Source organism: Crinia signifera, chromosome 1 (assembly GCF_055691185.1).
Source record: "Crinia signifera chromosome 1, ASM5569118v1, whole genome shotgun sequence".
Classification (NCBI taxonomy): Eukaryota; Metazoa; Chordata; class Amphibia; order Anura; family Myobatrachidae; genus Crinia; species Crinia signifera.
Window position 1 is genome coordinate 291370024 of NC_139217.1, and position 72089 is coordinate 291442112.

Here is a 72089-nt window from a genome sequence, read left to right on the forward strand (position 1 = left end):
CGCGTCGCCTGGTCACTAAAATGTGCATACAATCATTCAGTTTATCGAACAGATGTGGTCGAAATCGATTGTAGTGTATTGTAGCATTGGGGGTAAATTTACTTAAGCTTCTTAAAATGAAAAAAGGTGCTGTTTCCCATAGCAACCAATCAGATTCTGTAATTTTTCTAGGATGCAATAGAGAAATTATATCTGATAGGTTGCTATGGGCAACATCACTTAATTTTTAGAAGCTTTAGAAAGCGTTTAGAAAACGGCTCAGTTTGTATGCACTGAGCCGCTTTCCCTCCAGCGATTACAGCGGTCATCGCTGTCTATACACGCTGGGCATAATCACCCAGTGTGTATGGACCTTAACTTGTATTCTGTGTGTCAAATTTAAATAACGCTTTAATTTGCGATCATTTACAGAATTTCTCACATTTAAATGTACATAGCTGTTTTTTTTCTTATCCGGGTCCGTATTAAACTTATTGTCCACCCTGATCTTAAGAGATAAATAGTTGTCCATAGCAACAACCACTCAGTTTCAACCTATCATAGTCTATCAATTGACAGGAGCTGACTTCTCCACCTCATCTTTTATGAAGTTTTCATAGATGTTATCGTCATAACGTATACACGTGGGCGGCTACCACCACACCTAGCACTGTTGCCATAGTGAGAGCGGCGTCGTCGGCGTCTGTGGACGGAGCTCCGTGATGGCGTTTGTACTTTGTAGCCAGTGAGTGACAGCGGTGTGCGTGCGCAGCAGTGAGCAGGGCGGGGCTCGCTGTGTGCAGTGCGGGAGTGTGCGGGGCGGCCCTGCTGTGAGCGATGCTGCTGCTGCAGAAACAGGAAGTTGTGGGAGGCCGGTTCGTCATCATGGGGAAATGACACGGTGATGAGTGCAGCAGGGCCGGGAGCGCAGCGGGGCAGGTGTGAGTGCGCTCAGGGGCTATCTCGCTGAGTGAAGGCTGTGCTTGGTGAGTGCATCTATTCAGTTACCCGGCCGGCGTCATGTGAGTGAGGCATAGGCTGGGTATAGCTTTATATATATATACACATGGCTTGTTATGTATAGTGTCCCTCTTCTGTATGACATGGGAATGAGGGTAATGTGGTACATGACGCCATTACAGCCATGTGTGGATGAATGGCTGCTGGCTGCTATAGGTGTGGTTGCTGCTGGGATGCTCACTGTGCTATGGAGCTACATGGCTGTATGTGATGGAGTGCAGTGAGGTGCCCGCTGTATGACATCATTGGGAATCTCCCATCTCAGTGCGGGGATACCCCCTGTAATTCATTCATCACAAACGTCCTGAAGGATATGATTGCAGTAAAGCCAGTATATAGCATACCATACCACCACTGCTGGTGTGTTTGAATTTATGTATATATATATATATATATATATATAATGTATGTGTGTGTTACTATTCTACACCAGTTTCTAGTTAGCTTCTTATAAAGTTGATTTACTGCTGTGACCCCAAGGAGTCGATCCTATTAGGTCCAAAAGGGTGCAAGGTGCCATTCGGGTGCCATTTTTATGCATTTAAATGCTGAAAATGGCATCCGAATTAAGTTGATTTTGCACCCTGCACTGGGTCGAATTCAATTAAAATTACTCGCACCCCTATGGACGTGTAAGTGCTTTTAAGCAAATTCATCCCGCCGTAAAGTGCGTGCGGTGTCGTGATGATTCACGCGGAATACGATCTACCCCCAAAATATGAATAGCTTCCAGTAGGCTATGGTGCATTTGTGTCCATAGCACTATTTAAGTAAATTAATCTCTACAGTGAAACTCCAATAAGCCAGTCTTTTAAAAGTAGACTTACTTAAATGACAGTTTTATACTAAATGCGACCTATCCTAGAAATAATGTCACACCAAAGTATTAGACCAGGGGTTCCCAAACTTTTTTGACTCACTGCACCCTGAAGCATCAGAATTATTTTCGCGGCACCCCTAGGCTATAGGTTTCTCACTGGGAAATTCAGAAACAAATATTAAATTAAATAAATTGTGTTTATATCTCATCCTTAGGATCAGTTATGTTGTAATGGACAAAATGTACTTCTGTTTGTCCATAATTTTACTATTATATTGGATATAAATAACTTGAATTGGTCCTGGACCATCAACCCAGGGCACCCCTGCAAGTCCCCCAAGGCACCCCAGGGTGCCACGACACACAGTTTGGGAACCACTGTATTAGACAATGGCTCTCATTTCACTATGCTTCTCCACCTAATTGGTATATGGGAAATGTTACTGCAAAATCATTGATTTTACATGTGACCTGTACATCTGTTTAGAAATTCGTTTGGGTTTCGCTGTCCATTTTCCTCCTTTGTTTCTTCTATAGCAACTGTACTTTTTTCCTGGGTTGTTGTGCAACTATAGCCTTTTTGCAACGTTTTAATTAACTGAAAGGAAGTTCTCATTTAATTGAAACTGACATAGTAGAAAAAAAATCATGTTGTGTAAGCTGGGTGCATACTATATAGGTTCCCATACATACTTTTAGTACTAGATTATATTGTATCTAGTACAAAAAGTATACACCGTGCTACAGCACTGTGCTTTTTGTACTAGATACAATGCAATCTAGTACTGTGATGTGCACAGGAGCACGCATCTCATCGCACTGCCCTGTCGCACCGTGTATGGGCACCTTAAGATACATGATCTGGGATCATATGGTTGACAGGCCTTAGGTCGACACCCTCAAAAGGTTGACATTGGTTTAGGACTACACAAGCATTAGGTCAACATGGGGAAGGTCAACAGTAAAAAAGGTTGATGTGTTTTTCACTCTTTTGCCCTGAATGTTGACACCGTCGACATGGATGCTGTATTGTTGCACCGCGTTCCCTCGCCATGCTTCGGGCACGGGGCCTTGCTACGCTCGACACACTATTTTATTTTCCCTCTACGCCCGAGTGGAAGGTAGGGCATGAAATATCGCCTGGCGGCTCAAAAAAACCCTGTGAAACCCCATGTTGACCTTCCCCTTGTCGACCTAATCTTTGTGTCCACCTAATCACCCTAAAACCGTGTCAACCTTTTGAAGGTGTCAACCTAAGGCCTGGCTACCTTCAGTGGTCGACTTAATGGATGTTGACCTTCCTTTGGTCCATATACCATGCAATCTATAGATCCAACTCGGATCGGAGCGATATATTGTTTGCAGCATTGGGGTCATTTTTATTCTGTGCGATGTACTTGCACTTGGCAGCCAGGATTCACACAAGTGTTTGCTGCCCAACAGGTAATAGATCATAAAACGGGGAGTCAAACACAAGTTGCACTGAAGAAATCCTGGTTGAGTCTAGATCAACTTCAGTTCTTTGAGGTGGGATGTGACTTTAGGTGAGGGCAGAAGTTGTAGGTGCCCTCACAGTTTTTTATTCTATCTATAATTTATGTTGGTGTAGGTTATTTTATTGCGGCTGGATTTTATCCTCGTGGCACTTTAATATTCTCCCTCCAGGTATACGTGGACCCAGTGCATGATGGGAAATGTCAAGACAGAAGTGGTTGTAGCCGCAACCATTCTAGTTTCTAGTTTGTCCTCCTCTGCACACACCCCTCATAGGTATTTAGGGGTTATGGGCTTTATTGTTTTGTAATACAATACTAATCTAGTCTTTATAGAAGAACAGTCTGCTTGCACCAGTACTTGGCTCTTTAGTGAGGGAAACCTATTCCTAGTGTTCATTCTAGCACCCACTATCTTTGTATACCCATGCCGTTCCTCTTCCTTGCCTGGAGTGTTGCTGTCTGCTGTAGTGCTTCTAGCACAGTGTGGTCTGCACTGATATGAAACCAGACCTGTGCTAGAAACACCACAGCAAACAGCGACACCCCAGGCAGGGAAGAGGAACTGCATGGGTTTTCAAAGATAGCCGGTGCTAGAATGAACACTACTATTCCATTCCCTGTTCACAGTGGTTTTGTTCATGGCTGATCAATGAAGGCTAAAGGTATTCCTCAGTTTTGCACTAAAGCTATATTTCTGTGTCCAAGTACCATAGCTGACTACTACCACACAAGAAATGAAAGTATTGTTCGGGTGCACCCGAACAATACTTTCTTTTCTTGTATCACCCGAACAATACTTTCTTTTCTTGTGTGGTAGTAGAATTAATTTCGGTACTTGTGTAGTTTCACGGCGGCAGCCTAAGCTACGTTATCAGCCCATGAAACGACACAAGTAACTACCGTACTGTTGCCGGAAACTGCATCTCTGTCCCCAGCGTCCCTGGCAAGCCTACTCAGCGCCTCCACCGCCGGCGCCAGCATGATCCCCTCTTTTTTAGCGGAGAGGGGATCATACTGGCGCCGGCAGAGAGGCGCTCCATCTGTTTGACACGCAAGAGCATCTTAGACGCTCCAGCAATGAGACACTCCTGCATCTGAGTAGCTATTACGGCAGGGTACAGCAACCCTGCCTACAGGGTTAGGGATTCTGTAGCGCCTTTTCAAACCCCCACTATCCACAGCAGCCCGAAGCGTGGCGAGGGGACGCGTTATTTCCACCTGACCTTTTCATACCCCCACTATCCACGTCGGCGTGGAGTTAAATTTATATAGTGTGTCGAGCACACGCGGATTACCTTACATGTAATCCATGTCCCCTTGCGGGGATCGCCACGCTTTGGGCTCAGTGGCTCACTGTGCTCGCCACACTATATAAAATCAACTCCACGCTGACGTGGATCATGGGGGTATGAAAAGGTCGGGTGGACGATTAAAGTCTCCCCTTGCGTGGCTCGCCACGCTTCGGGCTGCCGTGGATAGTGGGGGTTTGAAAAGGCGCTACAGAACCCCCTAACCCTGTAGGCAGGGTTGCTGTACCCTGCCGTAATAGCTACTCAGACACAGGAGCGTGTCATTGCTGGAGCGTCTGAGACGCTCCTGCATGTCAAACAGATGCAGCGCCTCTCCACCTGCACCAGCATGATCCCTTCTCCGCCAAAGAGAGGGGATCATGCTGGCGCCGGTGGTGTGAGAGGCGCTGAGTAGGCTTGCCAGGGACGCTGGGGACAGAGATGCAGTTCCCGGCAACAGTATGGTAGTTAGTTTTGTAGATTCACGGCGGCAGCCTACGCTGATAACGTAGCCAGGGACGCTTAAGCGGCCGCGGGAACACTACGCTACTTCTGACTGACTACGCTAACTACGCTGGCCGCGGGAACACTACGCTGATTCTGACAGGAACGCTACGCTGATGGCATAACTGCCACCGTGAAAGTACACAAGTACCTTCATTTCCAGTAGTGGGTGGCATCTCCTCATTCCAACAGAGGGTATTAAATCCCAGGAGATCCCAGTCCTATAAGATTTATAGAATTACAAAAACTGATGCGGGAATCCTCCATACATACTACCATAGCTGACTGTCTGGCCCCTATCCACTTGTGCGATTTTGGTCTCTTTTCACCTGGTTCCGAGGCATCGGGCTGAGGAATCAGATGAAAAGGGTCCAATTTGCATGTGTTTAACCTACGGTTCCGATCCAATTGGTCGTCCCGTACACATCAGAGCCAAAAAATTCAGTACTGCACCAAGGCTCCATTGGATCTGGCAGTGGGGAATGGGATAACATGCAATATATATCGCATGCAAAAGGACACTATCCTGCAGCCCAGGATCTTCCCGAGCGTCTCAAGGGCGATCGACTGGGACTTTTCAGCCTGAAGAAGGCGCAGTAATTGATGGGGGACTTAATTTGGATCTGATGCTAGATAAAGAATACATTTTACAGAATGCTGCAATATTGAGAAGCATCACACTGCAAGAAAAGGGCGCTATCTCCATAATGAACAAAAATATATATAAACAGACATGATATTCAGTTGTATATTGGAAACAAATAAAAGCTTACGTGCTTTATAACCATTTGTCTAATGGTGTGTACACACGTTAGATGTGCCTTAAGATCCTATCCACGATCTGATCAGATAGGATAGGCACATCCAATTTGCATCCTATCTTGACTATATAGTGCAGATCTGCACTATATAGACAAGGCAGCCAAGACTTTCTGGCTTCCGATACGTGAACGTGGATCGGGATCGCAAGGGTTAAAACCCTTGCGATCTGCATCCGATGCCGATCCGATGTTGACTATATTGTCAACATCGGAAAGGAAATCGGACCGTGTGTACACAGCATAAGTCACAAGTAGAATGATTTCAGTTGTTCAGGTTACTGGAATTTAGCCTTAAACAATTGTTTTAAAATTCCATCAATTAAACCTCTATTCATACTTATTTCCAGTTAAACATGTTTTCTGGTTTCTGCTGCTGTCAATGTGAAGAGAGCGTACATGTTACCATAGGGATTTTTAGGGCTGTGTTCACTAAGCTTTGCCTGCAATACATATGTGTAATGGCAATGACGTAAATAGGAGCACTCTTGTAAACAAGCTTTAAAAGAAGCAAAGAAAAAGGTAAAGGAGATTAATTTCTTTAATGCTCTTGCTTAGCTTCCATTTGTTAAATGTTCTCCTTTGGTATATGATTTTTGTGACTCTTGCAATAGATCAGCAAATACTGTAAAGAATTATTTGATATTAGAATTTTTTTTTTTAAAGTATCTTTCTGTTTAAACTACAAAATCCCCACCGTGATCTATTTTACTACAATGTAGTGGCTGACACTTGTGTAGGCTGTATGGTTGCTCCACCCCTTGCTCTTGCGCTGCTTTAGGTTGCTCATGTGTATGGTTCATGCAGTAAACGTGGGTGCCATTGATTAATGGGAGCAAGAGGCGTACTGGGAAGGTTTTGCTTGTGGCCTTCTTGTGACTTAGGACTTTAAAGGGGCAGACTAGATGGGCCAAATGGTTCTTATCTGCCGTCAAATTCTATGTTTCTATGACTTCTGTTGGGGAGGCCAGGGCACAAGTTTTTCTTGTTTATTTGCTTTAGACCACAGGTTCTCAAACTGGGTCCTTAGGACACCACACAGTGCATGTTTTGCAGGTCTCCTCACAGAATCAAAAGTGAAATAATTCCACCTGTGGTTCTTTTAAAATGTGTCAATGAGTAATGAATGCACCTGTGCACCTGCCAGGTGACCTGCAAAATGCGAACTGTGTTGGGGTCCTGAGGACCGCGTTTTAGAACACCTGCTTTAGACCGACTTGATTCATACTTAACCATCCAAGTGGGCATAGAATTAAATTCTAATAGTGTGCCAAGCGTAGCGAGGCACCGTGCCTAAAGCATGGCGAGCGGACACTGTACACTTATACTGTGTCCAAGTTGACATAGCTCGACATTGACACCAAAAAACATGAAAAACTTGTGTTGACTTGGTGATTGTCCATCACGTTCCCATCCACCTAGCGCTTGCATCTATCTTACGCAACTGTCGATCTAGATGCACCGAATAGGCTTTCGATCAAGTGATTGTAGATCTAGATGCCGTCGATCCGCTATCTTAGAACCTCTTTGGACAGGTCTTATGTGTTTTCTCTCATGTTGCATGCTCTGGATAGGAGCATATTCACGTACAGTGTCATGTTAGAACTAGGTAGCACCTGCATGTCTTGCTGAATGGGTGTAACTGGCTTATAACAGAATATTTGCACATAAGCAAATTTTCTGAAGGTCTGTGAACATTTTTTTTATATCTCTTATGTGAAATCAAGCGTATGGATAGGGTTAGTGGATCATCTATCAGCATATAGGCAAATAGCAGCAATTTTCTCTGAGCATGTGAGATGAGTTTAAGGGGGTGTATTCAATCATGGGCCACGGCTGTCAAGCTGGCCCAACAGCCGTGACCCTGTCCCATTCTCTGTATGCTTGATCAAGAAAAAGCAGGCGGGATTCAATGTCCCGCCTGTAGCGAGAGGATAAGGGGGCGTGGCCACAAGCTGCAACCAGGAAGAGGCGAGCTGAAGCCAGGAACTCGTCACTTCCCAGCCATTCTCGGCAAAATGAGCTGACTGCCTGTGAAGTTGGGCTCGTTCTGCGAAGATACTCTGTTCAATGCTGTCGGGGAAGACCACAATGAATGGGGCCCCGCAGCCATCTCCCCTGTCGGGAGATGGCTGCGGTTAATTGAATACCCCTCTAGTTATGGCCAACTTGCATTCAACACTAGGGCCCTTATTCAGATCTGATCGCAGTACAAATTTGTTATCAAAATGGGCAAAACCATGTGCACTGCAGGTGGGGCAGATGTAACCTGTGCAGAGAGATTTGGGGGTGGTGTGTTGAAACTGAACTCTAAATTGGCGTGTAAAATTAATGCAACCAGTATATACCGTGCAAAGAAAATAAATCACCCAAATCTAACTCTACACATATAACATCTACCCCACCTGCAGTACAAAAGGTTTTGCCCATTTTGAGAACAAATTTGTACTGCGAGCAGATCTGATTTAGATGCCCTGTGTGAGCGAGTCACCAGGTCCTATAAACTCTGCTAATGATGGGCAACTTTCCTTTATGCTGAAAATGCAACACTATGCAACTAGGACACACAAGGAGACTGCTGATTAATTAGATATGACACTTGCATATTAGGCTGTATACAGAACCAGAACTCGTATTTGGAAAAAGCTGTGGCTACTACATTATATAGTACTTTGTATCCATAATCAGAGATTCCGTCGCAGACAGCTATCTAAGTGACATATATCACAATAATTAACAAAGAGCAGTATTCAATGCCCCCGATTCACTGTTTTTTTTTTGGCGATCGGGCGGTTTTCACTCCCTGAGGGGAATCTCTTTCACTGAAAATCTGATTCACCTTATTCAATATTCACTGTTCGCCGAAAGTGCAGTGAATGCCGGCCAGTTCTCCGTTTCATGCTCGCTGCAAGTTGCTGGCGTATTTTAATGGGGTTTTCACGAGGAGAAGTGCGCTCCCGCACACATCTCATCGCACAGCTGAAAAAGTATGTGCTGCAAATACTTTTTGTAGTAGATAGCATCGCATACGTTTTGCAATGCAATGAGATGCAATCTAGTGCAAATTGCATACAATAATTGTACCGTGTATGGGCACCTTTACAGTACCTAATGCGCTAGTTATTTTTAAATGAAGCTGTTGCAACCACTATTGTTTGTTTTTTGCTATTAAACTCTGTAAATTTGGATCACCATTTCAGTTATCATGCAAGCATCACACTTAGGGTGGCCAATCCCGGGATCGGGATCCGCGGGATCCCGGGATTTGGCCCCCAAAACACCGGGATTTCAATCCCGGGATTGGAGTTTCCAATCCCGGGATTTCGGGATTAGACTGCGCATGCGCAGTCTAATGCCGGGCAGCGTCTGAGCGGGTGCTAAGCAGCTGCCCGGCTTCTCCCGTCCCGGGCAGTGCGGCTCTGCGCAGCGTGACGACGTCAGAGGTCACGCTGCTCAGGCCGCACAGGCTGTCTGCCTCCATCCTGTCTGTCCCCGGATCAGCCAGCCCGCCCGCCCGCCCAGCAGCGGACCTGCCGGCACACCGGGGCACCAGCGGACCAGCCCGGGCTGTCCCCGGATCAGCCTGCCCAGCCATCCTGTCCCTGGACCAGCCCGCCCGCCCAGCAGTGGACCTGCCGGCACACCGGGCCACCTGCAGACCAGCCCGGGGCTCCATCACCCCATCTCGCCTACCCACCCGGCCGCACCACGCATCTGTAAGTAAATATGCGGGGCGGCCGAGGTGGGTTTTTAATAGTAGGGAAGCCAATCCCGGGATCCCGGGGATCCCGGGATTGGGCATTTTTCAATCCCGAATTCCGGGATTGAAAAAATGCCCCGTGATTGGCTTCCCTAATCACACTGATTGAAATTGATTTACAGTGCAAGGGTGAATTATTAATAGGAGTACATAATGTCCTTACTGTTCAGACTTAAGTATTTCCAGAATGGGGTAGACTAGTTGTACAGCATGGTTTATATCTTCTGTCAAATTCTATGTTAACCTCATCTTTAATAGCCAATGCGAAGTTTAACGCTATTAGCTGTTGCAATATTTTTTCTTACATTTAATTTTTATCACACCCGGGGCTGTTGAATTATATTGGATGGTCTAGCGGCAAAGAAAACACAGGATGTTCATGAGTTTTAATTGTGTTTTTGTGTTTGGCATATGTGTCCTTTTAAACCAGTAATGAGGGAAATAAGCCCTGCTGGAGTATATCTTGCTGCCAGTGGTTTAATTTAACCATCTAAGTCAGAACTGTTGCTTTGTGTGAACAGCGGCATACATTAAAAAACCTATGTAAAGTAGCAATCCAATAGAATAGTGAGGCGTTTAAGCGAAAAAAAATTCTGCAAAGAAACAGCTTGCTTGTTAATATTTATATGGTATCAAAATATTATGTTGCACAATGTTTCTCCTTCATTTGTTTCTTTGGACTGCTGATTAATAATTATGATTTTTCCATAGTTTAATGTGATTGCCATGACAACCACAGTCACCTGCCCCACCAAGCTTCTAACTCTACTTTTAATATACTGAGGTGGATAAAAACTGTTATAGGATAAGCTGACTGTCAAAACTCTCACCTGTGGGAGCTGTGGCTGTTTCACTTCCAAAGTGGTTTTAAAAAGGAGATACTTTTTGTGTTTGGAGGCTGTCCACACAATGTGGCTCTTCTTTGCTTAGTATTGGAATGACATTTAAAAATATTCTGATTTGCTTTTTTTTTCTTTCTTAAACAACATCTGTATATTAAAAGCTAGGTACACATATGACGATACGTGTACTCAGCGATGTCGACAGCAAAGGGACCCTGTATGGTCCATACACATTTGCCAATGCTGGGGACATCGGCAACTGGGGGAATCACAGAAGGGCCCTCGCTAATGATGTCCTCCATCGTCCTGCATATACAGACTATGGAGGACAGCGATAATGACCCGTTAAAGCACGCATCTTGGATGATCTAGTGCATACACACTAGACCATAATAACAATAATGTAATTACCATATTGTTAAAATATAGTGCATCTCTTATGCTTTGTTAAATATGATCTTCTGAATTCTGTAGTGGTAATCCTGGTAACGTGTTTAACAAAAAGATGCCCTTTCACACATCCTATATCAAGATGGTTGTTTCACACTTGTGATTACAGCACATTGAATATGACTAATTTGCTCTTTATCATTCCTACAGGTTGCTTCTCCTGTCCAGGGTCCTGAGACTATGAACAATGGGGCTACCAATACACTTTGTTGTTGACCCACAAGGATGGTTCTGTGTTGGGCTTATCTTTTTCATCTGGCTTTACAATACAGTCTTTATTCCTCAACTTGTCCTCTTCCCCCGCTTTGAGGAAGGACATCTCTCCGCTTCAGCAATATGGGGTAAATTACTTTAGTGCTTATTTCTTTCTCGTTTTTTTTTTTTTCCTTCTTAAATTCAAGATTGAAAATGACCTAAAATAAAAATATGGTGATAGATGGTCATTTTACGCTATGTAAGGGCACAATCCCTGTTTTGAAATATACCGTACCTTACACTAATAATTGATGCTAGTAAGAGTAGTTTATGGAAAAGAAAAGAATGGAATCACAGTAACTGTGAATAGTAATACAATTTGAGGATGTCAGTGATTCGTCATTAACGTAGAGGGGGAAGCCTAACCTGCCACAGGGCAACCCAGGTATCTAGCAATCTTTTAAACCAGCCGATATACATTATGCTGCTGATTTGAAATGGGATCTAAACAGGGCACCACACCTAAAGTTTACACATTGAGCACACCTCCTTTTCTAAACATAACTACTAAGCCCTGGCTTGGTAAATATCCACCTGAAAAGACTGCGTGGGGTAGCTTTACTAGAGCTTGTAAATGTTGCCAATAGCTACCTATCCAATGCTACCAATGTTGCCAATAGCTACCAATCACTTTCAAGATTGCATAGAGAACTGATAGCTAAAATGTAATTGGTTGCTATTCTGGACTGAAAAGATCCTTCCCTTGTTAAGATCTCTGATACAAATTATATTATTAGAGATTAAAAATTTTATGAAGACACCTCAATATAACATTAGGATTAGTCATCCATTCTAAAATGATTTATGTAGGAAGATAAAAAAAATAAGATGTGTTGATGAAAATAAGGATACTTCCCTGTTAAGCAAATTTTTAGTCATTAATATCATTATTAAATACAATGCATCTCCTGCATACCTCTGCTAAGGTGTGGGCACATGGTGCTGTTCAGGTTCCATTTGATTTTGGCTAACTACAATTTAAGGCAGGGCTTGACAAATACTAGGTGGCAGGCGACCATATTCTGCTTCCTGGTGACCAGATTTTTTTGCAGGGAGGGAGGAAGCAGAATCTGGTCATGGGCAGGTCAGCGGCAGCGTTGTCCCTCCCCCTCCTGCTGGAAGTCAATAGCAGCACAAGCAACCTCACCCACTCTCACACCATCACCTTACCCTCTCTCGCCTTCCATCACCTCTCCCTCTAGCGCCCACCCTTCACCCCTTTTTGCCCCCTCACCTCTCCCCCTTTCACCTCACACACTTTTTCCCACCGTCACCTTTCTCCTGACCACCTCCAACCCTTCCTGTCTCCTTACCACTTTTGTCCACCGTCACCTCTCCCCCTGTCACCTGACACCCTCTCACCACCTGTTACTCTCTACTGTCGCTCCATCACCTCAACCCCTCTCAGCGGTGCAGAACCTGTAATGGCGGTGGCCAACTCCCCCACCTTGCTTTTATTTGTGGGTGTTATGGTGCCCATACACATACATTGTACATTTTGTGCCGTACAAGGCGATGCATGCTCCTGTGCATTCCATGGTACAAAAGGTATGTGCAGCACCTAGTTTTTTAACTAGATTGCATAGCATCTAGTACATAACGCACGCTGCTGTAGCACATTGCATTGTATCTAATTTAAAATGCATGCAATCGAAATAAAAACATATGGTGCACATCACACCGTATATGGGCACCTTTAGCATGTCTGGCTCCTACACTTTCATCCTGGCTCCTAGATTTAAAAAAAATTGGCAAGCCCTGCTTTAAGGGGTGTAGACACCATGCAATTGCCTTGCTTTTCGATCCCGATTCAATCATGATCGAATTGCATGGCAAGGCAAATGCATTTGGACTATATAGTACAGATCTGTGTTTTTCTATTTGATTTCGATGCCGCAGCAAAATTGAATAGAAAAATAGACCACATCTAACCGTGTATACAGGGCATTAGATGTAGACTATCTTGCAATTTGGCCCTAGGCTAAATAAATTCCACAGGCGAGTTAAGGCCCCCACACACTAGAACGATTTTGGCCAATTGTCCGATTTCCGACAGATCGGCCGATATTGTCAATAATCGGCAAAAATTGGCCAATATATTGGACCAAAATTGTTCCAGTGTGTGGGGGCCTTTAGTCAAGATAGACATGCCTGTACAGTCTGTTTTTCTATTTGATACTGACTAAACAGGGGAGCGCATCAGCATCGAATCAGCTTTAAATGTGGCTGAACACTGTTCGATTCAGATTAACTGTACATAGTAACATAGTAATTAAGGCTGAAAAAATACATTAGTCCATCGAGTTCAACCTATTAACTTTCTATTTGATTTTGACTATATAGTCAGAATCGCACCATGTGTCCACAGCTTTAGAGTTAATGCCCTTTAGGAAAGCCCCATTTCCTCTTGATCTGGGCCTATCACTAATTTGGGGTTAGTATGCCCTCTACAGGTGTTTTTTCTTTTTACTCAGTTCTAGACAGGGTTATGCAGAGTCCATAACCACTTTTTAGCTCTGGTCTGTATGTATGTGGCCAAAATTTGGGGCTGAAACTGGTTCTCCGCCAGCATAACTTGGGCCTCTTTGTACAGTCAAAAGATGAAGGTATACAGCACACTTGCCTATAGTGGTCATTTACAATGATCTTCTGCACATTTTTGCCCTCATGTCATATAATTATCCACTCTGAGTGACTGGATCATCATTGGTGATGGTGGTTGCTCTGGAATCCCGCATGCTGCAGTTTTTGCCTGATTGTGGCGGCACATGAAGATAGTAAAGGTATTAGAATGACCTCATAAAAGTACACTTTGTAAAAATATGATTTGTTTCCAGTTTGGTAGTTTTCCACCATGAAACACCAAATCAATAACTAAAAATAGATCTCTTGGAATTAACATTTTTGTACAATTATTTGTGCACAAAAGTTGAATTCTAGTCAAACAATGACAAAAGCTTCAAAGATCACTATATTGAATAAATCATTCTTAACTTCAATACTGTATGTGATAGATGCTTCAGTATAAGCGGAATGCATTGTAATGGAATGTAAGCACTAATTCTAATACCTGGAGCATCTATATTTGCTAAGCTTTCAGTATTTTGTCTCAAGAAAACCCTAGTTAAATGCAAATACAGTACTGTGATTATTTACTTGCTTTACTGCACATTAGTACATCTTCAGTTGTTAATACATGTGCAGGTTTATGGAACTAGCCCTTGTGGTTCCCGATCAGATGACTTTCTGCTGATATGGTCATGTGACTCCTGCAGTCACCAAGCAAGAAGGGCAGCTTACAGTGCTGACAGCACTCCAGGAAACACTTAGGTATGCACTTGTGTGCACTTGCCGATGTCTGCACTTAAGACTTAAGGCCCCCATACACTATGAGATTTATCTGACCTGTAAAATTGCATCTGATTTCCCTTGAATTTCCCCGGAAGCTTCCCAGGAGGCTTCATACAGTTTGACACTTGATGTGCCATTTTTTACATCCAATTTGCATCAGATAAATCACATGTGATTTATCTGACGCAAATTTGGATGTGTCACTGAGATAATGCAGGCTGGCACCTAGCACACTGGCTAAAGTGTACCTGGGACAATGCAGGTTGGCACCTAGCACTAGGGATGGCCATCGACCATCGATGATTTGAAATCATTGATGGTTTATAGCCGATGTCGAATACTTTTGCCATCGATGTGGGAGAACCAGATGGTTTCCCTACATCGATCGCAAAGGAGAACCGATGATTTCTGGGTACTTGTTTAGTTTCACGGCTGCAGTTACGTAGTTTATGTAGTGCTGTATTGAAAATACCAATACAGCACTATGCTGCCTACGTAACCTACGTAACTGCTTCTGTAGCCCTGAAACTAAACAATGGTTAATATCGCCACTATCCACGTCATACCCCCAGTATCCACGTCGGCGTGTAGTTGATGTTATAAAGTGTGCCGACATGGATACTGGGGGTATGACGTGGATAGTGGTGATATGACGTGGATAGTGGGGAGAAATGTGTGTTGTGCATTATACTTACCCTCCTCCGGCCCAGCCACTGTGTCCACTGGGTCCCCGTGATCCACCGATGGGTCCCCCTCCTCCGGCAGTCACCCCCCGGCGCCATCGTTCATTCCCCCTCCTCCGGCACTGCCAGAGTACAATGTACGCAATTAGCGTAGTGCCGCTGGGGGAGCAGGGAAACCATGTGATGCTCCCTAGCGGCAATGCGCTGAATTACGTACATTGCTGGCGCCGGAGGAGGGGGACTGAAAGCTGTCGCCCGCCGGGGATCGGTAAGTATAAACCCCCCCTGCTCCCAGTGTAGTTTCACGGTGGCGCCTGCTACGTTGTCAGCGTAGTGTAGAGCTGCCGCCGTGAAACTAAACAAATACCGATATCTGTTTTTTTTTTTCAAGGTGTCGAGACACGGTGCATAGCTCTGCCCCCGACACCCAGAAGTCCCACCACCGAGTTCTGATTGGCCCACAGGCCGTCCAGTCACATATAATGGATGACCATCGATAGCTAAAACTATCGATGGTTATCCATCAAAATGTTTACTACTATAGATGGCTGGGTGCAGAATCACCATCGATGGCAATCATCGATGGTGTATGCACTATTGGCCATCCCTACCTAGCACACTGCGTACAAAGACACTGACACAGAGTCACCAGGACTCCTTGCTGCCGTCTGTCAAGCAAATAATGGTTAAACTTATGACTTTGTAATTACAGCAGGGGAGAGGGGGAGATGGTCGAGCTCTGCTGCCCGCACTGAAGCTGACCTCCATCAGCAGCCCGCAATTTAGCTGTACTTCAGCAGCAGGGAAGAGGGGGGTGGGGGGTTCTGCCCACAACCATATTCTGCTGCTTCCTCTCTCCTACCTACTCGTATTGCCGGGCTGTCTGTCGGGCAGGGAAGACGGAGCTCAGGCTCCAGAGGCTGTTTGTTTGACTGATAGTGTTCAGACTTCAGTCAGAGACGCTGGTGCTGCAGCTGCTCTCTCTAGTTCCCTTTGTGCCTGCCCCTTCCAGTGACGTCACCTCTGTTTCTGCTGCTGCTCCGGGGTTGGAGGACAGTCCCACGGGAAGGAGGTAGCAGCACAGCAGGAGGTACACATGATATATCGGATCTGAAACATCGTGGGTGCTAAAAAGCACCCATGATGGGTCAGATGCCAATATATCTTATGGTCAGCAGGTCCGACGCCCTGATCCGATCTGATGCGCACGGGACCGCGCATCAGATCAGATCAGATGTCAAACACATACGATTTTCGGCCGATATCACCCGATTTATCGGACCAAAGTGCTGAAATCGGGTGAAATCGCCTGAAAATCGCATAGTGTATGGGGGCCTTTAACATCAGCAACACATGCAATCCATTGCATAAACAGCAATGTGTTGTACATTTTGTAAACTTAATAATTGTTACATCTGTAGCTTCTTAGCTCTTTCGATTGTTCAATTATATATGTTCAAGCCTGTTTCCTTATCTTTAAGAAGGATCTTGCTCGTTCACTTAATGATTTTTAGCAGATAATGCATATTTCTGTCATTGGGCAGTATTCAATGAAAAAAATTCGCCGTGCATGGCGAGAGATTTTTTCTCTCACCATGCACTCGCCCTGTTCCGGAGGGCTCGCTGCCACTCCTGCTCCCACTATTCAATGTGGTTAAGACTCGCCGCCACTCGCGGCGAGTCTTAACCCCTGCAGCGGACGAGCGTCCGCGGCAGGGAGCTGTCAGGGAGCCGGGGGATGGTGGCAGCCAGGGAGATTAAAGTCTCCCTGGCTGCCCCAGAACATATGTGGAGGGGAGGTGGGCTCCCCGGGACCCAGGCAGCACAAGCTGCCCCCCCCCTTCCTATAGCCAGCGGGGGACCCAGTATTCACTGCACCCGATCGTGCATATGTAATGATCGGATGCAGTGAATATATGAATATCTAATGAGCGGCTCGAGAGCTCCGGCCCCCTGCTGGCTGCTCTGTGTAAAAAAAATAAAAAATTTAAAAAATATTTTTTTTCAAATTAAATATATATTCATGTGCTATAAGCACATGAATAAAAATAACATGCCCCTTCACAGAAAAAAAATCCTGATTTTTTTTTTTTTTTTTTTTTAAACACCAAAATTTAAAAAAAAAAAACGTTTAGTTTAAAAGTTCACATTCCAGTTCTCCATGAAAAGATGGAGAATTGCTACATGGAGAGACACGGCGAAAATCACTTAAAAAGACGGCGAAAATATCACATTGAATAGGGTGGTTCACTTTTGGAGAGCAAAATGCTCCTTCCAACGCGAAAACAGCACAAACTCGCCATAAAACAAGTCAAATTTTTCTCATTGAATACTGGCCATATTGTGTTCTTCATGTCGTGCCTATTTGTCTGTGTCTTTCAGCTTACTATATGGCCTCCTTCTTTTGTGTGGTTTCACTTTTAAGAGCATCAACTGCAGATCCTGGTAAACTGCAAGATAGTCCAAAGATCCCGTTAACAGGTAATTATTAATACACAAGAAATATAAATGCATCTTTTATTACAGTCTTAAAAATTGGTTCTCGCACACTTTTAGGGGAACTATAAAAACTGTAGGGTTAATATTTGTGTGAACAGTATACAAAATAATGGCCTGTTTCAGAGCGATACTGGTGGGAATTAAATTCCATGACAACAGTTTTTGGTAGTCAAAAAAACCTGCACTTTTCAACGTTTTTAGGTCTTTACATTTGACCGATTCAGTTAAAGTGCTGATTTTTTGATGGTTGAAAAATGTAGGTTGGTAAATTACTCGCCAATCCACGTGTTGGTCAAATTTGCTGACGTTTTAGACATGAGCACATATGACTCAAATCTTCCCAAAAACAGCCGCAATTCAGTACTAAATTCCATTTTTTTCGCCTAGCGTAAAAAAAAAAAGATTATTTAATTGCCCCCAATGGGAATGCTAATTGGTCTTTGCAGATACCGTGCAAAATTATTCAAATATTGCAGCTGCAGGGATTTTTTTGGTCACATCAGAAATTCTTATAATGGTATGTGGGTTAGACCTCAACACCTATTGTGGAGGTTGGCGTTACACAGTGCAGACAAAATGTAGCAGCGGCAGCCTATGTCGATTTATAGAGGAAATTTGAAAAGCAAGTAGAAAAAGCCCAGTTATATTTGTTCAGGTTATAGTGACCCTCTAATAAGACCATGGGTAAAAAATGTTGTTTACTGGACTATAGGAAATGAGAGAGAAAGGTAAAGTTATAACATCTGCTTTCTTCTCATTGGGAATAGGGTGCCCTGTTGACACTGTCAGTGCAGGGTCTAGCCGAATCCTTTGGTGAGGAGATAAGAGTGTTATTAAAATAAAAAAAGGTGAGAAGTAAGAAATTGCAGAGTGCTAAAGTATGGTGAGAAGCAAAGGAGGGCGACTTAAGTTTAACGGGTTAGTATGCTGCTGTTCCCCATTTGCCCATGCATTGGTGGAGAGTGAGCGGTACTCACCGAGAAACTGCATTGATTTTAGAATGGAGCAACTGCTGTCTCTTTTATAAGGTTAATGGTGCCCTGTTGATAAATTTAATCAGAGCAGGGTCCTGCCAAAATCTCTTTATTGCATAGATGAGAGTACTCCTAAAAAGAAAAAGGGGTACTTGTGTATTTTAGCGGCGCCCATCGCATCGCATACTAAAAGGCATGCGATGCGATATCGCGCAATGTCATACAATTTTAAAATTGTATGACATTGTATATGGCATACAATGCCATACAATGCGATGCGATTAAACATTGTATAAACACCCTAATGGGTGCTTACAATGTTAAATACACCCCCCCACTATAAACGTGAACCCGAAGCGTGGCGAGCGCAGCGGTAAGCGTCCTACGACCTTTTCATACCCCCACTATCCACGTCGGCGTGGAGTTGAGAATAGAAAGTGTGGCGAGCGCACGCGGATACCTGTGAAGGTATCCGCGTCCCCTCGCGGGGCTCGCTGCGCTCGCCACACTTTCTATTCTCAACACCACGCCGACGTGGATAGTGGGGGTATGAAAAGGTCGTAGGACGCGTATCGCTGCGCTCGCCACGCTTCGGGTTCACGTTTATAGTGGGGGGTTGGCGTGGGGCTGCATTTAACATCGTAAGCACCCATTTGGGTGCTTAAAAGCACCCTTTAGGGTGCTTATACAATTTTTAATCGTATAGGGGGCCAAAATCGCGTCGTATCGCATGCCATCTTGTACATGGCATGCGATGCGATTAAAACATTGCACGACCAACATCGGGGGCGCCGCTAAAATACACAAGTACCGAAAAAGGTGCTGGTGTCTAGAAGGTAAGTATTAGAGATACGGCTTATGTCTGTCTGGTCAATATGCTGCTGTTCGCACTCGCAAATATTTGTATTGGTGGGGAATGAGCGATATGACCAAGTGGACAACGTATATGAGTAGTGTATAGTGGCAGTGGCCAGAAATGAAAGAGAGTGTGTTTTATCCGGTAGTAATTATTCTGATTCAGTATAAGTTTTTGCTGTGTAGATACTATCACAATGCAAGGCTCAGCCTACTAGAAGACAGGTACTTTTCCTCCCACCCTGACATTTCCTGAACAGGGTGTTTCCGCATTGTCAGAGATTCAGTAATTAACCTTTTGGTGACCTTATTGGGGGCAGGTGTGTTTGCATTGTGATAGTATCTACACAGCAAAAACCTATACTGAATCAGAATAATTACTACCAGATAAAACACACTCCCTTTCATTTCTGGCCACTGCCACTATACACTACTCCAGTGATTTTCAACCTTTTTACCTTGCGGCACACTAAATAAGATTTTAAAATTGCCAAGGCACACCATGAGATCCCCACAGGGCAAAACACATTGGCCACCACAGGAAAAAAAGAAACCTATTGGCCCGCATATAAAAAACAATCACACTGGTCCCCACAGGTAACAAAAATAAAATACATTGGCCCTTTAAATGAAAAGAGGAGACCAGTAAATAACACTTGAACTGCTGGTGGCTGTAAACTGGTTTGGGCATCTCTAGATCTGGCGGCACACTTGAGAATAGTTCAAGGCACACTAGTGTGCCACGGCACAGTGGTTGAAAAATATTGCACTACTCATATACACTATCCACTCTGTCATATCGCTCATTCCCCACCAATACAAATATTTGCAAGTGGGAACAGCAGCATATTGACCAGACAGACATAAGCCGTATCTCTGATACTTAACTTCAAGACACCAACACCTTTTTCTTTTTAGGAGTACTCTCATCTCTGCAATGAAAGATTTAGGCAGGACCCTGCTCTGATTAAATTTATCAACAGGGCGCCATTAACCTTATAAAACAGACAGCAGATGCTCCATTCTAAAATCAACGCAGTTTCTCGGTGAGTACCGCTTACACTCCACCAATGCATGGGCAAATGGGGAACAGCAGCATACTAACCCGTTAAACTGAAGTCGCCCTCCTTTGCTTCTCACCATACTTTAGCACTCTCCAATTTATTACTTCTCGCCTTTTTTTATTCCAATGACACTCATCTCCTCACCAAAGGATTCGGCTAGACCCTGCACTGACCTAGTGTCAACAGGGCACCCTATTCCCAATGTGAAGAAAGCAGATGTTATAACTTTACCCCTCTCTCATTTCCTATAGTCCAGTAAACAACATTTTTTACCCATTGTCTTATTAGAGGGTCACTACAACCTGAGCAAATATAACTGGGCCTTTTCTACTTGCTTTTCAAATTTCTTCATTTCCTCTATAATCGACATAGGCTGCCGCTGCTACATTTTGTCTGCACCGTGTAACGCCGACCTCCACAATAGGTGTTGAGGTCTAAAGGCCCCCATACACTAGGGCGACTTGTCCTTAGGACAAGTCGCCCCCGACTTCCCCCTGAGCTTCCCCGGCTGCTCCCCGGGGGAGCTTGATTAGATTGGCACTTGATGTGCCATTTTTTACATGTGATAAATCATCTCGATTTATCACATGTAAAAAAACCCGGGGAGCAGGGGGGCTGGGGACGCTGCGGGGGACACAGACGCTGCGGGGGACACAGGCGGCATAGAGCCGGGCAGAGGGAGCCGGGAGCTGTCAGTGCTTGAACAAAAAGCCTACTGTATACAATGAATGGGCAGCCTGTGATTGGCTGAGCGCTCTCTCAGCCAATTGCTGACTGGCTGAGAGAGCGCTCAGCCAATCACAGGCCGCCCATTCATTGTATGGGCTTTTTTTTTTTTATTCAGTGCTGACAGCTCCCGGCTCCCCCCGCCCGGCTCTATGCCGCCTGTGTCCCTCGCAGCGTCCCCAGCCCCCCCTGCTCCCTCCACCGCCGCACCGCCCCACTAGGTCCCAAGTCGGGTGGTCGGACGTGCAGCAGGTCCGACCACCCGACGCAGATCCGATGCGCACGGGACCGCGCATCGGATCTGAGGGGACATCAAAACTAGCCGATTTTGGTTCGATTTAGGCCAGATCCGACTGATCTGGCCTAAATCTGACCAAAATCGGCTAGTGTATGGGGGCCTTAACCCACATACCATTATAAGAATTTCTGATGTGACCATATTACAAATTTAACATTTCGGTAATGTTTTGAGACTTAACAGTGTTCAATCTGCTATCACCAACTGAGAAGACCTCTGTACCAATACCCAAATTTACAGGCTAAATTTATACAGTACTCATTATCTCAGATTTATCTCAGGTAGCGGGGCGCATCTCTAACTACTATCAGCTACCCAATGCTGGATGAACTCATTTTAGTTTTTTCCTAGATGCACTCCACATTTAATTGTTTCTGTGTTGTTTGTCAGTTTGAACAAGTTTTTTATAGATAAATAAGTTATGTTTTAAATATTGTAACCATTACATAAATCTAAGAAATCTTTTTCTCTAAGCGTGCCCCCAAACAAAGGAGAGTACTTTTTTCTTCCTTTCATTAATTCTATGACTCTTTACTCTCAGGGGTACACCTCCACAAATGTGATAGTCCTTCCTTAATTGTACCAATCAATATTTCACCTTTATTGCGGATTCAACACTAATTTAACAGAAATTACTTGATACATCTTATACACTATATTGAGTAAATGCTACTTGTGTATGGGTTCTCCACCCCAGTCCCCTTTCCCCAATCTTATATACCTTTTCCAAAGTAACCAGTTCTTCCTCAGAAATGTGCCCAATATGTAATTGTTTTTTTATATATATATATTTTTATTTTACATGTATTAGAAAAAGAATTATGGGAACAATGCAACAAGTGCAATATGATGAGACCAAAGCGCTCTCACCACTGCAGCCGATGTGGGCACTGTGTAAGAAGAATGGATCACCACTGTCCATGGTAAGTGTACAATATGCTATACATGGCAATGGCTAAAACTGTTATCTCTATCTATCTATCTATCTATCTATCTATCTATCTATCTGTGTGTGTAGATAGATAGATATCGATTATTTATATATATTTTTGCAAAAAAAGAGCCGCACCAAATGAGCAGTATAATTAAGAGCACATTTACTGAATTATAAAGCTCACATACATTGCAGTTTAAAATATGTTTGCCAGCGTAGTAGGTCACAGTCACCACGGCGTCTTGGTCTAGGATCCTGTGGTCTGTGGCGGTGCTCCGTGTACATCTGTCGGAAGGGTCCGCGGTGACTGTGATCTACTAGGCTGGCAAGCATATTATTTTAAACTGCAATGTATGTGAGCTTTATTATTCAGTAAATGTGCTCTTAATTATACTGCTCATTTGGTGCGTCTCTTCTGTTTTTTTTTTGCAAGTGTCTACTAAACGGATCTTGGTACGATCCCTGTGGAAGGAGACTGCACACACTGCGCGATATTGTGGACTCGTATTTCACTAAGGACTATTGCGCTGGGTATTATTGTTCTCTTTATATATAGATATAGATAGAGAAAGCGGGAGAGAGAGATATTAGATAGATAGATAATATATATAGCTAGAGCCTGAGGAAAATACTGTCTTATGTATTGAAACGTTGCTGTGGGTGATTAAAATATTCCCATTTATCGTCGCTGGAGTGATGCATAGAAATGTAGATGGGTATTATATATATATATGTGTGTGTGTGTGTGTGTGTGTGTGTGTATGTAGATATATGTATTATAATTTTATTTATAAGGTGCCGCAAGTGTTTCGCAGCGCCGTACAAAGGAACAATACGGGGAGACATAACTTGGCATAACATTGAATAAATAACAAAAATAGAGTACAAATAAAGAGCGCCACAGTTCAATACACATTACAGCTTAAATATAAGTAGTGAGGACTCAACATACAACTATAGGCTTGAGGCCAATGATGGAGATGAGTATGCAGACGAAGATGGTCACAGAGTGTTGGAGTATAGAAGAGCTGTGAGTGAAATGTGAAGAGAAGTGGGCTTTGACCACAGGAGGGAAGTCTATGTAGATAGACATATATCTATCTCTACCTACATACATGCATACATATTTCTAATATTTTTTTTTTTCTGTGTCCTTAAAAATGGGAATGGTTGTATTGTGAGCATGTGGATGCAGCTGAAGTCCAACGTATTTTGCATAGTTGACCGACAAGCATAGGAAAGTGTTTGTTTTGTAACTTGTGGTAGACATTACATTCATGATAGGTATGGCTTCATCTATCAGGGCTTCATGCACCACGTGCAGCAAGAGACAGTGGGAACATTCTGAAGCACTTCATGGCCTAATTAAGAAATGTGAATCAAAGGAACACTTTTTTTTTTTTTTTAACATTCTTTTTTATTTCACAGGATAAACAACTGTGTTGGAGAAGATAATCACTGGTTGTTTCTCCAACTCTGCTTCTACACTAAGCTCCTCAGTGGCTACACTCTCATCCTAGATTTCTGCCATTATTACTACTTTTTACCATTGAAAACCATCACCTGGGTGAGTGTAGTTGTATAGTGTGTTTTTTTTATTTGCATATATGTATGTAACTGTGCCTCATATGCAGCTTTGTTTGGAATATATAGTAATGCAATAAAATAACTTAAATTGTATGTTTAACCATGTATGCATATGAACATATAGATCATTGTAATTATTGAACAGTAGGCCTCATGTCTATAACTGCAAATTAAGATCTATAATGTATATTTTGTTCAAGAAAGAGACTTATTATTTATTATTATTATTATTACTACTGCTATTATCATTTATTTATATGGCGCCACAAAGGTTCCGCAGCACCTGACAATACACAAATGAGCAAAAACATATAACGAATTACAGTATATAATAAGTATAGTTACATCAGGGGACAGGACACTGAAGCAATCATCAGGGTGGCAGAGGTTTATATATTCTAGGCACATGAGTAGAGAGGGCCCTGCTCGTGAGAGCTTACATTCTAAAGGGGAGGGTTAGACAGACGGGTGACACAGAAGGGAAATAAGTGAGCATAAACAGTAGGTTAGGATGAGAGATGGTCAGGTTTTATGCAGGAGGGTAGGAAGAGGTCAGCTTAGTACTTGATATTTTAAGTCTAAAAAAGTGCTGGGTCATCCGAGAGTAGATAGCAGAGAGACAGTTGGAGATATGAGTAAGGGTAGAGGGAGGGAGATCAGGAAAGGAGTGGTAGATTTCAGTATTATCCGCATAGATGTGATGGTGGAAGTCAAGTGAGTAAATGAGCTCACCCAGAGAGGACATGTAGACATAGAGGAGAAGAGGACCAAGAGTCATTAGAGGTACAGCTGTGCATTTTGAAAACTGACAGTGCAAATACAAGCATAAACAGTGATAGTCAAAGTTTGCATGATAGGATGACTTCCTCAGGTGTTTTCGCGTCCCCATATTCTCATACATGCTTGTACTTATCCCAACAATTTGTCAGATGAAAGTGAGGCCCTGCCTCAGAAAGTTGTACCTAGCATCGCTGTAATTGATTCCTCCTTGTCATGGGCTATTGCTTAGAGCGGAATCTATCAATCCAATATATTAACACAGCATAAAGCTTTACCACTGCAGACCATACAGAAATCGATGCAAAGTAAACACTTGTCAGAAAATGTGTTGTCTGTTCACTTGCTTTGATTATTTTTGGGATTTTGACAAAGGGTCTGTTTCATTGATGTATGGTAAGCATTAGCAACTGTGATTGATATCAGGGTGGCAACCAACATTGAATCAGGCCCTGAGTTTAATAGGCTATAGGAATATATATATATATATAATTACACACACACAATTTTTAAAAGTAAGCTTATTTATGAGACCTGAAGGTGCTATATTTCTTACATTGTATTATTTTGGTGTGTTCCTTGCAGGATGTGTTTGTGTATAGACATGAACTGGCATTGCTCAGGATATCCACCTTTATGGCTATCATCATGTTTGGCGGCATGTGTAGTCTCTTCTACACACAGGTTGTTGGCTTATTAACGGTAAGTATTGTTTCAGGATTTTATTTGATCTTACCAACAAATGTGCCTTATGCTGGGTACACACCAGATCGATCTGGGCTCAATTCCTACAATTTTGATGCGATTTCGACCGATTGTATGTAATTCCGATCCGCATCCCCGCTGGTCGTTTGGTCGCTTTGGAGATTTTACCTGCTGCACTGGTCGTTCTGGTGTGTACCCTACAATAGTGTATCACACTTTAAGTTGGTGGTTTCCAAACTGGGTGCTGTGGGGCATATGCAGATTTTTTTTAACTGAAGTGATTATATTATAACATCCTGAACAAGTATGCCAACATTTCGGGGCTCACTTGACACTTATGCTCACTAAATGACAGAATGTCAACAACTTCAATTGGTTTAATTTATCCTCATGATCAGTATTAATAAGTGCAGTTTTACAATCCGTTGATCAAATAGACCATATAGCCAGAGGGATCTATAAATCGCTCAGCTGTAAAGATTAACCTATAGCTGGGATTTTTATGTGGTATTTTGTGTTGCAAAATTTGTATAGAAATATGTAGTAATCTTTTTTTTTATATTTAAATATATAAACTATGAAAGACAAATTTTAAGATTTATAGTCTATATAGAAACTGAAATTCTTCTAAAAATTCCAGATTTACTACTGATTGCACACTTAGGGGGGTATTCAATGTCAGGGGCACGGCTGTCGAGCTAGCGCGACAGCCGTGCCCCAGTCCCGTTCTCGGTCAGCTCGCCTGGAGCTCAGCAGTCGGGATTCAATGTCCCGGCCACCGAGCGGCGAGAAGGGGGCGTGGCCGTGAGATGAGGGCGGAAATAGACGAGCTCCGGCCGGGAGCTCGCCTATTTCCGGCTTTTCTCGGCAGAACGAGCCCGACAGCTTCTGCTGTCGGGCTCGTTCTGCGCAGAACCCATGTTCAATACTGTCGGGGAAGACAGCATTGAATAGGGCCCCGCAGCCATCTCCCCCGTCGGGAGATGGCTGCGGGAGGTCGACAGACATTGCATACCCCCCTTAAAGACCTTTATGATTTTAGGTAGAACTTGAAGCAAAAGGAACTGCTTTTGTGGAAACAAAACAACAACCCAGTACATAACCACACAACAAACTTTATATATGTGTGTGTGTGTGTATATATATATATATATATATATATATATATATATATATATATATATATATATATATAGATATAGATATAGATATAGATATAGATATATCTATATCTCTCTCTCTCTCTCTATATATCTATCTATCTATATCTATATGTTACTGTTGTGCCCTGAGGAAGGGGCTTTCATCCCCGAAAGCGCTTGGCGCTACCAATACAACCACTTTTTGATTACTACTACCGGAGTGCCTCTTTCTTTGGACTTGTATACTAGATTGCAGAGCGCACCTGGACTTGGCCCAGTGTAAAGAGTGCCGACCAGCAGTGGATATTGATAAAATATATATATATATATATATATATATATATATATATACATATATACAGAGAGAGAGAACTTGACACTGGAGGTCAAAGGATTGCAATGAACTCTGTGTCCTGTTTGTGGAACTTAAGCTGCCCATACTTAAGGATGACCTGCATACAACCTGATCGTATGCAGGTCATGGAGCGGTCGAACAAGCAATCGTATGTGCTTAAAAAGCACATATGGGGTGACATTTAATAGGGAGCGATTCATGATTTTTGGCGATAATTAGGCAACAAAATGGCGTGTTCACATTTTTTTGCGAAAATCGACAATTACTAGGGTGCGCTAAGTCCCGTAAATCACACATTTTGTGCGATAACTCGCACTTTCTCACTTGCTGGTAAAAATTAGCATTTTTATCGCATCCAGATGTTTTCCTATTCTAAAGTATACAAATCGCTTATTTAATGGCATGCGCAAACGGAAATTGCATTTTTCAGGTGTCTAAAAATCGCACTTTTTTCAGACCAGGTTCTGATGGGCGAATTTGTCAGAGACGAGCACAGATCATTGCGATCTGTGCATGGTTCTGGTGTAAAAAAAGAGTTAAAAAAACGACGTGGGGTCCCCCCTCCTAAGCATAACCAGCCCCGGGCTCAAAGATCCAGTCCTGGTTTCATAAAATCACGGGGCAAAACAAATTGGGGTCCCCAGGATTTTATAAAACCAGCACCAGGCTCAAGGGGGACAAAATGAGTAGGGGTCCCCCATATTTGAAGAACCAGCACCGGGCCCAACCAGCCAGCAGGGTAATGCCACAGCCGGGGCTTTTTATACAAGTCCCCCCGGCCAAAGCATTCAGCCCTCTGACAGGTAAGCATGGGCAGGGGGTCCTGGGGAAATGGGGTCCCCCCCTCCAGAACTTACCTGCCCATGCTGAAGCCCGGATCTGTCCTCAATTGCCCATGGGCGGTGGGCATCGAGCTGATAATTGTAAAAAAAAACAAAAAAAACTATTGTGTATTGCTGTGGAACTATGCTGTGGCACCGCATGCAGGGACCTAAAGAACCACAAGTCCCAGCATGCGGGGCAATAAAGGGCCCGCTGGGACTTGTAGTCCCACAGTAGGACAAATAGTTAAATATACACACACGTACAGAAAAACTTCATTGCACACAGAGCCCATTCATCCAATACTCACCTATGTTGCCACAAAGCATCGGTCCCCTTGTCCAGTAGTATCCATGTGGGTACCTGTGGAGAGAAAACATACTCACCAGCCGTCTTCCGCGCTTCTCCGGGACCCCTGCACCGCTGTTACCAAGCTCCGGTCTTCGGTTTACTTCTAGGGTTCCCCCAACCGGGACTTAGGCCCGCCCACCAGCCAATCATGGTCCGGCATTGGCTACTCCTACCTACTTAGATTACATTTATTTCGCAATCTGTTTGGTCTGAACATGCATTGCTGCCACATGATTTGCCTTTAAGACATTTGCAATTATCAATGTGTAGATTAACCTAACAAACAACCACTAAGTAAGTGTGTTGTATGGGTCTAGATAAATATTTTTTAATATATATGTATAAATGAATAGCTCTCTATATCCTTGCCTCTCTATAGGGATACATACTGTATGTGCACACATAATTGAACCTGTCCTTTTTGAAAAATAAAAAATGTGTAGAATAGTCCCAAGGCGATTAAAAAAGTCCATGCAGCCTCAATTCCCAAAGGAGGACCACTTGTCAATCTTCACTACAAGAAATTCCAGAACAACAACAAGGAATTGAAGGCACTTGACTGGAATGTCCAGATGTGTGAATAATTTTCTCAGTTGCAGGAAAAAACATAAACAGAAAATGTGTATCAGTGACACAATCAAAGAATACTAAAAGGTTATAGTGGGTCCCAGAGACAAATATTGTACTGAAACTCAGTGCTGTGCTTAAAACATATAATGGTATCTTTTTAGAGGTACACCACTGGTGATCAACTGTAGGGTGAATATCAAGAGGTGAGTTAGTACTCCAATGCGCGTACCATACTCACTGGTGAAAATAGAAGATCAAACGCAAATAAAGGCTTCTTTAACACTCAATCCACAACCAGCATGCCAATGGTGGGTAACAACGGTCTCAATGCTGCATACCGTACTCACTGCGAATGCAGGTTGGATCCACTTATAAAGGTATCTTTATAAAGATGATCCCCTTTAAAAATCCACTCTCAAGTGTCCCCATGTAGTGGGCCGGAAACAAAGAGGAGGACCAGTCTCAGTAAAAATATTTAATGTAAAAACAGTGGTATGGCCTGCTGACCAATATCACATAATAAATAAAACAAAAGAACTCACTTATCTTCCCTTATCTTATCTTACCTCACTTATCTTCCCGCAACTGAGAAAATTATTCACACATCTGGACATCCCAGTCAAGCGCCTTCAATTCCTTGTTGTTGTTCTGGAACCTGTCCTTTTTAACCATACTTTTAAAGTTGAAGGCGGTATCTCTGTTACTGTGCTTGTCACAGTAAGTTAAGTACATAGCAACTCTGATTTTGTCTGTCAGACTCCTACAACAGGGTAGTGCCAGACAGCATGTAAACGGATGTGATGACTGGTGCAGCTTTATATTGCAAAGACTTATTTCAACCTCATTATGTACAGAGTTGGATCTACAGTATGGGTGCTATAAAATGCACAGTATTGGAGAGCAATGGGGGAGGTCATACACCAACCTCATATTATGAGCTGGTAGTCTAGTGGATCCATGAAGAGGATCTTGAAAAGAAAAGAACTGCAGGACAAAACATTGGGCACAGCAGGTGGTGGTATGTACCATTTGGTGGAAGTATAAAAGATGTACTGTTCAAAGTCATCTATTTAATACTAAAATTGCCAACCTGATATATAAGTATACCACTCGCCAACAAGACTTAGAACAAGTTATTAGGCATATCTATATATATATATATATATATATATATATATATATATATATATATATATATATATATATATATATATATATATATATATATACTACTGGCAGTGTGCAAAGTGATACTTGTTTGTAGCTCAAAGAATGGACTCTGGCACATCTTTATATGTACATATAGCCATACTTGCAGACTTTCTTGCTGCCTCCGGCAGAGGGTGCATATGTGTAATTTGTGGGTGGAATGATGATTCTTTTGCATCTTAGTGGTCCCAGTTCCAATAGTCCACAGATGTGCAATGTTTGCAATTAGCAGAGTGCTATAAATTACCTTCCCTTGAAAACTGGATCATTCTTTTTGCTTCCTGAGAAAGCCTGAGTATATCCGGAGAAACGTGTTGAGCTTGTTCAGAAATACCCCCAACTGGCATCACCATCCACCTAGTTTACTTCTCTGCAATATTTAACTCAGACTGGACATTGGCATCTATTCCTAATTATCCAGCCTTCAGAGTTACTACATCCGAAGACTCCAGAGAACCCTGGTAATCTTTCAAAGCATCTCATGAGGATACAAGGGATACGTTACTTTAAAACGCAAGATTTCACATCTCCCACCTCAGTTGCTTCTTTGAATACCTCAGCAACATTGCCCTCTCCATGTGGGTTGGTAATATCAACATTTATCCAGTGGGAACTTATTTGTGTTTTCATCTTTTTTTTTTAATTGGATTCCAGCTGACTTTAAATTTATTGTCAGTATTTTTATATGCACACTGTGGCATTTTAGATAATTTGTATGTTTAAATGATATATGCATAGTCATTAAATATTATTACATTTTATTACCGTCTTGCAAATATATTCAGCCAGCGCTGGCACAATATATTTAGATACAATGCCAAGATTACTGTCTTTTTAGAGTGACAGCGCATGGCTATGATGATGTGCCATTGGTCTTCCGGACTGATACACATCCCACCCCCCAGCCGAGGATGACTGCTGGAGCCCAATGCCCATAGCAGCCAGTTAGATTCTGAATTCAGTAGGGAAGTAATAGCTAGAATCTGGTTGTCGTGAGAAACACCACTAATTTTAATTTGTTAGAAACGTAAATCTAAATTAATAGTATCTTAATAGTAAATTTTTAAATGTAAATAGTAGAATAGTACATCTAACCCCCCTGTGTGTGTTTATTTAAGATGACTATTGTGAAATCAAAACTATATCAAAATGAAATTGTATAGTGCATTCCAAAAAGGTGCAGTGTTTGGTCATCTTTACAAAAAAAAAGAAAACATTGCCACTCATTTCTGCCATCAACCATTCAAGAATTTCCTAGTTTTCTTCCTTGTTTGATCGGTTTATACATGTACATGAGGCAGAGTAAATCTCTCCTCTGTCTGGGTAATTTGATCATGATTTTAGCAATGATCCCTTCTCATTTTATGCAGCTGTGTGCAGCCTACACAAGCAGATTATCAGTGACCCATATATAGTAATTAGAAATTACCCAGACACTTGTATAGCATGGCTCTGTAATCGTATTTCAAACAGTTAAAATGTCCTCCTTCCCTCATAATGCTACCAGATGTTTCAGATGGGCTACATCCTTCAAGCAGACTAATCTGTAGCCTAATTTGAAAGGATTATCAAGAATTGTTTCTGTGTGTGTGTATATATGTGTGTATGTATGTATGTATGTATGTATGTATGTATGCACGTACGTACGTATGTATGTATGTATATATATATATGTATGTATGTATATAATTACCTTAAGTAAATTAGATAATTTTAATGTTGAATATTTACTTTTGAATCTTGTTTTTCCTACTGATTGTATTGTCCTATTAAGCGTGCTGTGACTTCTACTGGGCAGGTTCATTTATGGGAGAAGTTCTCCCTGAACACAAAATTGGTTACTATGGCAGGAAAATATTGCTTGTTTTTTTTTAATTGCACTTCTGTGGGATGCGAGTGACATGAAGTCATGGTTTTTCTGCCTGTAGAGCCTAGTTTCCAAGATGACTTCACTGCTAATTGAGTCTATGTGTAACCATTCAATTTTATGATTGTTAACAAGGTCTTGCTGCTTCTTCGCCATCCCTGTCTTTTACAAAAGTGGTCAACAACACACAACAAACAGCCCCGGGTATGTGGGAAAAGTGCAGCTCTGCAACAGCTATTGAGCCTCAGATCTTCCCACTCTTTTCCCCCATACTCAAAGCAGTTGATCATCTAAGTATCTAAGGCATAGCAAAGAGTAGCCCCAGTTGCTCAATAAATTGTGGGGCCACAATCAGACCAGTTAGGCAGCCCCCCCCCCCCCTGGCAAAAACAAAAACAAACTATATTTAGGTGACCTTAAAAGGCAGAGTGTGATGGGCCAAGTCATTGCATCCATCCCTGTTTGAATACACCAAATTCACCACCACTAGTGCCATCAAGCACGGGCTCTTTCAGTGCGTTCTCGGGACTTGGCAGTTTCTTTTGATGGAGACCTGGCCACAAGCTACATGTGCAGTGAGCCCTTGGACCACTTTCCTGGACAGCTGGGAGTCCTCCAGTATTTTTTTTATTTTATCCAGATTTTATGTTTTTGTAAGTTTTGAATAAGAATACCTTATTAGATTTTATGTGCTGATGTTAAATGATCTTTAGGTTTACCCAAAAGAGTAAAATGGTACTCATTATAAATGGGATGATTATTTTTTGCTCACTTACTACCTTCCAGTAAGTTCACTAATGGAATAATTAACTTTAATTTGTCGTTGAAAGGTTAATAGGCTGTCTTTAACTGCTAAGTGAATGAAATGTACTGCTAATATGATTACCATAAAGCTCAGGTAGAATTAAGTTATCCTGTTAGACGTGCTTTGGGATTTGTGTAGACTTTCACATTACTTTTTCTTTCATTCTCTAATAACTGTTCTCTTCAAACATCATACGATGTTCTGTGTTGTATATCTGGCTGTTCTCCATTTTTTTTTTCTGTTGCCACACGTTCTGGAGGTGCCACCTAGGTATTTCATATTGCTAATCCTAAAGTAATGAGCAACAGCGCTGTGCTCTTCTGACCCCTTCATAGATTTTGAGCTTTGTGCTGACTTAATTTACACCTACAAATACCAGTCTTGTGGTTTCTGTTTATTGCAGCAACTCTGCTTAGTTGGTCATAGCACTGTGTGAGGAACGGTACCATGCTGATGCCAGTGTTTTTCTGTCCTCATTGCTACAAGTAAATCAAGTGTTATCCAGCAAGAAAATGTCTCTATACTGTATTATATATGTATTTATGTTAATCTGGTTTATGTAAATTTGCACTGGTTTCTGCACATTTAATAATCTCATCATTGAAAAGTTTAGCATTTTTACTTTGTAAACAAATGGTGCCATATTTTGATAAGTGATTGTATGTATTGTATCCTAGTGTAATTAACCCCCCCCCCCCCCCATTATAATTTGTAAGTATAGTATACAGTAAAGGCCCCCATTTGGATAAGTCGCACCTGATCTGTTGGGGAGGGCTCAAATACAATTAGGCACTTGATGTGCCACATTTTGCATGCGATTTATCACGTGCAACTTCCGGAGAGCTGCACGCTGAGGGAGCCGGGGTTCGCGTGGAAGCCAGGCAGGGGCAGCCAGGAGCAGAGCTGCAAAAACACCCCATACAAATGAATGGGAAGCCACTGATCGCTGAGAGAGCTCTGAATCATTGGCTGACCATTCATTTTTATGTTTTTTTTTTTTTTTAGATTATTTTAGATTTGCTCTCCCTGCCCGCCTCTCTGCATTGGCTCTTTGTGTCCCCCCCCCACTGGCGCCTCTGCCTTTTCGCCTGAATCAGGTCAAATCAGACCAAATCTTGCTAGTGTATCGATCGACACAGGAAAAGGTCAAAAGGAGTTTTCACTTTTTTTGGGGTGTATGTCGATATAGTCGACAAATAAAGTCAGTTAAAAAAATAATTGTGTCGACAATTAGCATGTCAACCTTTTGCTAGTGTTGACCATTTGTCCATGTCAACCTATTGACTATCGACCTAGACACTGTCGACCTATCTATCGGATACTGTTGTATTATAACGTGTGTATATTTTTACATACTGTACACTACATTAAGTCCCTGTTCGGTTTCTGGCGGTATGTTCTCAAGAATCACTGGATTTTCACAATTCCATAGAGCATTTGTCAAGGAAGGTTTATGAAACATTAATATGGGTCATTCCCCATTAGATCACCCCCAAAAAATTTGACATGTCCATCACCTATCTTTGATTTCTGAGATTTTTTTAGTTAAGAGAAGATGTCAAAACTGTTTCCACCAAATTTTGTTTTGAATCCAAAATACGAACCAAATTTATCTTTTACGATCTGGCAAAAACGCACATTTTAAGGACCTAATTAAAAAGGCTAGGTTAAATTGACATAAGACATCCCAATATTTGGTACTTGTTTCCTAGCACGGCCACAATCTTATGGATCGTGTACCTTTAAGTTAAGGTACACGATCCATAAGATGGACCCGATTTCCTTTGAAATCAGGTCCATTTTGCCGGCTAGGACACAATATCGGGGGCATCGCGTCGGTCGGGACCATTAACATTGGTCCCGACGCGATGCCCCCGATATTTCCATAGGCTTCAATGTTAAAAAATATTTTAACATTGAAATCGTGTCGGGAAAGGTAAAATATCGGGGGCATCGCGTCGGTCGGGACCATTAACAATGGTCCCGACGCGATGCCCCCGATTTTTCCATAGGCTTCAATGTTAAAATATTTTTTAACATTGAAATCTTGAAAAAATGTGAAAAATGTGAAATGGGCCAATATGACCCATTTCACATTATAGATGTCCCCGTCGTCACCCCACGATAGACGCCAACCCGAAGCGTGGCGAGCGCAGCGAGCCCGCGAGGGGCGGCGGTGCGCGTCCTCTGACCTTTTCATTCCCCTACTATCCACGTCGGCGTGGAGTTGAGAATAGAATAGTGTGGCGAGCGGACGTGTACAACTTCACAGGTATACGCGTCCCCTCGCGGGGCTCGCCACGCTTCGGGCTCGGTGGCTCGCTGCGCTCGCCACACTATTCTATTCTCAACTCCACGCCGACGTGGATAGTAGGGGAATGAAAAGGTCGGAGGACGCGCACCGCCGCCCCTCGCGGGCTCGCTGCGCTCGCCACGCTTCGGGTTGGCGTCTATCGTGGGGTGGGGTGTACGCCGTCAAATTTGGGGGGGTTGGGAATATTTTACATTGAATCCAATGTAAAATCGGGTCCCAGGGACCCGATTTACATTTCATTCAATGAAAAAATCGGGTCGAAGGTCGGTCGCGTCGATCGCATCGCATGCGACCGCATCGCATGCGACTAAATCGCATGCGATGCGATCGACCCGATTTTTCCGACACTACCACCCCGTTGTAAATCGGTGTGGCCGTGCTAGGAAACAAGTACCCAATATTTTTTTTTAGGTGCTTAAAGGTGCATCTTACAACCACACAAAAAACGCTATTGGATCACTCAGTTAAAAAGACCGGCTTAGGCCAAAAACACACGGGTTCAGCGGAACCTGTGTGGTTTCGGAAAGCAGTTAGTCATCTGGATGCTATGTAGTGGTACAAATCATTTTGCAAGTGTTTTTTTTAAGGGGCAATCACTTACAAGGCATGCTTTTGCCTTGTAAGTGATTGCCCTTTTAACAGAACTTCTAGGTATGTAAGTAATATAAAAAAAAATTGGTGTTTACACTATTCATCAATGCATTAAGAATAGTTTTTTTTATGCGATCATTCATATAACTTTTATCAGTTTCATATTTACATTAATGTGTATAAATAAATCCCACATTTTTAATCTTTGCATTTTAATTTTTGTTCACTTTAGGATATGACAACAATAGAGAAAATGTCCAGCTGCTGTGAAGAAATGTAAGTTGTTTTTTTGTTTTTTGTTTTTTTTTTAAGCCTTTTCAAGCAATTGTTTGTATTGTAACCTTGTATTGTTAACGTTATGCATTTAATAATCGGTGAAAGATCCCTTGTGTTTCAGAATAGTTTATGTTTATAGTTTATTTTTATCAAATCCAAATATATATTTGGTACTGCCACCCTTTGCCATAAAAGTAGAATCAATTCTTCTAGGTACACTTGTACAAACTCGGGGAGTTTATAGTCGGGTGTATGGCTAACCAATCATACCAAACAGGTGATAATGATTATCATTTTCATATGGAAATTTTAATAAAGATTTCTAAGGAGACCGGGGTTCAAAGATGTGCTGTTCAAGATTTTTTGGAAGAAGCACAAAGAATCTGGTAATCTTGAGGACCCTAGACGCAGTGGTCAGCCAGGAAGACTTGGTGCATCAGTTCAAAGACATCTCAGCCTTGCTTTTCTTCAAACTCAAGATATCCAGCAGTGCCATCAGTTTAAAACTGTCAAACAGTGGGACCTAGGTACATCTACTGTTCGGGAAAAGTGTGTCCAGAAATGGTTTTCATGGAAGAATTGTGGCCAAAAAAAGCCATACCTTTTTGAGGTGGAAACAAGGCCAAGAGAATCTACTATGCCAGGGGTTCCCAATCTTTTTTGAATCACTGCACCCTAGAGCATAAGAATTTTTTCATGGCACCTCCTAGGCCAAAAAGTAAATTAATTAGATTTATTTATTTATTTATTAACAGTTTCTTATATAGCGCAGCATATTCCGTTGCGCTTTACAATATTATATGAGATTATATACGATTATTAGGGTCAGTTATGTGGTAAAGGGCAGGATTTGCTTCTGTTTGTACACATTTTATGATTGGCAGCCACTAGCACTGGTTTTGCTCATAAATAATTAACCATTAATAATTTGAGTTGGTCCTGGACCACCAATCCAGGGCACCCCTGTATGTGTACTGAGGCACCCCAGGGAGCCATGGCACACAGTTTGGGAACCACTGAACTATGCACAACAACATAGGAATTGGTGTGCACAAAAATGGCAGCAAATGCTCTGTACCAATAAGTAAAAATGTTAAATATTTGACTCTAACATAAGGCAGCGTATTCACCAAAGGGTTTGGATGGAGGTTCCTTGCTAGTTAGGGGCTACAATTCATATAAATGGTTTCTATAATGCTAAGAAATAGGCAGACAGGTTTCCATCATGCAGTACAGTCAAGGAAGGTATCCGATTGGCTCCAAATTTATTCTGCATTAGGGCAATAACCCCAAACCTGCACCCAATGTCATGAAGAACAAGCTACAGTGTTAAGAACAAGGAGTTCTTTAATGATATGGCCTCCACAGAGCCCTGATCAAAACATCAGAGTCTGTGTGGGATTACATGAAGAAACAACCCCCTGCACAGTTCCTTCAAAAACTGTTACCTAAAAGAATTGATGTCGTTTTGAAGGCAAATGGTGGTCACACCAAATACTGGTTTGATTATTAGATTTTTCTTCTGTTCATTCATTTTGCATTTTGTTAAATGATAAAAATAAACAATTTTTTGACACCTGCCTAAAACTTATGCACATATTGTATATTTTCTGGTTTAGCATGACTTTTTATGTATTTTATGAATCATATTACTCATGTACTCTAGTAATACTGCAAATGCAGTTTTCTGCTGGGAAAGATATGTGAACAGAGGATTGTACATATGGGTGCTTTAAAAAGTGTAGGCTATATATTATCACAATCTTATATTTTAAAAGTTATTTGTAATGTAAAATATTTGCCAATATGGACTGATAGTGACCGTCCGGAATGCAGATTAGCCCTTGGTTTTCTCATTCCAGAGCTTGGTAGACTTCCAAATGTAGGACCTTTCATAGAATATATGGGGGCTGCTTTGAATTAGAAAATAGTGGGACAGCAATAATTGCTGTGCTCGTCTCTTCATACTTCCTGGATGTGTGTACTTTTTTAGTTGGATTCCCACAAGATTACATATTACACAAATTCCCCAAGTACTCAAACATTTCTTGTATAATTAATTGCTTGTTCTCTGCTTTGGACCACAATAAAGTGATTTAAATGATTGCGCACAGAATAAATATAATCCTTTGAAATCCTTTACTTCAGAGAATATTGCGTTAAACTTCTTTCCATAGCATAACGGAGGGGGATCCTAGGAAGCCAGCACTGTTCATCTCATTGTAAAAGCAAGAAGTGTGCCTATCTGACAGGAAGCGGAAGCAGCATCTTTAGCTTTGTTTTTCATTTGCTCTTATGAGGGGGGTTTTCGAACAGACAAAATGGCATTTATAGGAGCCACAGATGAATGAAAGGACCTGCCACTGTTTAGCTGACATGAATTCTTGTCATCCCAGGATTGTCTACAACTTCAGAACTTGCCCTCCGTTGATTGACAATAAAGTCTCAGCCCCTGCTAGGAGGTGTTAAAACGCAGCTGTGTGTCATAATAAAAGGAAAGCTGCATTTGTGATGTTAGGAAACACAATTCATCTAAGCCTTCTAATAGATCCCCAGCCAACCCTGTATTGTCTACACTGACTGAAATGCACCATGGGTATGCTGTCTTTCACTAATAATGCTGTCTTCTGTAGATCGAGAGCTAGAAAACCATGGCAGCAGACCTTCTCAGAAGTTTTTGGCACTCGCTGGAAGATCCTGTGGTTCATTCCTTTCAGGCGGAGGCAACCACTGCGAATCTCCTACTACTTTGCCAATCATGTCTAAACAGATGGATGGTGAGCACAGATGGGTCTGCCACGCTGGAAGCAACTTACGTGTTTTATCATAACAGTGCTATGACAGTCTTCAAGTCAATTATAATCCACCCACCAATCTTACACATCACAAAGTGCCCCAGGCTTTGTTTTAATAGTGATCTCAATGCATTTGTGGGAACAGTACAAGATATGTATTTATGTGCTGAACGTTATATCTTTTCAAGATGTCCTCTTACCCTCAGGACACGTTGAGATCCCTCAGGCTATGGACTAAAACCATGGATTAAGATTTCTGTCATGTCATGTAAAAGTTCTAAAATGTTTTTCTTTTTTGTCTGTTTTTATCAATGCACTGACAATTTTTGACACCTTGAGTCTGTTCTAATCATTTTTTTAATTTATTTTTTTAACCTTAAGAAACCAAATAGTATTTATATTTATAAAGCAAATGGATTTTTTTTTGGTTTGTTTTGCAAAATAATGTTTTTGATATGCCAATTTTCTTTTCTTTTGTTTTTTATATTGTATGTAAAGTTTCGCACATTCTCGTATTGGAAATCAAATATGCATTTATCTTCAGTGATCAGATTTTATAAACCACTTTACAGAATGTTATTTTTAATGTGTAGCTTGTTCTTTTCTTCTAGAATGACACGTACAACCCTGTGGTTGGGTTTTATAATAGTGTATCTGTACTGCAGGGAATGAACGTTATGTACGTGTGTATATACAGATACTGTGTATGTTTATTTGCCTACTATGATCATTGCTAATTCTGATGGTGGTTTCTTTTTTCCTGTGTTAAATACTGATGTTGTATTGGTGCTTCTTCAAAATCTGTATATTCATGTATTCCAATGGTGTCTTTGAAAATACAGTCTGTAAAATGTAGAAAGAATAGTAGTATAATTTTTTTTTTTTTCATACACCTTCAGAGATGGGCATTCTAGTGAATTGTGTAAAAGCATAACTGGGATAATGGGGCAATACATAGATTCAATTTATATGGCATTTGTTTTATAAAAAAAAAAAAGTATTATTACATAACTTTTGAAGGGGGATATTGAATTAGCTGCGGTACTGTGATTCCCCAATGGCTATGCAATTAACCCTGATAGCTGGAATTTATTGGGGATTATTCCTCGCACGCTTCAGGCATATATGAAGCATAATCCCCCAATAGCCAGCCTTCAGAGCTGCGATAATACAAAGAGCAGGAACATATTTCCCAGATTCCAATTAAGATGTTTTTCAGCCGATTTAAAAAGTCTTATTGGATAGCCCGATAATAACAATTGTGCTAAAATCGGAATGTGCTGAAAATTTAGCACAGATAATTGAATAACCCCTAAATATCTGCTAAAAATTGCTCTCTTGTGTTTATTAGAAACTTTTACCAAATGTTATATATAATATTATATGGTCTGATTAATTTAAATTATGCAAATGTATAAATTATATTACCTTGTTAATTATGTTAATGCTTCAATGTTCTAATGGTAATAATTTAAAATGCATACAGATTTAAATGGTTCTGTTGGTTTGGTAATTTGTTTGGTGAAGAGGGTTAAACAAGCCATACATAGCTGTCATGAGCTCGACTTAAAACACTCCCCAACTCAGTTGTCCTATAAAGCACAAAATGGCTAGAAACATTCCCATAGATGGAATTAGAAAACTATTATCTATTTACCCTGCAGCATCAACGAGTTTTGTTTTTTTGGGGGGGTTTTGTTGTACATTTACATTTTTTTTGTATTTTTTATTTAATTTATTTTTTTATACTGCTCTTTTTTTTTCAATCCATCAGAAGCTGGGATATGTGTGTAAACCTTTTTGTATAGCTTTTTGGTTTAAAAACAGAACCTACGCTTCTATGTAACTGGTATACTAAAATAACTAAAAAGGTGTGATTTTGCTTCCCTCACCTGATGGCAGCAACAGTATGGGTAAACTTCACTGGCCAGGATTGTTCCTTATGTGTTGGCTTTGCTGACTACCATGCATAATGATCTTGGAGCCTGGTTGGAGCTTCCGGTTCCACATTCCTTTCCCAAAAAAAGTCTTTAAAAAAAAAAAAAAGCTTTATTGAAGTACATTTTTTTTTTTCTGTTTGGTTCCCCTGAGGTGGTGATCCAATAACAGGATTGTATTTTCCTTCTAAAATAGTAATTCCCAAACTATTGCCTGCTGCAGGGAGTTGGTGAATGGAAGTAGCTATTTTAAGGTTTATCTCCTTTTTTATAAATATACCTGGAAATGTTCATTGTAAATTATGCATAAAAAAATGCATTTCCCTTCTTCATTTTTAGTGGCCATCATTACTTGTTGTGGTTTTCTTCAATTATTTACCAGAATTGTCATGAGTCACAACATTAGATTAAGAAGTGCTTTAAGTATTTTATGTTGAGCCTTCAAAAACATTCTGCACTTGACCTTGAAGATTACTCACAAAAATGTGACTGTCAAAAAATCTGCAGAAATAAATTTTACATTTTGAGTTCCCTGCTTTTTTCACTTTCAAAACAAAAAGTATAACTGCTGCACCTTTTTCTTTTTTTGTATAACATTTTTGTCTTAACAACATTTTTCTTATGCCACACCTTCATTTCTAAACAGTTGTAAATTATTTTAAAATGTGACCGCAAATATTTGTAAAGGTTGTTTCCATCAACCCTGATTATTAGATTTTGATTTAGATAGTCAAAATCGCCTAGAAGGTTAGCCAAAATCACAACGTGTGTACACTACAGACGAAAGCGATGAATGGCTCCATGATGTCTTTATCATCCGGCTATATAGACAATGTGGGCAAGGCAAATTTCACTAGCCACAATTCTTTGTGTGTTTGGCCAAAATACACACATTGGGCTGTTGACCACAATGTGTGCGGATGATTCGCTGAAGTGCTTGCACCTCCATAGGGGTGCGAGCAATTTTCAGCCAATTCGTCCCTGCGAAGGGTGCGAGTTAGGGTTAATTTGGGTGCCATTTTCAGTGTGAAAACAGCACCCGAACAGCAACTCGTACCCTTCGGGGTTAATCGGATCGACCCTATAGTCAAAATTACATGGTGCATCCTGCCCATGTGTACACCTCTTAAGGCTTTGGGACTATTTGAACAGCACTAGGGGTTTAATTAGCCCTTGTCATAATTGTTTGTATTTAAAGATTTTAGTTTTGTGCTTTCCTTAAAATATTTAATCCTAAAATGTTTTTTTCTATTTGAGGGTTATCTTTTGAAGCTTCGCTACATATAAAACCCCTCTAGAATATATAGAGATAGAGTGCCACAATTAAGCATATTTCATCTGGGCATTTGGTTACAGTGTATTGTCGGATGTGTAGGCTGTGTCAGTGTAGAAAAAAAAAACCCTATTTAGGACAGATTGCATATTACATTATTTAAAGCACCATATTGTTTCATTACATGAGCGGATCAGGGAGTCTAAACATCCTTCATCCACTCATTCTACATCAGAGCTTGTGCTATCTTATCTGGGGATTTATATTATCCTGCTGCCTCTGATCTCCGTTCTTGTCGGTTATTCTTGATTACGAAGGTTGTTATGCTGTAAGCTACATATCCTTGCAGTGCAGACCATCGGATCTTAGAGAAGTTCTGGCCCACTCATTACGTTCTTTCTCTCTCCACCTCTTCCCCTACAACAATAAAACCACTCTTGGGTAGACTTACTAAAGTTCTAAACAGACTGGCAAGAATGTTGCCCATAGCAACCACATCGATTCTAGCTCTTCTTTCTCCATTGCATTGTAGGAAATGAACAGAATCTGGTTGCTAATTCCAGCACCACCATTAACCTATTTTAGAAGCTCAAGTAAATCTACCTGTGGCTCTTCAGCTGTTGTGTAACTACACATCGCAGCTTGCATTTCCACAGTTTTGGCATTCTCTAAGAGCAAAACTGGGGCAATGCATGCTGGGACTTGTAGTGTTACAACAGCTGGAGGGAGCAACAGGTTGTCCAGGCCTGCCTTAGAGAGAAATGGACCACGAACATCATATGTTGCTCAATCGTGTATATGTCAAAATTAGTATCACAGTAAGTATGTTATATGTTGGAATAAATACAATTTGCTCCAACGTGGGTTCTCTAAACGGTTACGTTTTAAGTGAATGTTTCTATAGGAGGAGAGAGCATGGAATTAGCACTAAAATAGTTTTTAAACGCACAGATTTTGAGTGATATCGTAACAATCTGAATTTTTGTAGAAAACTGAAAGCAAATACAGAATTGTGTTTTCATGCAGAACTTCTGTCTGACTATTGGAGAGTCTGCTTATCAAGGTTTTTATGTTTCAGTGACCAGGATTTGCTGCTATGCTAAATTCACTGATGTCGCGGATACGCTAGTGACAGTAGATTGTATGTGGTATTAACCAGTGCTTGTGGTCACTGGGGGAGATGTAGCGAATGGTTGTAAACACAGCACGCAAACTCTAAAATCATCTTCCCTGCAGCTGAACCCTACTGTAGGTATATACCTGGGTGAGGTGGATTATTGCAAACGGCAGACTTAATCCTCTTATTCATTCCCTAATATCACGATCGTTGAAATACATGATCAGAAATAGTTTTAGAATTTATAGTGTTGCACAATATTTGATCAAGCCGTACAGGTGCGACTGTATAGATCAGAACATATCACATTTAATTTAAATCATTCTTCAATTGTTAATAATTTCCGACTTGCTTACTCAATCTCATATAGGGGTTTGTTGCTTTTGCATATTATCAATATAACCGTATAAAGTATGGGCTGTAGAAGAAATGTCAATGAAATCACTATGGGGATATTTACATTTCACATGGGATATGGCTATGGGCAACCTTCTAGAAGATAATAAGTAGAATCTGATTGGTTGCCCATAGCAACATCCCATGTGAACTAGGACTCCCATTTTGGTAAATTTCCCCCTGTATGTATGCAGTGCATCCCTCTCTTGATATTGCACTGCACACATACATCGAGAGAGGGATACTCTGCCCAACCTAGAGGTGTCATTCCACATACTGTACCTATGTCCATATTGTGCTGCAATTCGTCTTATAAAACAGAGCACTAAATCCAGCACTTCTCTGCCCTTAGCTCCTGCAGTGGTGCAGATATTTAGAGCACAAGTAAAGGGAAAGGTGCCACAGCACGGCTTTGTCAGCTGGGTCATTGAGTGGCTCATTTAATTTGGAGAGCTTACCGCATAGGTGATTTTGTTCGCAAGTTATGATTCTGAAGCCTAGGGGGGTATTCAATGTCAGGGGCACGGCTGTCGAGCTAGCGCGACAGCCGTGCCCCTGTCCCGTTCTCGGTCAGCTCACCTGGAGCTCGGCAGTCGGGATTCAATGTCCCGGCCGGCGAGCGGTGAGAAGGGGGCGTGGCCGCGAGTTGATGACGGAAATAGACGAGCTCTGGCTCTGGCCGGGAGCTCGCCTATTTCCGGCTTTTCTCGGCAGAAGAAGCCCGACAGCTTGTGATGTCGGGCTCGTTCTGCGCAAAACCCCTGTTCAATGCTGTCGGGGAAGACAGCATTGAATAGGGCCCCGCAGCCATCTCCCCCGTCGGGAGATAGCTGCGGGAGCTCGAATGACATTGCATAGCCCCCTATATCTGGGCCTGGACAAAATGTACTTCATTTTTCTTTTCTGTGAAATATGTGCCTTTCCGAAGATATATTTCAGATTACTTTATAAGTATTTTTATATGTAAAGTAAAAATGAAAAACGTAGTGAAATCTGGTAATCATGCAGCTTGTCAATATTTTTAATGTACAATTTAGCGTGAATTTCACATCCAACCACATAGCCTTCTAGCATGTTAAACACCCCTTCTAGTCTCGCCATGACTTTTTGCTACTTGGTAACACCAAGGGTCTTTTTCTTGCAACTTTTACCATTAAAATGTGTCCTACTCACAAAACAATGGCCATGGGATGCACAAGTAGCTTCTGCTGAATAAAATCTCATATGGCATGCCTATATTCTCTGCATAAACTGCTTGTGCTGCTTATTCACACAGCGGTGTGGATAAGATCCAAAAAGACGCCTAATGCAAGCGGAGTTACACAAGTCCTGCTACCTCACTCATGCTAGGCATTTCCCTCTGTATCTGGACACATCTATAAATACTGTTGGGTATCCAGGAGGTCCTATGGATATTGCTTTCTCATGAACAAATGTTTTTCAGATTACTTTATAAAGCAACTTAACTGTTTACAGTGTATTTTCAGTATGAATGTTTGACCATGTTCATAATTTTAGTTTTGAAATATGCCATTCTATAATTATTGTACTAATTTTACATTTGAAAATGTTATTTTAAGGCCCATACACATGAGGTAATGGGAGCCCCGGGCTGAGTAATGTGCTTAAGTAGAGATTGCTCAGCACACATTGCTGACACCCCTGCAATGCACCAGCATTGCAATCTGTGTGGACCAGTGCTGGTGAAAACACTGGCAATGTGACTAGATTTTTACTACTTGTACACAGAGCGGTCAGTACTTCAGGGCCAATTCAGAATCACTCTTATCGGTCCCAGCCCCGATGGTCGGGGGTTTGCATATGCGCATTTCTGTGAATGCGCAAACCCTGATAGTGAACCGCTTTGGAGAGTTTCACACTCGCCAGGCTGTTTTCTGCGGGGAGGGAAAGGGGCCGAAACAGGGCCTGACCAAGGGAACGCCCAGCGTTTAATGGGCAGCCACAAAAAAAAAGTCTGCGTTGTCACTCGCTAAGCTGCTGCTTAGCAAGCGTTGTTGAATAATCCCTTTAGTTTCAAATTGATCAGGTCAGATCGCTTAGAAATATCCCTGAAATCAGCCCGTGTGTATGGTACTTTATAGAGAACTATATTACCCATATGTTTTATTGCTCTGTCATTGTTTATTATTACTAACTGTATACTTTGGAGCAAAGAAATAAAACAAGCCAAAATAGTGAGGTAATCTTATTTGTGGTACATTATTTCCAGTTGGGATATGCTTGCTTATTTTCACATCTGTGCTACATAGCACGTCCTTTTGTATGACGTACAGAACATTTAAACCTACCTGACATACCAGATAAAGGTTTTTTCTTTTTTTTTTTCTAAGCTTGTCCGAATTTGTTTTTAATGTATGTCACTAATCACCTGATAGTAAAGAGATCACGCAAATCTATGGAAAGCCAAATTAGGCTCAAGTGTCCATTCAAGACTGCGTGGAGGAAGATCTATAGTAGTGAGCTGTAATCCACAGTAGGACCTAAAGCAACTGTTCTTTTAGGATCAGTAAATGCAAATATACAAATACAGCCAAGTGAATCAATTGAAGTTTAATTAAATATTGCACCAAAAAAAGTGTCTGTGAGTGGTGCTGGCATTTTTTGCAGATATTTTGAGGATCTCACAGCAACTGTGGCACTCAAAGGGTTAAAGAACAAGGATAAATGCATTTTTATTAAATACCTCCGGCCCGCGGGCTGTAAACACAAACTGGCTATGGGGGGGTGTAGCCAGTTTGTCTGGCCTGCCCAACTGACTGTACGGGAGACAAGGAAGGGAGTCTTGCATGAGGTGGTGAGTTCACGCGAGAGGCGTCCAGCAGCAGCCGGCAGCAGTTATTCAGCGACAGCCGGAGTATGGGATGGGGGAATCAGGGTACTTTTAAAGTTGCTAATTTTGATATGGCCCCGAAGGATTTTATCCATTTCCAAATGGCCCTTGGAAGAAAAAAAGTTTAAAACTTAAACTACACATCCCAGCATGCCTTACCATAGTTTTAGCATTCCCTAATAGAAAAACTGTGGCAAGGCATGATGGGACTTGTAGTTTCACAACAGCTGGAAGGGCATAGTTTGGACATGCCTGCCTTAAGGTATACAATATCCTATTCCTATTGCACTTCAGATCCCAGTTGTGTTTGAGGATGTCAGGAGTTAGGAACTCCATTGTATGTTATATAAACAGTATAGAATACTGGTCAAAAAATGGAGTAGCTAATCTACAAGCTACCAAACCTAGAAATATGAATATGGGCCACATAATGGTTCAGCACTCCACTGTTAGAAAAATATAAAATTCTAAAAATTATTACGTATCAAGAAAGATGTAGGAGTTTCTTGATGTCCTTTTTTTCTAACAGTGGATTGTTGGCTCATATTTTTATATTGATTAACAGCATCCATTTGCCTTCATTTTTCTTACATCTACAGAGGACACTGGAATACGTTGGCTATAGGTGGCGCTGGAGGAGTCTGCACCAAAACGTTAATTTCTGAAAAGTACAGACCACTCCTCCCCTACACCCTTCCTGCATCCTCTCTCCAGTCTAATGTTGGTGCCCAACAGAGCTGGCCACATAAGCATCTGTGGATTTTTTTCATTTGTTTGGATTTTTTTTAAATACTTTACTTGGGCCTTGGGGATCAGCCACGGTGGGGTTTTCACCTGTTGCAATCCTGTCCCATGCTTTTGTCATGCTCTCTGCTGTAATGCAGCTCACAAAAAAGGTCCCTGCACGCTCCTCATTTGGGGGTTTATTCTAGTTCATTCTTTCTGACAAAATCCTTCTTAGATGGACAAAACCATGTGCACTGCAGGGGGGCAGATGTAACATGTGTAGAGAGAATTAGAATTAGGTGAGTTATTTTGTTTCTGTGCAGGGAAAATACTGACTGCATGATTTTACACTTCAATATAGATCTCACTTTGAAGAAAAACCCCACCCAAATCTAATTCTCTCTGCACAAGTTACATCTGCCCCACTGCACATGGTTTTGTCCATCTAAGAAGGATTTTGTCAGAAAGAATGAACTAGAATAACCCCCTTGGTGACCATTTTAAAGTTTAGTGACCTTTACAACTACCTGTACATTTAATATTTTTACTTGCCAATTTAAACTATTGGGCATAACTGAATGGTGGCTCTGTATGACAACATCACTGCTGATTTGTGTACCCACAGGTCTTATGTCTGCTATGAAGTTTGTCACGGATTTAAATCCCATGATAGACCTAATTTTAATGTAGCATGCAAATCCTCAAAAAAAAAACTTCCTTACAATCTGCTGCCAATCAGATTGTCATTTGTAAACCCAACCTGTAACATGACAGGAGCTTGTTGGCTGGGGTTTTTCTTATAACGCTCCATTTTATCACATTTTGAATCTTGGTGCATTTGGCGCTAGGTGTTACGTGTTATGTGTTTTTTTTTTTATATTACCATTGCAGGGGAACTATAGGTACTAACATGTAGGACAGGCTTGCTAGGCCCGATAGTCCCACTGTAAAAGGTCAATACTACTTCATACACAAGCTATCAATCCTGCACCCACTTCCCATGGGTGTTGGGGAAGCCCCCTGGACTGGGGTACCCTGGAGAGTGGGAACCCCTTTATTTGGGGATTTCCCCACCTCCCCAATAATTTAATGCCTGGGCTAACTAATAAGGATTGATTAATGCTTTGGCCATGGGACCCCATCAAATATGTGGGGTCACATGTGACGAGCCTGGTGCTGGTTCTTAAAATATGTTGGGCCCTTTCTCATACTCCCATCCCCCACCCCACATATTTTTACAACCAGTGCCAGTTGCAAGAGCTCTGGGCTGGGTATGCTTTGGGAGTGGACTCTCATACATTCTTTTTCTCATGTATAGCTATATCAACTGCTGTTTGCCCTTAACTTCCCTGTACTTAGTTGCATACCTATAAAGAGTGCAGGGGATGCAACTGCTAAGGGGCCCGGTGGCCTCAAGGCTCAGCAGGTAATCAACTGCACCCAATGGAAGTATTTTTTTACCCATTCATTTTTTTATCCCATGCCATGCAAGTAGTTGCGGTGCGGCCATACTGTGCCCTCTTCAGCTGATCTGGTCTACCCTATTGTACCCACCTGACCTACTATCAGTGTGTGTGATCAGGGGACCCAGTCCTGCAGACACCGAAGAGGAGTCCCATAATGCCTCCGATCTGAAGAAACTTCATGCTAGGGTACATTAGCGTGTTTTGCAGTCCCTGTCTTCTGGGGCACAGTGCAGCTGATCCGAAGACCTTGCTGGGGGACAGCGCTGCTTTATTGAAGGGGGAGGCTTAGGCCCTTATTCTGATTCACTCTCAGTGGCAAATTCCTTCTCAAATGGACAAAACCATGTGCCCTGCAGGTGGGGCAGATGTAATGTGCATAAAGATTTAGCTTTGGGTGAATTATTTAGTTTCTGTGCAGGGTAAATAGTGACTGATTTATGTTTACACTGTAATATAGATCTCACTTTGAAGTAAAACCTGACCCAAATCTAATTCTCTCTGCACAAGTTACATCTGCCCCACCTGCAGTGCATATGGTTTTGTCCATTGGAGAAGGAATTTGCCTCTGAGAGTGAACTAAAATAACCCCCTTAGTGAGGTACACGGTGGTTGGAGGAGGTTTAAGGTGCGTACGGGGGGAGATATATATTGCTGAGCAATATATTGCTCAGTGTCTCCTTTTTATCAGCGACCAGAGATGGTCGCTGATAAAAAGGAACCTCTGCTGGGGGAGCTGCAGAGGTAATCAGCTGGTCGCAAGAGCAAGCTCCTGTGACCAGCGATTAGAACGGGGCTGAAAACGGGAGCGCTCACCCGGCGATTTATCGACAGGGCACACTCCCATCACTGGCAATATGGTCGCCAGCGGCCATAATTCCAGCCCCTATCGCCCCCATGTGTACACAGCTTAAGAGAGTTACACAGTTGGGGGAAGAGATTTAGCGAGGTACACACTACATAGTGGTGGTGGGGGGGTGATTTGGAGGTTCAAATTGTTGCCAGTCACAAGCCTGCTTTCCCTTACTTTTTCTCTTTCCCCTCCCAATGTCTCCTCTCACACTCTCTCCCACCTTTGTCTCTTCCCTTTTTCACTCTCTCACCACTGCCTTTTTCCCACTTTCTCGCCTGCTCTCTCCTGTCTCCCTCTGCCCTGTCTCCCTGACCCGCTCTCTCCCCTTTTTTTCTTACCTCTGATCCCCTCTCAACCATCTCTGTCACTCCATATCTCTCTCACCTGTCAATCTCTCTCACTGCCCCATGTCTCTCTCCTATATCTCTCTGCTCCCCCACTTTTTTCCCCTTTCTGTCACACTTTCACTCTCTCTTGCCCCCATATTTCTATCTCCATCCCTCCCTGATATTCTCTCACTCCTGCTTGTTCCCCTCCCTTTCTCTCCCTCTTGCACCTCCCCCTCTCTCTTTCATAAGGACCTCTCTCTCTGACCATCCACCCTTCTCTCCCTCTCTTTCTCCCTCTTTTTTCTCTCTCTCTTTCCCCAACTCCCTCTTTGTCGCTCACTCTTTCTTTGCCCTACGGGACATTGTAGTGACAATGGTGAGGTGGGGCATTTTCAAGATTTTGCTATGGGGCCCATAAAGTTCTCTTTATGCCCCTGCTTTTACCCTAACTGCTACCTGCTCCCAGCATTGTCCCAGTTGCTGCATGCTCTCAGCCCCCATTATATGGGATGAAACCCACAAACAGTGGAGTAGGACCACAATTTTCTAAGTTGTGGGGTCCCTGGGACCCACTAGTTTTTCACTCAGCACACTCACTGATACGCTCAGATTTGGGTTGTAATGTTTGGACTTTAACGAAAATAATCTAAAAACAGCTATGCTGTGTCTTATAGGTATGTAGCATATATATATATATATATATTGTGGTTTTACCCGAGTAAATATTCTAAAATATAAATACAGGTTGAGTATCCCGTATCCGAGTATCCGTTATCCGAATTATTCCGAAAACCATACATTCCAGAAAGTGAAAAAAAATAAAAAATTTTTGCTAAAAACTCACTGGGGACATTTGTAACAGCACTACTGGTGACATGATATGTAACTGCCATTATATATGTGCAAGAAAATGATTGCTTGGCATTCAAATTCAATATCTGAGATAGTACACAAATTTTGTTTCATGTTTTGAAACCTTGTTTTTTTTTAACAAATAACATTTATTTGTGTGCATTTCATGTGGTAATAAAATATATTTGTGTGTATTTTATGTGTTTATACAGCATACATGCAAGATACTTCAAAATACATAATTGAAATATTAAAATATTCCGAAATACGGAATAATCCGTTATCCAAAATTCTCCTGGTCCCGAGCATTTTGGATACGGGATACTCAACCTGTACAGTACAATGTAACTGATGTTCAGATCTAAATACATTTTAATTACTGCTTTGATAATGTGTTATTCTGTAATTACAATGTGCACAGTATTAGCAATAAGGACTATGAAACTGCCCCGACAAGCTGGTGAGGAGGGCATAGATAAAAGTTCATGTGCCTTTACTTGTGATAATGCAACACTGAGAAGCTGGGAGTGAACATCTGGACACTTGGACTGCACTGCTGAGTCTTACATAATTTATGGTCTGGTTTGTTCTGTGTTCTCTCTGTACTCACTCTGTAAAATTGGATTTCATGGGAGTCAGATCAATTTCTATGAAGACATCTACTCTTACACCCACCGGGTTTGGTTGGCAAATGTGATTGCAGTGGGCTTTGCTGATTTCTACACATTTTAAGTGTAGTGTGAGGCATATTTGCACAAAATACATCCTGTTAGGAAAGATAAAGCCTCTTCTTAGACTTGCAAAAAATGATAGACAGTATGCTCTACGGTTATATACACTCTGTCCCATTAATACACGATTATCTCAAAAACATACACACTTTGCCCTAATGCATTTTATACACATCACATGGTCTACTGTGATAATAAGACCCATCTTGCCAGAACGGCAGAAATGACGCACACACTCTGTTTGCTATATTTGCATTGCAGTCTTGTTTCTGAGGACATGTACCTAACATTTTACTTTTCTCATACATTTCTTGGTAAAGGGACAATTCCAGCATGAGGAAAAGCACGATGAACACCCATAATGCTTATTTGTTGCTAATGAAATAGCTGTTAAAGTGTCCGCTCCAAATGAAATAAAAACTATCCTTCAAGTCCAAATCAATGTCCGAATAATGTTATGCTTTATGAAAGACAGTGAGGGTGAAATTTAATAGGACGAGAGCTTCAGAAAGTGAGAGATTTGAGGGAGTGTTCAATCCCCGCCGATATTTCCGATGGTAGAAATAGCGGCGAGCGCCTATTCAATGCTGTGTTGACTAACAGCATTGAAGAGGCAGATCGAAAGAATGGGCCTGACTTTAAAGCTGTTGGGCCCGTTTTGCTGAGAATGGCAATCCACAGCCATTTACACGGCCATGTCCCCTTTTTGCCGAGCCGCAGGCGGGACATTGAATCCCGCATGGCGATTTGGGGACGTGCAAAACAAAAACGGCTGTCGGGATGTACCGACAGTCATGATCCAGGATTGAATACCCCCTTGGTTTTTTAAAGCATTAATCATTTGCACTTCAAATTCAAACTCCTTTTGCAGTGTAAATGATTGCCGCTTTAAAAAAAAAGTGTCTGTACTGGATATCAGTTACTAAGCTATCTGGACGGAGTTATTCCTTGTAAGGGTACTCCCAAAAGACACTTACAATTACTATAGAGACCTCATGCATGCCTGTTTGATCCACTGCTGTGTCTGACAATGCAGCATCAGAACACCTGTGACACCATTGGTGGTTGAATAACCAATGAGATTATGCAGGCAGGTGGCTGCAGCTGCATTGTTAAAGCCAGGAAATCTTCATCAGAAGAAAGAGACCCTGACCTTAAAACTCCCACAAAGCAGTGGCCACTGATGCCTGCAGTTTTATTACTTTCAATGACACAGGGCCCTGCTGACCGCCGGTACGTTGTGCTTTCCACACTCCGAACCTGATTTGCCCCAATTGTCATGGTCACCCTTCGCACACATGAATAATAGGTACCCAGTAGAAGAAGTTTCAGACTTGTAGAAATATTCCGTATGTTATGCCACGCCACCATTTTTTTGTTGCATAAAATTTAAATATTCAGGGGGATACTTATGAAAAATTGGTGAGAGATAAAGGGGGGTATTCAATCCCCGCTGTTATTTCCAAGGGGGGGGGGGGGGGATAGCTGCGGTCACCTATTCAGTGCTGTGACATCTCATCAGAAATCTCACTTTGAAAGCAGTGGGGCCCATTTTGCCGAAAACGGCCATGGATTGTCAAGATCACAGATGGATCTTGACAATCCATGTCTGTTTTCACAGACATGCTCCTTTTCGCCGATCGGCAGACGGGACATTGAATCCTGTGTGCCGATAAACAGGCGAGTGGAACGAAAATGGGCCAGGGGTCCCAACTGTTGGGACCCAGGATTGAAACCCCCAAAGTGGAGAGATATAAAGTACCAATAAATTAGCTTCTGTTTATTACAGGTTGTGTTTGAAAAATTAGTTCGGAGCTGATTGGTTAGTACTTCTATCAACACTTTATCTCTCCACACTATTTGATAAATATCCCCATCAATAAGTAATTTGGTGTGTCTGTAGGCCTATGCTGACAACGTAAACAAAAATAAAATATTTAAGATCAACATACAATAAATTTGTTTTGAAATGGTGCTGAATTTCCTGGGAACAACATTTAATCTTAGATTTTCCATTACTAACATAGGTTACATTTATCACAGACTCTTTGCTAACTTATAAAATCCCCTTAGTGCCATTGCAGCCTCATTTGCATATGTGACAATACAAGTATAGCCGTGCCAAAACAAAGAGTTGTAGTTCCTTCCTAATTCTAATAAAGACCGTCATTGTTTTCTGAACAGTCTCTCCCATTCCAATGTGAGCTAATCGGTAAGACGTATTCCTTATGTACAATGTACAGATGGGTAGACAGGAGACCAATTGTACAGCTTTTGTTGGTAATTCATGATGCTTTGCAATAAACATTCTCCAGCCTCTAGAATGAATTGTACTGTTCATATATCTTTCAGTCTAGTCCATAAATCAGTGCAGAATAAATGTCTACTTGCTGGAAGTTCTTAAAAGGAGCTCAATAACTTTAGAATCTGCATAACCTCCATTAGAAAAGTGTCATCTATGGTATATGGCTCCAATCGTTAAATTGTGTTTTTTTGGTTTATAAGTGAATGCTTCCAAGGAAATAGATATTCACAAGGACACCAGCACATTAAAACAGCAACATCCTTAGAAACAGCTGATGCTAATGGAATAATCCATGTGCAGTTTGGTAGAGGATTAGAGGAGTTGATGTAATGTTAGTTTAGGCTTTGGCAAGTGTAGTAGACCATAACTTTGATGTTGTGCAGTCTTCTGTGTTTCAACAGATGCTAAATAAAATACACCAAATATTTACTCTAGGTGGAAACCGGCATTTATTAGAATAATATGTAAATTATATCCCGTTGCAAGCATTCTGGACGGCAGTAGGGAAGGTCCTGTGCAATACCATACAACTAACATGCAAATAGTGCAAGAGGAGTCTGTACAAGAAAGACACTGCCTTGCAGCATCTGTGATCTGAGTGCAGCATTCAGAGACGCAGCATAAGGTCACCATCTCCGCCCCCCAAGTACCACAGCATGTCAATCATGCGGAATCTAAGGAGGGCTGTAAACCATTATACAGGACTCATTCTGTACAAGTGCAGAATCCATAAGGTCTCTATCATGGGGGGCCATCGTTATAGGGGGTGCGCACACTGAACATCCTGCATCGGTTTCTTCTGGGATACGGTCGCTAGGTTGACCCTATGAAGGTTGACATACATTAGGTCGACCATTGAAAGTCGACAGGGCTTAGGTCAACACCTGAAATAGGTTGACATGGCTAAGGTTGACCGGATTGGAAGGTTGGCACAAGCATTAGGTCGACAATGGAAAGGTTGACAGTCAAAAGTCAACACAAGTTTTTCATTTTTGTTTTTTTTTTAGCTGACTTGTGCCAACAGGTGGTATTTCATATCCTATCATCCACTACGGCATGGGCAGTGGGCACCGCGCCCGAAGCATGACGATCACAACAAGCCATGTGAGGGGACGTGGTACACTTAGATGTCAACATTCGGAAGAAAAATTTAAAAAACTCATATCGACCTTTTGACTGTTGACCTAATACTTGTGTTGACCTTCTGACCCTGTTGACCTTAGCCCTGTTGACCTATTTCAGGTGTCGACCTAAGCCCTGTCGACCTTCAGTGGTTGACCTGATGTATGTCAACCTTCCTTGAGTCGACCCCGTGACCCATACCCTTTCTTCTATACTTACCATTTCAGAGTCCAGTGTTGGCAGCCACAGCTTTGCAGAACTCAGCATGAATATGGTGGGGTTTTCCAGGCATTTTGCACATGTGCAGTAGGAAAATCACTCGGAAAATGGCCACCATGCCATATTCCTGGAGACCTGTACATGTGCAGTAGACTCTGGCACAGCACCACAGACTACTGGCCCTCAGAGCATTTGAATACACCTTGGCCCTTATTCAGATCTGATCACAGTACAAATTTGTAATTACAAAATAGGCAAAACCATGTGCACTGCAGGTGGGGCAAATATAACATGTATAGAGAGAGTTAGATTTGGGGGAGTTATTTTGTTTCTGTGCGGGGTAAATATTGGCTGCATTATTTTTACACTGCAATTTAGATTTCAGTTTCAACACACCCCACCCAAATGTAACTCTTTCTACACATATTACATCTGCCCCACCTGCAGTGCACATGGTTTTGGCCATTTTGAGAACAACTTTGTACTGTGATCAGATCTAAATAAAGGTGCGTACACACGGGGGAGATATATTGCTCAGTGTCTCTTTTTCATCATCGACCAGAGATGGTCGCTGATGAAAGGGAACCTCTGCCGGGGGAGCCGCAGAGGTAATCAGCTGGTTGCAGGAGCAAGCTCCTGCGATCAGCGATTAGAATGGGGCTGAAAACGGGAGCGCGATTAGAATGGGGCTAAAAAATGGGAGTGTTCCCCAGTGATAAATCGCCGGGGCACACTCCCATCACTGGCAATATGGTCGCCATATTTCCAGCGATTATAGTCCATATCGCTGCTGTGTGTACACGGCTTAAGGGCCTTTATCTAGGTATGTTATTTTGTGTGTAACATTGCATCTTTTATTTTCTTCTGGTATTATCCAACAATGCTTAATAAGGAAACAAAGACATTTAAAGAAGTTGAAAAATAAAACCGCAAAATAAATTGTATGTAAACTTGCAAAAAAATAAATAAAACTTTGTCCGCTATAAATAATAAAAATTCAGATAGACCTGTCTCCATCTCTCAGGGATTAGGGATCCCTCTAACGTAATTAGGCACAGTCTGTTAGGGACGTGCGCATGTATATGATGCTAAACAATTTCTAATGTAAATGATAAGGATGTTACCCAGATGAGGGTGCTCTTCCCATTTCACTAGTGTCAGGTGCTGTCAACAAACCACTAATCAGCCATATGAACAGAGGCGGTAGGGAAATTAAACCATCATCAAACAATCAAGTCAACAGAACTGCTTAAATATTGCTGCATAGATTTAATATTCATTATTCCATGTATGCCAGTTTAAAAATAAAAAATATAAATCCATATTTCAAGATGACACTTACTAAATAACTTGCTTAATACAGGTGACACAAAGTCTGTTATCGGTAATTTAGGTGAGTATTATATGCATGTCATACATCTGGCCTGTCCACAGGGGCTGTCTGCCATTGTATATTTAGATGATAATTTATCATACTTACCAGCAATGTGTGTGCATATTAGAATTCATGTCATTCTCTTGCACTAGCTGAAAACCAGAATATGTCTTTGTGGGGATATATATGTATATATACAGTACTTTGCAATAGTTTTGTGGAAAAAAAATGCTTCAAATTAGGAATACTTAAAAAAAATAGAAGTGATAGTTTATTTTTTTTTTATCAAATAAAAAAATGTAAAGTGTATAAACAAAACAGAGCTTTAAATCAATCAATATTTGGTGTGACCACCATTTGCCCTTCGAACAGCTTCCATTCTGCTAGGCACACTTGCGCACAGTTGTTCCAAACATCTTGGAGAACTAACCACACATCTTCTGTGTATATGTTATTGCTCAAATCCTTCTGTTCCTTCATGTAATCCCAGACAGACTCTGTGATGTTGAGATCACTTCTCTGTGAAGGCCATATCATCACTTCTAGGAGTCTTTACTATTCTTTATGTTGAATATACAGTAGTTCTCAACCCTTTGAGTACCAATTGATTTTGTCAAAATAGGTGTGAAAATTGCCAAGCAAACATTTTTATTCATTGTAATGACCTGTAGTGTTTACCTTATATAGAAAATATAATCTTTTTTTGCACAACCTTTTTATTTGAATGTATATAACAAATATAAGCAACGCTGGCATTTTTAGATTAAATTTTGCATATCTCTCAGAGAGATGTTGGCACTCAAGGGTTAATAATATTGGCTGTGTTTGTGGTCGGTGTTCTGCTGCAGTATACATTTGGAACCAATCAAATGCTTCCCTGATGGTATTGCATGATGGATAAGTACCTGCTGTATTTATCACCATTGAGGACACCATTCATCTTGATCAAATCCCCAACACCGTTTGCAGAAATGCAGTCCCGAATTTGCAAGGAACCGCCAACGTGCTTCATTGTTGCCTGCAGACACTCATTATTGTACAGTTTTTTAGCCCTTCGGAAAACAAACTGTCTGTCCAGAACACTCGCTGCCATTCTTCTGCACCCCAGTTCCTATGTTTTTATTCATAGTTGAGTTGCCCGGCCTTGTTTCCACGTATGACTCTTTGGCCACATCTCTTACATGAAGACCACTTCTGGACAAACTTCTCAGAACAGTAGATGGATGTACCTGAGTCCCACTGGTTTCTGACAGTTGTAAGCTGATGGCGCTGCTCGACATTTTCCATATTTTTATCTGTTTCCTTGGCCAACCATTGCATCTATGGTCCTCATGGTTGTCCGTTTCTGTGTGCTTCTTCAACAGCTTGAACAGCACATCTTTAAACTCCAGTCTGCTTTGAAATCTTTGCGGGGAGAGACCTTGATGATACAGTATTGTGTATTGTTTCTGTAGTCTTGTCATGACCTATGACATTATACTGTCTTCCATAACCTCAACCTCAAGGGAGGTCACACCAATTATTGATTTTCTTTAGATTTCTGTTTACTTTGTACAGGTATTCAAGCACAGATACAGTAGAGCCAAAGTCAGTTGACGTTTCGATCCTCAAAGAACTTTGAGGATGTTTTTATGCATTGCTTTTATGCATTGATTTTTGTTGCTGTCTTAAAAAGGTCCTGTGAGGACCGAAATGTTGATTAACTATGGTTATACTGTATTTGTGAGTACAATAAAATATTGGTGAGTGCCCATTTTTCTTCATATGCAATATAGATTGCCATTGAAGTAACATTTGTAATTTGCCTGCTATAAAATTATACAGAACAGCTGATTGGTTGCCATGGCACAATTCTCCATATTTATCACTGCTTCATTCATTTAACCAAGAAAGAAATGAAAGTATGTATTGGGACTACACTAACAGCAATGACACCCTGTGTGCATTGCAAAAGGGTGTCACCACAGATTAGGGGTGTGGCCTCATATGTATGGAGCCTGGCCTTGTCTATAGAGGGCGAGGCCTAATTTCCAAGATCCCCATTTCATCACTGGAGGCTTCCCAGAGATACCATATATACCCAAAGACCAGTGTCAGCTTGCACCTCTCACTGTGTACCAGTCGGCTGCTGCAGGTAATGTTACAGTACAGCACCTGCATCCTATCTCTGAAGACGAGTCTGCATTTTCGTGTTACCCATCGGCAGGTGACACCCAGGTGAGGTACTGCCCACCACAGTAGTAGCACCCCCATTGTGCTGTCACTACATATGTATGATCTTAATGTGACATCAGGGAGAAGAGCAATAGAGGAAAAACTTGACAGTGTATAGGCTCCTCAAGGTTTTTATTTAAAAGTGATTTATGATGACATGAATTTATGCAGGCTTTCAATTTCTTATTTTATTTGTTCAAAATGTTCTTACAGTTCTCTGTACCTTTAAGACGCCTACACATAGAGGAATTAGTGAATGATGAATGGGTCATGAATGCAGCATGTCTGATTGTCTTGGTGCATGGACAGTACAGTCAGAAATTATTATGAGCATCGTGTACTATGGACGCATTCCTCTTAGGCAACAATGATTCCTAGTGCCAGCACAGTTTATGCTATAGCCACTGTGTGCATGAGTTTACCATAGAGATAAGTTATCTCTATTATAACAGACATCCTGTCTGCTTCCACCATATACTAGACACAGCAGCTTACTGCACAGCAAGTAGAATGCTATTGTATTACTTAGTGGGTACATGTCCTTAGACTGAGTATAAAGAAAAGTAAAGTCGGACTTTAGTCATAATCTTTAAAAAACATACATAAAAACAAATATGTAAATTAGTGTCTAATGTTGGATTAACTAACAAATGTCTCTATTGACAACACTGTTTGCTGGCTTTCAATTTCAGTTTTGAATGCTTTTTTATGGTAATTTATTTCAAATGTACAATTAATCTTGGGCACGTACACTGTGTACATTTATGGAAATCTTTAGAAATCAAACAACAAAGTAGCATGCAAGAATGCCGGTGACTGTGAAAAAAGATTTTGTGTTTTATTGGCTGTTGTAATAGTGTTATTGTATTGTGATATTTTGTGTTTCAGTTAAGTGTTGCTAAGCACACTAACAACTGAATCTAAAACCTATAGGATTGTTATGGTTATTAGCTAAGACAGTTAGTGCCAAACTTTGGGACATTTGCTAGAGTGCCACAGATTGGTGGTCCAGGACTGCATGAAATAAATTATGATCAGTGTGATAGACACTTGTATGTAGATGATACTCAAATCTATCTATCATCCCCAGAGTTTACACCAATGGTTTTGGGCCGAGTCTCTGAATGCCTCTATGCCATCTCATCTTGGATGTCTTCTCGCCACCTCAAACTCAACATTTCCAAAACGGAATTCATTATTTTCCCACCAGCCAAGAACAGTTACCATCCTGATATCTCCATAACTGTTGACAACTCGACAATCTACCCAACCCACAAGCTCACTGCTTGATTGTCAACCTTGACTCTGAACTGTCCTTTCTTCCCCACATTCATTCTGTCTCTAAATCATGTTACATGCATCTAAAAAACTTATCCAAAATGAACCTTATCTTACACACGACACTGCTAAATCTATAATCCATGCACTCATTATATCCCGCATTGATTATTGCAATATTCAACTTACTGGTCTTCCCCAGAACAGACTCTTGCTACTGCAATCCAATTTGAATGCTGGGCACTTGTGTATTATCTGGGCGCCCGATTTTTTCATTGCATGCCACTACTTAAGGCATGCAATGCGTTGTGATTTTTCATTGTAAAGACCTGATTTTTAATTGTATAGTCACCCATGGGTGATTTCATACCCCCACTATCCAACTACGCATGGAGATGATTTTATATAGTGTGGCAAGAAGCTCATCATCTGCTGATCCACTCTGCCAGTCCCTTCATTGGTTGCCTGTATTTTAACATATTCAATATAATTCTACTCATATATTAAGCTATTAACCATACTACACCAATGTATATCTTTTTACTTATCTCTAAATATCTCCTAACTTGACCACTCTGCACAAGATCTGCGTCTGTCTATTGCATGGATCACTAGCTCCCTTTCACTATTATAGGACATTCATCGGGTTGCTCCCACCCTATGGAATGCCCTTCCACCCACAATAAGACTCCCTACTAGCCTCCACACTTTCAAGTGTTCCCTGAAAACTCACCTCTCCAAGAAAGCCCATCATATTTAAGTTCTACATGCATAACCCTCTGAGGCACTTATAGTTTCCGTTCTGGACTTGTAACTTGGTGGGACTGCTATGCTATTACTGGTGCCTGTCCTTGTGTTTCCCTCCTATGTCCCTATAGATTGTAAGCTCGCAGCAGGGCCCTCCTACCTCCAAGTCTGTCTGTTGTTACCCAGTTTGTTCTATCACTGTCTAGAATTGTAAAGCTCAGCGGAATCTGCTGCGCTATATAAGACACTGTAAATAATAATAGACAAACCCAATGCTGGTGGCTAACTATCATAAATTATGTGGACAAACAAAAGTGCAACCCTGTCCACCATCACAAATCTTACTCTAAGGCACATTTGACTTAATGTAATAATAGTTTGCTTATACTTATGGCCTAGGGGTGATGTGAAAAAAATGCTGATACTCTAGGGTGCTGTAATTCAAGAAAGTTTGGGAACCACTGAGGTAAAATGTACATAGGAATTAGAAGTCAGTTTCTAACTGTACCTTTACACCTAATCCATAACTTTTAAAATAGTAATGTAATAAATTGCTGTTCATGAAAGAACATATATCGTGTTCTATCCATGAGAAATTGAGAAGGCTGAAAGAATGAGAAAAAGCTGCAGAGAGCCTGAAGAATCTGCCCGAGGCTTCAGTAACACAGAGGATCAGTAGCTGCCACAGCAGACATCCTAAAACAAAGAGTCCAGATTCTAACTATAGCAGCTGATAACGAGAAAGATGCTGCCTAGAGCTACTAATAGCTGGGGAAGCTGGGAGAGTCTGGAAGACAGATAAGCAGAAATTGTTAAATATGTAGGGCCAAATTCAGAGATGGTCGCTACTGCCTCCTCTAATATATGTATATGCAGCAGCTGCATAAAGATATGCAAACATCACACCTGTCGGTATTTGTATTGAGAATACTACCGGGGGGCTTCGCAGAGCCAAGCAATTGCATACAAAGGGGGTATTCAATCTGGGATTCCGACTGTCGGAATGTCCAAACAGTCAGAATCCCAAGTTGTTTTCGTGTCTTCGGACTGTAACTTGGCAGCCGGAATTCAATGTTCCGGGTGTTTCCAGGGGTGGATTTAGACTTTTACTCTAGGAGGGGCGATTTATTGACCCTCCCCTCTCCAGGCCAGGCTCCTCCCCTTTCTAGTGCGGACCCTGCCCCTTCCCAATCCTTACTCCTCCAGAAGCACCAGGTGAGCGGTTCCATTATTAAGGTGACATACTGACACTGTACTATGTGTATACGATGCACAGTACCCCACACCCCCGCCTGCTGTGTACGCAACATATAGACCGGGCACCGACACCCGCACCCGGTAACACGCATACCCCCGCTGCCGCCCGGCCTCACCTGGAGCCCACACCTCTGCACACTCCTATAGTAACCGGCTCACAGCTGCAGCTCCGGTCTCCCGCCGCCACCAGCAGCTATAATAATATCTCCGCTCTCTCGCACTCTGCTGCCGCTGCCAGTGCCCACTGCACACACAGCCACTTCCTAGTTCCTTGTACAGCATGTAGTGGGGCTGCTGTACACCCCGCTGCTGTCTGGGACAGCGTCCAGCATTAGGCGCAAGGACTCTAGGGGGGGCGACCGCCCCATTTGCCCCCCTCTAAATACGCGCCTGCCTGTTTCCAATATAACAGATCCAACTTTGTTGGATCTGACACCCTTCAATGCTGTCATTAACAGCAGCATTGAACCCATCATCGCTCTGCATACACGCTGGGCAAAAACGCCCAGCGTGTATGCACCTTAACATTCTTTGCTTATATTGTCCAGATTTCTTTACCACGTGTTGCCATCTCCAGAATGTTTGTTGAATTTTTAAACATCATTTTCTTATGAACTCCTACATGCAAATTGGTGATACTTTTATTTATATTTATATGTAGTAGACAAAAAATATTTAGGGGTAAATTTACTAAGATTGAAGTTCTATTGAAGATGGGATGTTGCCCATAGTAACCAATCAGATTCTACTTCTTATTTATTTGGCACCTTATAGAAGATAATAGATAAAGGGCCAGATGTACTAAGCTTGAAAAGTGATACAATGGAGAGTGATAAACAGCCAGCAAATCAGCTCCTAACTGTCAGGTTACAGGCTGGGTTTGAAAAATGGCAGGTAGGAGCTGATTGTCTGGTTGTTTATCACTCTCCACTTTATCACTTTTTGCAGCTTAGTACATATTGCCCTAAATCTAATTGGTTGCTATGGATAACATCCCATCTTTAACAGAACTCCCGTCTTAGTAAATGTACCCCTTAATTCACGGAAAAGACAAAAAAAATGCTTTTGATTAATACTGAAAAAAGCCTCACACAGCTAAAGCAGAGTGCTATATGTTGCTGGGTAGTGTGCACCTTTGTCCACCAGGGGGAGCCCATTGCTTGTAGTAATACACTGCACTAGCTTTCACACTGTGCCATGTTCATTATTTGTAAACAGAATGTTAACATTTGTCATGAATGTTTTCAGCTGTTCACATCTGTGCCTAGACGATCTCATTATAGCGTGTAATTGTAAAATCCGCTATTATGCAGATCTCCTATAAAAGGTAATACATTTTCAACCTATTCACTAAAACTGTTAAATGCTAGTGTTTAAAAAGGTCTGCTACAAATGTTGGAATCTAGTGGGAATAATGAATAATAAAACGCAAACTTTAAACTGAGTAGCAATGAGACGGTAGGGGTTTATTTTATTCATGTAAATATTGGTGCTGTTCCAGGTCTAAACAAACCAGACACTGAGAGGTGATGTACAAATGTGTGCACGCTAATTTTGTGGACAGATCTTGAATTCTTAGCATAGAATATGCCCCATAACTAACAGGCATACAGATTCCAGCTGCATACACACCCTGCTGAATTGTCTGATTGGAGTGTTCACAAATAACCTAAGAATACCTTCCAACGGTCCCAAATACAGTGAGACATTCCCGCTATTTGCACTCTGTCCCACCCCCAGGACAGGTCACAAGCGAGTCGTGCCATTAGGCCCTGCCCCCTCTGCCTAAGACTCCATGTTTGGCTCTGCTGCATTTCCATTTGAGGCTATTCCCGATTTGGCCCCAGAAAAAGTGGTGCGGTATGCCTAAGTTTAATTAGCATACCTTACCGAATACAACAGGACAGTCCTGCTATTTCGAGACAGTCCTGCTGTCCCTCCAGTGGGCAATAACCCACAGGTGGGGGGCAGTTGGGGGGAGTCGAAGATTGACAATGCTCTGTACTCCGCGCACATGCACACGCATCTCTTCAGTGCAGGGAGGGAGAGAGCCAGCTGCTGCCCAGCTACTAGGGGAGCTATGGACATGCCTCAGAAAATGATGAAAAAAGGGGTCATGGCGCTAGGCAACCCCATCTACCAAGGTCATGCCTACCCAGTAGCTCCACCCATTTTTGTGGCAGGTACGCCTTCGTTGTGGTGGGTCTGACAAAAGTTGAGAGGTATGAATTAGGGTGCGGCAAAGTTGTATAAATGAACCTGCTGGTTATACTGTGTGAGTAGAGAGCCATCTTGATTTGTGATGGATCTTTTGCACCAGAGACAGGGCTGCTGCCAGTGCCCACTAATAATGATGATTGCTATGAATCCAGGAGTGTGGATAGGGGTGGTAAAATATAGAATATGAACAAGTGTGTGGCCTTCCGCCACCTGCACACTAGCTGTACTGCAACATTACCCATTATGTTTTCTATCCTTTTTCAAAAACAGTTTAAAGGTATTGTGGGGTGTAATATTGTTCTAGGTTGCCACTCATCTATCCACACATCCCAGCATGTGTTAACATAGTTTTTGTATTACGTACAGACTACTGCGGCAACTGTGGCACAGCATGCTAGGATGTGTAGTACCAAAGGAGCTTGAAGGGCGATAGTTTTGACACCACTGCATGATGTGTGTGTGTTTGTCTGTGTGCAAATTTTAAACTTACTATTGGAGCGCAAAGTTCTGGGCTTGGGTGCCGGTGAAGTCTCCAGTTGAGCAGCCACTACCTCCTTATTTACAGCGCTGATGGAATCATCGCTCATGCTTGACTCTTCCAAACTGCAGTCAGATATGAGCAGCGGGGATGGTGGTCCACATTGTGAGCTGGGGAGGCTGTGCTGTGTTTCCGCATGGTCCTCTTCTACTGACATCTGGCTATTGGCAAAGCTGGATGATGATAGTGCGATGGGATTAGTTAGGGCACTTTTGCCAAAGACACTAGCATAGCGCATAATATGGCCAATCAATATGTCCTGCGCCACTTTTCTTGCGATTATGGTCATGTGTTTTCGTAAATCGTTTGCGTAGTGCCTTCAATTTGTTGACCACTTGCTGCTGTGTTTTTGTTATGCCTCTTTCTGCCAGCATAAGGGATATGTTCTTGTACACAACAGTATCCTTTACTGTTCCCATTATCTGCCTTATAATTTCTTCCTCTCCCCGAAGCAGCTCTTTTATATCACTGTCTGTCCAACTATGGCTAGACATGTTTTGCTATTGACATACCTGCTTGTGCCCAGTGTAGGAGGGAAGCTGCTCTGATGGCTGCTTGTGCCCAGCGTAGGAGGGAAGATGCTTGTGACCAGCGTTGCAGAACTGCTGCTGGGAAGCCTGCTCATGGTCAGCGTCTCTCAGCGTGTCTCCAGCGTCTCCCAGGGCGTCACCAGCAGATGACATCATCTTCAGGTGCCCCTGAAGAACCAATAAACGGCTTCAGAGCGTTACCCGGATATAAAAACCCGGGTAATGTGCGTTTACACTGCGCACAGACACGTGTCATTGCCGTGTTTTACCCTGGTAGATACCAGGGTAGAATTCCCTGGTCTTTCTACCCGTGTTTTGGGAGTCAGACCCGTTCACACTAACAAAAAACCTGTGTCGGTACGCGTCCCGTAATGTGAGAGTAATGATCTGTCTGATTAGCGCTTAGGTCTAACAGAACAAGTTTTGTAATGGAATGAATCTCAAAACATGGGACACAGTTTATAAAGATGTGATGCAAGGTGTTTTGGTTATAAAATAAGCCACAAGGTAAAAGTGCATTAATGTATAATAATAACACCAACAAAATGATAATAATAATAAAAAGTCCGATACTGAGGCCTCCTACTCAGCACAAGGGCTCTTCCTAGTGCTTCAATGGAAGAAAATCTGACCTATGAAGTGCAAGTCTGCAATTTATGTTGGATACAAACATTTACAAGTTGGATACAAACATTTACAAATATCGGGGCGATAATTGGTTAAAACGAAACATTGCATCTGGTGCCTGATCCAGCTTTGTTAGCAATTGCAGTGCACATGGTTTTGTCCATTAGCAAACCAGATGTGCATTGCGAGCCAACCTGAATCACCCCCCTAGTGAGATCGCTTAGAAAATGCTGTGAAATCACCCCGTGTGTAGGCCCCATTAGATTTGGGTGGGGTGTGTTTAAACTGAAATCTAACTTGCAGTGTAAAAATAAAGCTGTCTAACATCTGTGGGCTACATGCAATAGCAGCCAGTATTTACCCTGCACAGAACCAATATAAATATATTTGCTCCACTTACACAAAATGAGGGCCAGGTCGGACCAAAAGTGCAGTGTGTGTGTGTGTGTGTGTGTGTGTGTGTGTGTGTGTATGTACCATTCTTGTGACAACTCTTGCAACTGTACACCAAAATGGGGCTGCCTCTGGGGGGCGTATATAGGGTAGACTCAGGACAGGAAGCATTCTATTTGTCATGCACCTCAATATGTAAATATTCAGTCTTTTTGTGCAGCTGTCAAAAGCATACATCCTTTCTTCCCAGGCGTATACTGTATCCTGCAAGGCTTTTTTCCATATTTTTCCACAAAAAAGTGTTTGATATTTCAAGAGTAAAATAAAATGGCAAACAGCAGCCAATATAGGTATATATACCAGAGCCTACATGGATTTGACACTGTGGAGTAAATTTACTAAGATGGGAGTTCTATTGATGATGGGATGTTGATAGCAACCTATCAGATTCTACTTCTTATTTATTTAGCACCTTCTAGAATAGGGGTGTCCAAACTTTTTGCGACGAGGGCCAGATTTGGTGAAGTGTAAATGTGTGGGGGTCGACCATTCAGCCTGACATCCTTAATCACATCAGACTGCTCCCCCACTCTGCCCCCATTCACTCTATGTCCCCCAGCCTGCCCCTTCACTGTATGTCCCCCAGCCTGCCCCTCCTTCACTGTATGTCCCCCATTCACTGTATGTTCCCCACTCTGCACCCATTCACTCTGTCCCCCAGCCTGCCCCCCTTCTCTGAATGGCCATCACTGCCTCCATTAACTGTATGTGCCCCAGCCTGACCCTCCTTCACTGTATGTCCCCCACTCTGCCCCCATTGACTGTATGTCCCCCTGCCTGCCCCCTCCCTTCTCTGTATGTTTCCCAGCCCCTTTTGTGAGCCAGAGGAAGGAGAGGCAAAGCAGGCACTGCAAGGACAGGAGATGCTTGGGCTGCCGCTGCTGCCCTCCTCCGCTCTGCATGTTACGGGAGCAAGCTTCCCCCTTGCTGCCCCGCTCCCAAAAAACTGCTGTCACTGTGATCATGGAGTAGGGTGATATACGATTGCAGCAGCAGGTGTAGGACGCAAAGCACATCTGACTGTGGCAGCCGGCACCTCCTCACTGCAGCAGACAGCAAGGTAAAGGCGCGCTCGCCGGGGCCCCACCTTTAGTGTCCTGTGCTGTGCTTCCCACATCTGATGCTCTGCCTGCTTCCAGCTGGAGGCTGCAGGCCGCTTGAATTGAAAGCATGGGCCGCAATTGGCCCCCGGGCCTGACTTTGGACATGCCTGTTCTAGAAGATAAAAGATAAAATCAGATTGGTTGCTATGTGCAACATCCCATCTTCAATACAACTCCCATCTTAGTAAATTTACCCCTGTGAATCTGCAAATAAAGTGGGGTGTGTTGCTTATGCATTCCAATGCCAGCAGTGCATCACATGTCAACATTCAATGTGCTGCGTTGCTGGCATGGTCCCAAATGTCTGACACATAACAGTGAGAGATTTGCACTGTAAATCACAAGGTGTATAACAATAATTGGGTATTCATAAAATTCATAAAATGCTATATGGATTGAGCCAAAATTCACATAATGCCACACGGATTGAGCCAAAATTCACATAATGCCACACGGATTGAGCCAAAATTCACATAATGCCACACGGATTGAGCCAAAATTCACATAATGCCACACAGATTAAGCCAAAATTCAGAATGCGCTTCATAAACAGGGACATTGTCTGCCAAAGGCTTGCATTAAACATTTACACCATAATGTCCAATACATGTTAAGTTACACGCCATCACAGTATGTCCATTATGTATTATGTCAAACACCATAATACCTATTATAAATTATGCTACATAAGTGCTGCTTATCTACATGCTTATTGCCAAGGGTCCCATGCTCATTGCTAGAGGTTCCATGCTCATTGCCAAGGGGGAATACATGCTCGCGGTAAATGGGGGACAGCCACCGCCAGGCAGAAGTGATAGCCACTGACAGTGGCAGATCCTGGCTGTATTCAGAGCACTGCAGGTCTCGGCTATTTGAAATAATACCCCTTTCACTTTAGAAAATGCATTCCCAGTTTGGCCCATTTTACACCAGCCTAGTCCCTGCATTTTCTGGTGTGAGGGGGAGAGAAAATCACCCCTCCCCCCTTTAACCAGTTATCTCATTTAACCGGCTAAATCTTCGGAACCAACTGACCCATTTACATGAGACAAGTATCATATTGAAAAACTTTTGAGTGGGCTTTGAATGATTTTGGTCCAGTGAAACTGGAACATTTGGTTCCAGAGTAATCAGCCCTCAAAGCACATGAACAGCCATCAAATTACATTTCAAAAATAAAAGAATCGGTTTACCCGCAATATCTCTGGAACCGATTGACCGATATGGACCAGCCTGGTATCATATTGAAGGCCCAGCGATTTGGAATTGAATGAGATCAACAAGCTTTTGTGATACCATGGGGGGAACTGGCAGCCGTCGGAACCAGGTGGGGGTCCAAATTAACGGGTCCCATATTATCCTATGGGGACAACTGTTACAGCTTTGCCAGGCGATATCTCCGGTTCCCGGGGGGCTAGAGACACAGGGCTGGGCTCGTTGCAAAGCCCTGGTCCTCAGCTACAAAAAAATGACAGGGGGCACGTGCAAATGACAGGGGGGCACGTGCGGATTCAGGGGGTGCCCCCCTGAATCTGCCAATGACAGGGGGGGCACGAGCGGATTCAGGGGGTGCCCCCCTGAATCTGCCAATGACAGGGGGGGCACGTGCGGATTCAGGGGGGGTGCCCCCCCCCCCTGAATCCGACAATGTATATTTATAGATTTGGCTTCCTATCGCTAACATTTATTAACACGGTAGTATTTTTACTGGTGTGCTGTTTTGGGCTTTCTGGCTTATGCTTATTACCCTGCATCTAGATATAGCGCTAGGGACCCCCAATATACAGAGAAGCCTTGACAATGGCTTGGAGGCTTATTCATACATTTGCGCAAATATACTGTATGTAACCAATATCTCTGTATTCTATTATCATGTAGTGTTCAAGACTGGTTACTAATACCATTCAGTGAGCTGAGGGAAACCATGTATTTCTTACTTACATAGTATTATCCCTCATATCCATGCACCTGAATGGTATTACTAAACTAAATGAGCATCTACCACTATATATAGGCCTATAGTGATATGTCTGTGGCTGAGGCATACTCCTACCCTGGCCTTAAGAAGACTATTGTTTATAGGATTGGAGTGATGGGCCCCAGCAAAGCCCAAGAATTTCATGACTGGTGGCTGGAGGGGGCTGAGCCTCTCAGGATTCAGCTGGACAAACTAGCTCGGCCTGGTTGCCGCTGTATAAAAAACTCTGTAGTGAAGATTGTGGAGATAGACGCACTAGACCAGGCTGTGTGGGTGTTAGACCACTTGGTGCAGCAATTGGCCCTTCAGGCTGACCTCCAGACATTTGAGGAGCTGGCAGTAGTGATTGAGTGGGAAAATGGAATAAATCAGGGGCAGAACTACCACCGGCGCATGGGGTTAAAGGGGCCCGATGCTGCCATCCACCCGGCATGTCGAAAATTATAGTTATTTTAAAAATTTTAAATGTGGGCGGCTGGGCAAGGCGGCAACTGCATGTTGGACAGAGAAGAATGCAGAGACAGTAGCAGCAGCGCCCTGTACCTCTGCATCCATTCTGTCCAGTGACTGCTCAGTGGTCTCATTCGGTAGCCAGAAGACGGACCCTCGGAGTTTAGGGTGCCACTTGTACCCCTCCCTATAATTTCCATGCTTTTTGAGCAAATTGGTATTTTAATCTGATAGGGCCAGTGGAAAAATCTGCTCAAGGCACCAATCCATACTAGTGGTAGTGGATTATGCACAGTCCAGCAGTGGGCAGACTGCGCGGCAGGGGGCAGACAGGATGTGCTTCTCTGCAGTTGGGTCTCGGCTCAGTGTCAAGAAACGGCGCTGGGAGGTCAGTGCCACTATCTTGGCTATGGTCAAAAGGGGTGTTCTGCCAGAAAATGGGTTCCCTCCCTATCTGCGCTGATGGCAAATGGCAGCCACCCTCTGACTACTCAGGGGATCTGCCTAGGTTGCTCAATGTCAGCACAAAGAGTCTTCTGAGCAGTTCACTCCTGGAGACCTCTGGCGTTGCTCGGCCTGTTGCATTCACCCAGCTCAGCCTACCTTTATTCTGAGATTCTGGTCTGCATCTCGGCTACTCCTGTCCTCTCCTGTCTGCCACATCTTGTTCTGCTCGGCCACGGGTCTCGGTACCGCCCTCGCCTTTGTCACCACTTCATGTCTTCCAGTCCTTCATTCCAGATCCAGGTACCTACATCACCACTCCATGTCTTCCAATTCTTTATTCTGAATCCAATTTTATACAGCACGTCCCCAACCCATGTTTTCCAGTTCTTAATTCCGGATCAAAACATCTATCTCACCACCCCACTTCTTCAAGTTCTTCATTCAAAGTTTCACATCAGTGTTCATTTCTTCTAGTTATCTTCTTTGGAGCACATTCATCCTCGTATTCCTCATTAAAGAACCTCTTCCTGCCTTGTAAACTGTAGTTGCGCGGAAACACGTATTTGAGATTATTTCTTGAATTATCTTTTGATTTATCTTCAAGAAGTTTTTTAAGACTAGTCTATTTGTTTTACATTTATGAAAAAGTAAGTCATTAAACCAGCTCACTCTAATCCTGTTACCTCTAGTCCGAGTGCGATTCCTGAACCTCACACGAACCCATCCAAACCCACTTTTGTGACACACCAGATACCCGGAGGCTATAACCAGGCGTAATATGAAATCTAGCACTAATGCCACTACTAATCATGTATACCCATTTGGGAATACAGAAGAAGGTCCTCACTGACCAAGGTACCCTGTTTGTTTCTAAGCTTATGAAGGATTTATGCCGGTTTTTAAATATAGACAGTATTACCAGCTCAGTGTACCACTCACAAACAGATGTCTCTGTAGAAAGGTTTAATCAAACCCTTAAACAAATGTTAAAGAGAGCACTGTCTCAGAAAAAATTAGACTGGGACTTGCTCCTCCCTTATTTGATGTTTGCAGTCAGAGAGGTATCCCAACCGTCTACAGGGTTTAGTCCCATGGTGCTCCTCTATGGGAGACAGCCTAGAAGGATTCTGGATTTATTAAAAGAATGGTAGGAACAATAACCTTGTCAAGATTCTAACATCATTCAGTTTGTGGCCCAATTCTACGGCCGTCTAAGGCAGACTGTGCCAACAACATCAGAAAGAAAGTTATGATGTCACCGCAGTCAACTGGTCTTTTAATCTGGGAGACAAGGTGCTATGCGGGCCCTTATGAGATCATAGAAGCAGTGGGACTGATTAATTACAAGGTCAGTTACAATTAAAATCTTTCACATTAGCTTGTTTTTACTATTTTGTACTAAATTGGGGGTGCGTTTTGGACCATCAAGGAGGGTGGAAATGGTAATTTTTTACTTTTTAGGGTACTGTTATCAATGTATAATGATATTTTCAAATTATTATGAGCCTAACCAAATGTCCCACCAAAAAATTCAAAATACGGAGGAAATACTAAAAAGTAGCTGAATTTTCAAACTTTTGGTCCCTAAGGGCAAACTTTTCTCTGCACCTACAAAGCTCAAGTTTCATATACTCACTTTTGGGAACTAGAGAAATGGGAAAAGCCCTGGGGAGCATGAGTTTTAATGACATTTTTTTTGAGACACCCTAACTGTGGCAGATGTTCTCACAAATGCACTGCACTTGTAAGCTGCTTTCCTTTTACCCTGGTGTCCAGTTCAGTGAGATTTACCTATAGAGATAGTCTTTGGTTTAAAGCCTTTACACACTAGCCGATATGCTGTATTAGTTATATAGACAGTGTTTCCCCCCAAACTCCTGGACAAACGACATTAAAGGTCAGATGTCTCAAGCTT

The 72089-nt window shown here is 42.2% G+C and overlaps 1 protein-coding gene across 2 annotated transcripts; it reads left to right on the forward strand.

The window, feature by feature from the left end:
- The first annotated feature begins 702 nt into the window (after positions 1 to 702).
- On the forward strand, positions 703 to 41247 carry ZDHHC21 (zDHHC palmitoyltransferase 21). Of its 2 annotated transcripts, none has more exons than XM_083185918.1 (8): positions 703 to 724; positions 11129 to 11319; positions 17650 to 17748; positions 22495 to 22606; positions 24046 to 24184; positions 25567 to 25683; positions 35945 to 35988; positions 38622 to 41247. In XM_083185918.1, the coding sequence occupies exons 2-8, from the start codon at positions 11166 to 11168 to the stop codon at positions 38752 to 38754; spliced, it is 798 nt and encodes a 265-aa protein (XP_083042044.1). In that variant the 5' UTR covers positions 703 to 724; positions 11129 to 11165; the 3' UTR covers positions 38755 to 41247. The 2 variants fall into 2 exon arrangements, with proteins under 2 accessions (XP_083042044.1, XP_083042036.1); XM_083185910.1 differs by lacking the exon at positions 703 to 724 and adding an exon at positions 740 to 965.
- Positions 41248 to 72089: the final 30842 nt, after the last annotated feature.

Bases quoted from the DNA above. Each gene is read 5' to 3' on its own strand.
- ZDHHC21 (XM_083185918.1), top strand. From the start codon at position 11,166: ATGGGGCTACCAATACACTTTGTTGTTGACCCACAAGGATGGTTCTGT. The intron at 17,749-22,494 runs GTAATTATTAAT...TACATGTATTAG, and splicing joins TCCAAAGATCCCGTTAACAG to AAAAAGAATTATGGGAACAA. The intron at 35,989-38,621 runs GTAAGTTGTTTT...TGTCTTCTGTAG, and splicing joins TCCAGCTGCTGTGAAGAAAT to ATCGAGAGCTAGAAAACCAT.